The sequence below is a fragment of the Cupressus sempervirens genome, chromosome 6 (genome assembly GCF_028749045.1).
Source record: "Cupressus sempervirens isolate cs-2001-9-10 chromosome 6, ASM2874904v1, whole genome shotgun sequence".
NCBI classification, from domain to species: Eukaryota; Viridiplantae; Streptophyta; class Pinopsida; order Cupressales; family Cupressaceae; genus Cupressus; species Cupressus sempervirens.
Genome location: NC_143123.1, coordinates 281,207,827 through 281,279,915, shown reverse-complemented (window position 1 = coordinate 281,279,915; position 72,089 = coordinate 281,207,827). Strand labels below are relative to the sequence as shown.

General features: G+C 35.2%; 1 protein-coding gene across 2 annotated transcripts; it reads left to right on the top strand.

Annotated features, from left to right (window-relative positions):
- Window positions 1–11,836: 11,836 nt before the first annotated feature.
- Window positions 11,837–59,777, top strand: LOC149552315 (cyclin-like protein). 2 transcript variants are annotated; one of them, XM_089787840.1, is made up of 5 exons: window positions 11,848–12,101; window positions 19,635–19,833; window positions 32,537–32,789; window positions 58,624–58,678; window positions 58,829–59,777. In XM_089787840.1, the coding sequence occupies exons 2-5, from the start codon at window positions 19,805–19,807 to the stop codon at window positions 59,491–59,493; spliced, it is 1,002 nt and encodes a 333-aa protein (XP_089643966.1). In that variant the 5' UTR covers window positions 11,848–12,101; window positions 19,635–19,804; the 3' UTR covers window positions 59,494–59,777. The 2 variants fall into 2 exon arrangements, with proteins under 2 accessions (XP_089643965.1, XP_089643966.1); XM_089787839.1 differs by lacking the exon at window positions 19,635–19,833 and having other exon boundaries at window positions 11,837–12,101.
- The last annotated feature ends 12,312 nt before the right edge of the window (window positions 59,778–72,089 follow it).

The following is a 72,089-nucleotide window of genomic DNA, read 5'->3' as shown; positions in this document are numbered from 1 at the left end:
TCCTTCTTCCTTATTTAACTTAGTTTCTTGAATTAGAATTATTTCAGATTCAAATAGTTTTAGGTTTTGTTTTAGTATTCTTTTCTTGCTAGGGCCATTTAAGCTCCTAGCATTCCATGTAGTGGTCTTCATGATTCCTTGGGAAGGAACTTCCCCTTCCCTACATTGAAAAGTTGACTGATCTTTTGCTACTCTCTAGCCTGACCATCTACTTGTCTAAGTTCTTGAGAGATTTCCTACCTCATTTAGATTTCACCATGCCACATTTAGGGGATTTGATTCCTTCCTGATTCATCTAGATACCCAATTGTTCTATATTCTTCTATGCACTTAAAGCAATTTCAGAATGATTTTCTTCTTTGCCATCCATATCATCACTTTTTAGTTCCTGAATTATCTGCTTTGCAATGGTTAGCTGGTCATTTGTAGCTCTGTCCTTTGTAGATGTGAACCTCGTGATTGTACACTTGAAAGTGTCACACTCTAAACCCTTCTATCCAAACGATTCCATGAGTTTGAAATGCTTGGATGCCGGCTTAGAGCTCCCTATCCATGGAGTGCAAGAGAGTATATTTCAAGAATAAGAAGGCTCTCAAATGAGCCTTAGAGATACTCTTCTTGCTAGTAAACCATGCAATGGGAGGTTCCAAAGACAAGATGCAAGAATGCAAATGTCCCAAGGAGTTCATCAAGGATGCAATGCAAATAAAGATTAAGCTAGAATGAGATGCAAAGTGGAGCTATGCTAAAACATGCATGAGAGTGTTATAATACCATTATTAAGCTATGTGAGATTAAGCTACATGTAAAAATGAAAGCTGAGCTAAGCTAGAATGCCATGGATGAGAGAATGTAGACAAGAAAGAGAAGTTCTCCACAAAGCTCCAAAGAAACCTGTTAGAAAACCTGCAGCATAACAATATTCAAAATGAGGATTGATTGAGGGGGAAATCTCTCTCCCTTTTAAAGATGTATGGATGGTAGAGATCAAGATGAAGATGGTGGATGATCAACGGTGGAATTTGAAAAGAGGAGTGATCCATGTGCACACACAAGTCAACCAATAGAATATAAGTTGACTTGTCATATAAGACAAAAGTCACAAAGCCTTTTCTTTTAATTGCAAAATAGAAAAAGGACTTTATGTGTGCACTTTAAGTGGGTTAGAAGAATGGGGTCTTTTATTTAATTAAAAGGGGACATGTTCTTTTAATCAAATAATGAACTTAGGATAGCATAGTCAAACTATAGGTTATAATCAAATAAATTGATTATTAGCAATTTGGCTTAGGTAAGTGATTAAATTAATTTAGCCAAAATGTTGAAAAGGGGGCTAATAGTCTAGATGACCATTTTTAGGTGATTACATTTGCCCCTCTTTGACTAATGCGTGATCGATCTGGGAACACATTATGTCAAAGAAAATTGAAGCCAAGTAGGCGATGATAGATATATATGTCTAATTCCGAAGAGTGAAATGCAGAAATAGATAGCAAGTCCTAAATGCACAGCCTGATAGCAGTAGTACTGAACACTAGGAAGAGATGATGTCAAAATTTAAGAAGAATACTAACACTTAGAAAAGCAAATAGAGTGAGAGCAAGTGAGAAGATCAAACAAATGCTCCTAAGCAGTGATAGAGTATTTTTGCCCCCTCGGGATCGAAATTGAAATGAGGTAAGGGGATGCAAAAACTGGCTAGAAATGAGAAAATTAGAATATAGCAATGTCCAAGATGACAGATAGATGATTAGAACCCAAGAATGACTATATAAAAAAATTGATAAAATGCCCCAGTTTGACTAGAGTTGACCTTGAAGGATATAGCATAAAAATAAGGTCGAAATGAGTAGAAAGGTGATTTTAGACATGAAATAGTGAATTTAAGTAGATATGAAGTATGGAAATGATGAAGACATGAAGAAATGAATATGCCCCAGTGATGATTCAGAGATTAGACCTCAAAAGGTCAGCTAACTACTCAGAAGAAAGTAGAATTTTAAAAGACAATTTTGACCATCAAGATGAACTTGAATTTGGATTTCGATCCCGAAAATGAATCTAGGACGTCAAAATTATTTAAGAGGTCAAAACTTTATATAATGTGATGACAAGATAGAAAAGAGATGAAGCGAAAGATTAAGAAGGTGAAAAGACATGAACAAGAAGAAAGTAAAGAAATATATGAAAGGAGTTAGCTGATATGTCCACAAAAAGATGAAGAGAGAGCTCTCCCCATATGCAAGAATGCAAGACTAAGCTAGAAAATGAACCTAAAATGCAAGCTAATATGCAAAGTGGTTTACCAGCAAGAAGCACATAACATTTAGACTCTTAATTTCATCATTGAGCATTTATTAGGGACATCATGAGATCATACAACCATCACTAGCATAACTATGAGGATATGAATATGATCGATATTAGATAGGTATGTGGAAATCCAATCTAAGCATCAGAGACATGTAAGTCAAGATAACTACATGATTAGATTCCCTAAGTTTAATTTAGCAAGATTACACTTGTATCAAGGCATAAGCACCAGGATAAACCCTAAGTGCGGTCTTGCAAAACAGTCAAGGATGATACATTTGTAAGTCAACGTGTTGAATAGGACCAGCATAAATGCTTACAACACTATAGACAAACAAAGTATACCCACAAGCAGAAATCAAGAAGACATGCCCCATGCCCCCAGTCTTCTAGTCAATGACATCCTCGAAAGACTATTAGGGAGGGAACACATGGCAAAGAAATCATCATAGACAACACACAAAGTAGATAAATGTCAGCATAGCTCAGTCGTTTAAGTGTTAAAGTGCGTGTGTGTAAGTCACTTGGCCATTTCTTCCAAACTTGATTCTGATAGTGAGAAATATCACGACATCGGAGACCGTAGGTAAACTATCTGTAAAGTGTTGAAAAACACTTGATGTCAAAGTGGGGGAAGTGTTGAGAAACACTATTTTGTGAGTTGTCAAAGAAACCATAATGCACAAGAATACCTCAATAGGCTAAGTAGCTATGCCCCCAAGATGAGGACAAGAAACAATTCCAAGCTAGGAAATGTGTAGCGAAGTGGATGATTGAGATTGATAGACATAGGTGCAAGGGTTTCAAGTAGCGCCTGTTTCCAGGTTTTCACCACTTTGACATATTTTTTAATTTTTTTTATTTGACATTTTTTATTTTTTTTATTTTTTTTATTTTTTGGGTGATACATCAAAGTGCCTATTGCTAGGTTTTCACTAAGAAGATCTTTTTTTCAGGACATTTTTCTGATTTTTAGGATTTTTCAAGATCATATATGATTTTTTTTTGGAATTTTTTAGAAGGTTTTAGAGATTACTAGTTCTCGAGCAAGATCACATCATTTTCTCCTAATGTCTAGCAAGGTATAGGACATGATGGAGAAACAAGCCAGTGGATAAGCAAAGATGGATGAAAAAAGAGTATGAAGCAAGTGAAAGTGATCCTCAAGGACTGACTCCTCAAGAGTACCCAAGCTAGGGAAAGAGGTGAAATAGTCATATGAAGCATATTTTGGATAAGCAATGGAAGTAATGAGAAAGATATCATGTAGGATAAATAATGAAGCCAACAAGTGCGATAGCATGAAGCGTGTAGTCCAAAAGAGTAGCCATGTCAAGAGACCTATGAGAACCATGTTTCATTTATTATGATCAAGATCAAGGGGTCAACTAGATAGTATAGCAATGGGATAGAGCAATAAGAATAAAGCTCAAGATAGAGGCTATGAGTGAATGGGAGAGCACAATAGAAAATCTGGTGGATAAGATAGCCAATATGCAAAGATAACTCAACATTGTCAAGATCAAAGAGAGAAGAGGGGATAGATGGATGATGGAAGAATTATGCGTGATGCCTGTTTGCCAGGTTTTCATCATGGTACTTATCCAAGGTGCCACAAGAAGTGGTTTTCACCAAGACACATTTTCATTTTTTCATTTTTTTTTTAATTTTTTATTTTTTGAATTTTTAGAAAGAGCTCAAGCTTTTTGAATGTAGATAGTGCTCCTATTGAAAAGATAAGTCATGATAAGATAAGACCATAGAAAGATATGCTCAAAGATTTTGATAGGGTGATGAAAGAGAAATGGTATTAGGAAGAATATATTGAGGATAAGAGTTCATGTATAGAAAGTAAGTGTAAGCTTTAGAGGATTTCATGTGGGTAGCTAAAATATTGGACAAGATCAACATTGACACACACCTTGAAGGGTATTGGAACAATGGAGGAATCATGGATGAAATAGCTTGAGATTTAGATGTATGAGATGGTAGAAAAGATTTGGAAAAAAGTGGAGTGGAAGGCTTTGGAATATTTTTAGCCAAAATGTTGAAAAGGGGGCTAATAGTCTAGATGACCATTTTTAGATGATTACAGTGATCTCAATTTCCTTAAATGCCTTATCTTGCATATTCTCTAGAAATGCATTGGTTTTCTCTAGAGTTTCCTCATTTTTATCATCTCCTTCTATTTTTAATAAGTCTCTCTTTAGATCTTCATAGGTGTAATTATTCCCCTCCTAGTTTTAAAACTTTTCGAATCAGACTCTCCTTCTATGCTTTGCTGCTCCTATCAATGTTCTCAAAGCTGAAGACTTCAATTAGTTCCTTGGTTAAGGCTTCTAGATTGTTAGCTTCTGTCTTGTCTAGGTTCAGATAGTCCACGTCTTCCTCCTTAGCTGAATCTTTGTGTAAAAACTCTTGAAACTCTTGTGTTAATCATCTTTTTAATTTAGATTGATTACTGCTCTTATCCTTGCAACTACTGCCACAATGTTCAGTTGAATATGATTTGGCTGGTGGCATTTGCCAGAATTTAGAACACCTTCTGATTGGTTCTTTGGTTGTGGTTACTAACTCTTCCCCACCTTCTATTGTATGAACCTTGGGAGATCTTAGATCCTCATCCAGTTTCGTAGACATCCCATTTTCCAATTCTACCCCACCGAGTAGAAAGGAATTTTTTTATTTCTTCTACGCCATTGCCTTCCAAACCCAACTTCTTAAAATACTAAGTTTCTAGTTTCTCTGGTGATTTTACCTCCTCGATTGAAGCATTACTTTTCTTGATCATATTTTCTCTCTTTGAGGTACCCTTTATAGATCCATGAAGCTTTGAAGAACTTATGCAGGAGCATCTTGCACAAGAAAATTTATTTATTAAAAAAATAAATAAATAAATTGGAGGAGAGAGAAAGTGACGAAAATTAGAGGAAAAAATAAATAAATAAAAAGGGAAAAAGGAGAAAAAAAAGGAAGGAGGAATTTATATTTTCGAGGTGCATAGGTGGCGTAAATAGAAAAATAAAATAAAAAAGGTTGTCATTCCATTTATCGAGGTGTGTTGATAGAATTCTAGAAAGTTATGGATATTGTAGAAGGTTATGGAAGTTGTAGAAGGTTGTGGATATTATGTAGGAGGAATTCTAGAAGGTTGTGGATAAGTCATGCATTGGGTGGTAAGTGCCTATTTAAGCAAGGCATATGAGCATTTCTAATCAAGCTTGGGAAGGTGAAGCTCGAGAAGTAGAAGCTGTGGAAGGTAAAGCTTTGGAAGGAAAATCTTCAAGGTGGAAAGTTGGAAGGTGGAAAGCTTTGGAAGGTCAAGCTTCAAGGTGTGAAAGAGAAGGAGGAAGTGAAGAGTGAGTTTTCTTGAGTCTGTGGACAGAGCGCTGAATGTGAGGCAATTTACAGCAGGATTGTGATGGAGTTGTGAGTGTGTAGACAGAGCGCCGAATGTGAGGCAGTTTACACTTGGATCTTGGATAAAGTTGGAGAAGAGCTAGTGACTGCGATTTAGAAACAAGGAGGTCGCTTGGTGACTTGCGAGCACAAGTTGAGATCTCAGAGGTTTTCACTAGAGTGTGGATCTGGACTAGCTTAGGTTTGGATTGGATCTTGAGAGATCTTGCAGAAATGTTATTGTAATTGCTATTGGATTTTCAAGTATAATAAAATTGCTTGGGAAGTATTTTGTCATCTCTTTGTCTCCATATTGTTGCATTCTTGACTTTGAGTTGGTAAGGGTGGTGTGGCCCTTCATCAAGTGGTATTAGAGCGTAACTTCATCAAGTTGTATCAGAGTGTGGCCTTTCATCAAGTGGTATCAGAGTAGGAGTTCCTGAGTGTACAAGCAGATCGCTGAAGTGTGAGGTATTTTGTACTAGGACCTTGGTTGGGTGAAGTTTATCAAAGTGAGAGTTCTTGAGTGTACAAGCAGATTGCAAAAGTGTGAGGTAGTTTGTACCAGGACCTTGGTTGGGTGAAGTTTATCAGAGTGGAAGTTCTTGAGCATGTAGACAGATCACCGAAGTTGAGGTAGTTTGCACCAGGACCTTGGGAGGACATGCTGATTGATCGATGGAAGCAAAGATGGAAGATTGAACTTTTTGAGGCATGATCGTAGAGAGCTTGTGGATTGCAGATCCGTTGTCCTAGACTTGTGATGTGGTTCCCGATTGTTCGTGCGACGTGGCAGGTTGCGATCTGACTTGCAAACAATTTGGTTGTCACAAGGAGCGTGGGAAGGATTTGTTGCAGAGGGTTTACGAAGATCTTAGGAGATGGCTCCAAGAGGATTGGACCCTAAGATGATTGCAAAAATCCATGATATAGTGGAGAGGCATTTTTCTAAGATGTTTGCTCGGTTTGATGCTAGATTGGTTGATCAAGCTAAGACGGTCAAGGTGGAAGAGGTCGGTTTTGCTGATCGGTTTGTGGAGTGTGATGCAGAACCTGCAGAGCAACTAGAGGTTGTTGCTGAAGATATTCATAACCTTGTTGATGTTGGGACAGAGGTTGGTTCTCATGATCAATTGGTTGAGTTTGATATGGAGACTGCAGAGCATTTGGTCGTGGAAGATCTAGTTGATGTTGGTGGTGACTTATTTGTTGCAGAGCACTTGGTCGTGGATGATCCGGTTGTTGTTGGAGGTGAGTTATGTATTGCAGAGCATCTTGTTGTAAGCAATGATATTGCTAGTTTGGCATGTATTGATGGAGATCTACATGGTGCTGATATCGATTTTGTTGTTGCTAATGCAAGGTTTGTTGCTATCGGTGTGAATTCACTAGTTGTTGATGTGAATGGGAGTTTGCTAATGAAGCATTATGTTTAGTTTGTTCCTGGGAGTGAGCATGCTAATTGGATGGTTGAAATTCTGGTGTTTGATAGAGTGATGCAGATGTGAAAGATTTGCATGGTGGTTTTATTGTCCCTGTTGAGGTGGAAACCTTTGGTGAAGATGAAGATGGTTGTATATCTTTCTTTTTGGCATCAAAGTGTGGGACACACTTTTCTATCTACTGGGGGAGTTTGATGCAGGAGCATCTTGCACGAGAAAATTTATTTATTAAAAAATAAAATAAAATTGGAGGAGAGATAATGTGATGAAAATTAGAGGAAAAAATAAATAAATAAAAAGGGAAAAAGGAGAAAAAAAGGAGGAATTTATATTTTCGAGGTGCATAGGTGGCGTAAATAGAAAAATAAAATAAAAATAGTTGTCATTCCATTTATTGAGGTGTGTTGATAGAATTCTAGAAAGTTATGGATATTGTAGAAGGTTATGGAAGTTGTAGAAGGTTGTGGATATTGTGTAGGAGGAATTCTAGAAGGTTGTGGATAAGTCATGCATTGGGTGGTAAGTGCCTATTTAAGCAAGGCATATGAGCATTTCTAATCAAGCTTGGGAAGGTGAAGCTCGAGAAGTAGAAGCTGTGGAAGGTAAAGCTTTGGAAGGAAAAGCTTCAACGTGGAAATTTGGAAGGTGGAAAGATTTGGAAGGTCAAGCTTCAAGGTGTGAAAGAGAAGGAGGAAGTGAAGAGTGAGTTTTCCTGAGTCTGTGGATAGAGTGCTGAATGTGAGGCAGTTTATAGCAGGATTGTGATGGAGTTGTGAGTGTGTAGACAGAGCGCCAAATGTGAGGTAGTTTACACTTGGATCTTGGATAAAGTTGGAGAAGAGCTAGTGACTACGGTTTAGAAACAAGGAGGTTGCTTGGTGGCTTGCGAGCACAAGTTGAGATCTCAGAGGTTTCTACTAGAGTGTGGATCTAGACTAGCTTAGGTTTGGATTGGATCTTGAGAGATCTTGCAGAAATGTTATTGTAATTGCTATTGTATTTCAAGTATAATAAAATTGCTTGGGAAGTATTTTGTTATCTCTTTGTCTCCATATTGTTGCATTCTTGATTTTGAGTTGGTAAGGGTGGTGTGGCCCTTCATCAAGTGGTATCAGAGCGTAACTTCATCAAGTGGTATCAGAGCGTAACTTCATCAAGTGGTATCAGAGCGTAACTTCATCAAGTTGTATCAGAGTGTGGTCTTTCATCAAGAACCCATATCTTTTTGACTGTTTCTACCATCTGAACTGAAATCTTGGGCACAATGACTCTCAACTATCTTCTACTGGTTTGGAAGAAGACTTGAACCTTTTCTTTTACCAGAAATTGGTTCACCTTCTTTTACTTTGCTAGGACCCTGATACTGTGCATTTTCCTTTTGTATATTGACTATTAATAATCTTGTCTTCTCGATCTTTCTTAGGCACTCTCTTTTCTATCTCCTTGAGAGCTGGTGGTAGATTATGACTAGGATCTGACAGTGGGGTTTCCTTTATGGGTTTTGTGATATTTGCTACCTCCTGTTCTTGGAATTGGTCCATATTTTTTGATATGTCTTGATGAGACTGAAGTACCTTCTTCTTATGTAAAGAATCCTTTAGCTGCTCTTTTTGGTTCCTAAAATTTATCATGAGGAATGTACTTTTGAGATCCACAGTTAATGGCAATGTTTTGAAAGTAATTTTACTATCATTGTCTAATATGATAGTTTCTAATATTTTGCCTTCATATTTATGTAGTTTTAGTTTATATGTTGCTCTGTTAGTTTTTACCTTAATCTGATCAGATTCCAAACTATTAACTTCACATTTGATTAGTAGTTTGATATTGTTATAGAATTGAAAGGAGGAGTCCAAGCCTATCAATTCACCTAGGGGCAACCCTTACTCCTTAATGATATCCAGGTGAAGGAGTTGTGGAGGTAATGATTGGATGCTAAACCAGGTTGGGATAGCGAAGTCTAACATCCCCTCATTACAATTTGGAGACCAATCAAGAAATCTCATAGCATAACCCTTAAAAAATAGTTAGAGACATAGAGAAAATCCTTTTTAACAAATTCAACACTGCAGTGCAAATAAACTAATCTATAAGAGTAGTGAGAGATACTTACCTATTTCTTGCAGAAATCTTCTAACTAGTTGCTGAGGTTGAGCAATTCACATTTTGGATCACTCCAATATGCAAAAATGCCCACTTTTTGACACTCTTGCGACTGTTCTTCACTTCCATGGATACTAATAGTGATAGACTTATCTTTTGGTATGGGAGAATGCACAACTGGTGAAGAACTAAAGAAGAGGGGAATTACTATTGAGGGGCTAGCATCCAAGATCTGTGATTGGGGGGGAGGGGGGGGGGGGGGGGGGGGAACATAGGAGCTAGGAGAACCACTGGGGGTTGGCAAAAATGAGGGTTCTTGCCTATTGGGTTGGATCTTGCAAGAGTGGTTCATGTGGTTGTTGAGTTGACGTCTCGATTGCTGCAAAGGCAGATAAGACTTTTTATTGCCTAAATATTTGGTAAGATTAAAAACCCTAATTTGGTTATCCAAACTAGTAGTAGAAAAAATAATGAGGCGAGGGAAAGAAGGCTGAAAGGCATGAGGCTTCGGATGCTAGCGACGAATCTTCGACTGCTCACTACTTTCCTCATTCATGAAATGATCAATGTTGTCTTCTTTTCTAACTAGGGGAGTAAGTGAGTAGGCTGGGGCTGCCCCTGGTTGAAATTGTGATGCTTGATTCATTTTAGGGCACACCTATTCATTATGCTCGCTAAGAATCTCAAATTGATTCGAGGTTTCTATCAAAAATTTGTTGGGAGGTTTGGGATTCAGAGGCAGAATGATATTTACTAATTTCCATGGTTGCAACCTCTTCCTATTGGAGAAGCGAAGGTTTGGAGGAGGGTTAATCATTGCATATGCTTTAGTGTAAGGAACTGTCGAAGGGTTTCTTGGTTTCTTTCTAGCCCAATGCAAGTTGTTTTGTTGATTTTCTTTTCGCACTTGTTTCAAAAAGTTTGTTGAACTACCTGCTTTTTTCGACATTTTTGCTAAGATAATTATTTCTTTAAACTTAGGTATTAACAAATTAGTTATTAAAGGAGACTCACAAATTATCCTAAACGTGTTAAGAAAAAGAGAGACCCCAAACTAGATCCTTAATTCTAAATTTGAATATTCCCTAACAATTGTTGATCAATTCAAAGAAATAATCATAAAACATATTTATAGGGAAGGTAATAAAGAAGCAAATAGTCTCGCTAACAAAATAGCATATGGAGAAGAGTTTCTAATAAGACTAGCTAATATGACATGCATAAATTAGACACTTGTTCTTGAAGGGGTATTAGTTTTGAAATTTTACCTGTCAAAATAAACATGTTAAATTTAGCTGATATCATTTTCAGTTATTCAAAAATTTTCCTTATAAACTATTTTATTTTATAATTAAAGTTATTAGGAGATAAGTTCCATTTTTTATTATGAAGCATTCTTCGTTTCGTTCTAACAACTTGATCATAGCCAATTTAATGTTCTGGTTATATTAGTTATACATTCAGAAATCAAAATAGACACTAAAATTGGCTAAACTTCTCTGAGATATTCATGTAAGGGCTATACCAAGGATACTTATCCATCTTTGATCTTTGATGCTCAATCGAGATGAATTTTTTTAAACCTAAACACAATCTTGGGCCCCATAGCATATTATCTATAAAAAAAAAAAAATCTAAAAATAAGTCAAAGGGTTGTAGCTCAATTGTTTGAGCACAACTGGTAAGGATGGAATGAGGTAGATAAATCCATCCACTAATGTTCAAACCCCCCAAAATGCATTTAGATCGAGGCTTTGATATATTGAATAGTTGAGAATGAGATTGTACCTCGAGGGAATTTAAGGAAATGAATATGAAAAAAGAGGTTAACATTTCAAGATATGAAAAGTGCAAGATATAGAGGTTAGCATTTTGTTTGTCACCCTAGTGATCCTTTACGAACGTGATATTTGGGGCAGTAATATGTCAGATAAAAAATGAAGGCAAGTAGAGAGATTCCAAAAACATTTAATTATCAATAACCTCAAAATTAAAACCAATGTCCCCTATACTATCTTATTGGCAGAAATGAGCATATTTCCTTTGTAGGCTTCTACAATTGGTGAATTGTTAAGCTATCTAAAGAAAAATCAAGGTATTAAAAAAATATCGTTGACCTAAATTGCTCATGGAACGTCAAATTGATGAAAAAATGGAATATTAATATGCATGAATGTACAAATAACAATGAATAAATAAAAAAGTTTGTGGGGGGAAAATTCAAGAATATCATATGGTGAAAACAAAATGGATACAAAAGACTACTACATAAAAAAATTTAACTTCAGAGGAGATCATGACTATAACACAACTTAGGACAAGTTTTCACCATTTGAGATGTGAAACATCTAGATAGATTTTACCTAAAGAAGAATAAGAAGAGAAAATATCTCTATTTTGCAACAAAGAAGTGGTTGAAATAAAATGACATTTATTTGAAGAAATACAACTAAACAAAATAACAAACTTAATATTCCAAATTTACTTTAAAAAAAAAAAAACCTTCATTCATATCCAAAAATCTAAAATTTTGACATCCCATTATAAATAATAATAATAAAAATAATACTAGGGCAGCTATGACGATATTAAAATCTTTCATCCATTCAAAGGTACGAGTTGGCATTTGCTCTTTCGAAGGCATTTGGGGTCCGAAAAGCCCTATTTTGTTATTTTGGTAGAATCAGTTCAATCAGCTCCGAAGGTGGTCTGTTTTGTTCACACAAAGACATCCTATGCTTGATGAGGGATCTTAATTAATTTATTCGCGCGGATGTGAAAAATGGAGGGGAGACACTTTCAGCCAAAGCTCGGAGATGCCAAGGGCACGTACTCCCACTCAAGGTGAACGCATCCAAAATTTGTTATCTCCTGTTTCTAATGCATTACAGAAGAAACTCTGCACCTTTACAATCATCTTCACTTTCTCTCAGAATCTGTTCTTTGAAGTACCAAAAACTTGGGATTTTATAGTAAATATTGTTTCCCAGCAATTCATACCAATCTAGATCTAGCAACAACTAAACTGTAAATGTGGTTATCTTTGCAGTTGTGGTGTTTAAAATTAAAAAACAAAAAACAAAAAATTCCTCCGCCAAACTTATAAAAATGTCATCCCCTCGAGTCTAGATGCATCTGAATCATCATTTACCTGGCGGAAGAACAAGTCTTCTGCTCAAACTTTTTAAAAATGTCGTTCGGTCCGGTCTTGATACATATGAGAATTCATCATATCCCTGGCGGAAGAATGATCCCAAAATTACAAATGTGAATAAGAAAAAAATCAAATTTGCATTTGTCTCTTCGCATCATGAGTTGGAAATGATCATGTCAATGGCTTCTAGGTAAATTTCTATCTGTCATTATCCTTCAGTTGTCAATTGCTGGTAGAAGCAAATGACAAGTTTGACTATTTGTTGGGCCTTCCCAGCTTAAATATGAGGGTTCAATGTTCTCTATATTTAAATTTCGCAAAGTTTCTTGCTGTAAAATCTAGCGGCAGGAGATTTCGTGAAAATGGACATCTGAGTAATATTATCAGGTTTTCTCTTGGTTACTTTGATGCCACCGAATTTGCATAATGTTGCGGGGGAACTTTGTAAAGCTGGAGTTGCTTTGCAGATATCTTTATTATAATTTGAGTTCAAGAAATAATCAACAGAGGGCCCCAATTCTCGAATGGAAAAGTTGTTGATGTGGGCAGAAACCATCCAGAAACTTCCCAATAGAAATGTAATTGAACAGAAAAGTGAAGCTACTTTCCAGTAAATTGAACAGAAAATTGAAGCTACTTTTCAGTAACAAGCATGATGAGTTAGTCCATAGAGGGACTAAACATTTGCGACAGCCCTGGGAACAACTCAAAACATTTGAATTGATGTAAAACCAAATGATAAGGTTAAGCAGGAAAGAAGACGAAACATGCTTGTGAGTGAATTGCAGAACAAATAACAGTGGGAATGTCGCTTAGTAGTCTAGAATAAGCACTTCGAACTGTCAAAGCCTAGACTGGTCCAAAATTCACGTGAGCTAATGCAAGATGAGGAAAAGAGATAAACACCTGAAAGGTTATTGTTGGCATATTCGCTCTTTCAGCAATATTTTCTCCATTTCTATGCTTGAACATTTGGTCAAACTATTATTATATCAATTTCATTCTTTCAGGAGACTTCAGAATATGCCGACAAGAATTCGTAGGTGCTTGTACATTTCTGATCTTGTAATGTCCCCTACTAGGAGGTTGTAATATCCAATGTCTAACATACATTACTATGCAACTAAATCAAATTAATTTAAGGAAATGAATAATTCATAATATATTTGATAGTTAACATAGTTAAAACTTAATCCCACTTTCTTACTAACCTGAAAACTTAGCCTTGAGGAGGATAGCCAGTACTTGTCATAGGGCACATCGATTCCAGGAAGTGGATTATCTGAAGGTTTCCAGAACACATATTCATATGCATCTCGGAACTATACCCTCAGGGATTCATATATACATCGTCTGTCTTGGGTTTCACCCACTTTGTGAGAAATTACTCCAGCCGTTTCCTACAACCTATCTCTCTTCGAAAGGGGCTATAACAAGAGACTAAGGGATAGACTATGAATATACCACCTTCAAGTAAATTGTGAATGACTCATGAATATTTATATGTGCTTAAATAAAATACAACACATCTAATAATTTAAATATAATATTTTCTAAAGCAGTATTAGATCATAAATCAGTTAGAGCATACCCTTTGCTATTGCTCAATGCTTGCTGGTAAACAGATATAGACTTATTTTCTGATATCTTCCATAGAATAGCAGATATGATATATAAAATTGATTCTTCCCTCCATTCAACGAGTAGTGGTAAGTTCTTATAGGTGCAATCTGAACTGAGGGGTTGTGCTGGATAAGACATGTCCCTGTCTTACGGTGATCACTTCTTCCCTTAAAAGTCTTAATTGCTGCATACCTTCAACCTTTAGTTGGTTAATGATAATTTTGACTAGTCAAAACGTCACCAACAGGATCCTCAACCTGGTCTTAACTAATCACTTGAATTGTGATAATTAGTGAAATATCTCGCTGATGCTATGAATGCACTAATTGCTGCCTTCCTTTATTATTGATTATTGATGATTAATCTTTATTGATATGATATCTTAATCTCACTCCTTTCGTAGTGTAATCCCTTCAATTATCCTTGATCAAACATATGCTCAACATACTAATATGTACATATCGATCTGATCCTCAATCATTGCTTAGACAAAATTCATTTGATCATGATCATTCCTCACTATTTGGCTGGAAATGTATATAATCAACTATTGTCACGAACTATCTGCCGATGAGTGTTCTGTTCTTCTTAGTAGCGACAATCGTATTCTTATAATGTCTTTAGTATCCATGATGGTTTCTGAGGAGTGGCAGTGCCAATTTTGAAAGCTTTGGCATTTTTCGCTATTCACGTCAACTGGCTAACATCGAATTATATCTCCATCTAAGGTTGCATCTTCCTTGGGACTGGTTTTGTTTCTTGAGTTTGGATGTGGTCATTGACTTGTTGTTAACCCAGTCTCTTAAGATTCAATTATTGTTTGTCATTCGAGTCGCTGCTTCAGCAGTAACTGATGCCTGTCTAATGCTACCCAAGTTGCTGCTATTATTGATGATTATCAATATTTAATTGCCATCTTATCATGTGTCTCAGTTGATCTGTTTTGATGGTTTATCATATATCTTATGCATTAGAGTAGGCCTGGTTTCACATTGGCTCGATATCCTCTCACGTGATTCTATATGTGATAGTAATTGGATATGATAATTATCCATTTTATCTCTTTTTGCTTTGTGATTGATGTTATGAATCTTCTGTACTCTGATCTGTCTATTTCAGGGTCATTTAGTCCATTGACAGAGCTGTATATTGTATTTTATTATTAGTTTATCTTCTTATTTATTTGTATATATGAAACTTATTATTGTTTATTATTAAATACTATTTCTTAAAGGAGAAATTACAGTCTGCCCTTCCCCAAAATTGCTTTTCCTCAAGTAATGCCAATATAATACAAATCTTTCACTGTGAGTAGCTTCTGCTGCACAACTCTGTGTTAACCAGTGCATTGCAATCGTTAGGCAAGTTTTCTCTCATCTTCTATTGCAAAGACCATCTTATAATGGTGCCAGTTGCACGATAGCATGTCTCAAATTTATGTCTTTTGGGTTTTCCTTCGTTTTTTCCTTCATTTATAAATCGATGATAGGAAGTAGAGATATGTTATGTGAGGCCGAAATGTTTGTGGGATTATAATGGTTAAGTCAATAAGAGATCTTATGACAATTGGTTAGATAGATTTCAAAAATGCTTGCTGGCTAAATCATTTAGAAAACATAAGAAATGTTTGGCCCAATGTGACATCTTTTATGTGACTGAGTTTAACTATGAAGAGTGGTGCACATTGTATTAAGAACCTCATGATACGAGCTTTATATACTCATGACATCTTCTCTCTTGAAAGCAAGAATATAACTCTTAAAATAATTATAATTATTTATAAAACACTCATGGAATAAACTTGTTAGGAGACACATCAGACATGAAGTATATACATCAGTAAGGTACATACACCCGTGAAGTAATAATTCTGCAAACATTTTATAGAAATACAAAGATACAAGACATATTCATAAGCACATGTAAATACACAAGGTATGAAGCTTGTATGTAAGTCACACTGGGCACAAATATACACACGTTATGATGCATACATGAAGCATAGATACAGGAAGTATGTATGTAAGACGTGAGATATACACGAGAAGAGTACTTATGGAGCAAACATATGAAGCAAACCTTGAAGGGGCCTTGGATACACATAAGGCATTGATCAAACATATGAACGCCTGTAAAGTATGATCAAACACATGAATATATGCAAGGCATGAATTACACATGTAAGGCAGGGATCATGTACTGAAGGCATGAATCACATATTGGACTACTCGTAAAGCATGAAACATAAATGTGAATTCATTTAAGTCCAAGGTTAACCCAAGTTTTTGGGACAGGTACAGTAGGGGACAATTTTCTAGGACGACAATTATTTTTGCCAATTTTGGGGATGGCTTGGGGACCACTTTATAACGATAGCTGAAATTAAAATATTCATAAGAAAAAATGGATAAAGCATGCACTTATACATTATAGAACCTTAAAATATGAGAATTAGTTGAATTCATATGCCCAAATCGTGTTACAATGAGAGTCAAAGTCAAATTTCCACCAGAAGTCAATGTCAAAGTCTCCTAGGCGTCCCCTGTGCCCAGGACATTTCTGGAACAGGGACACCTAAAAAAATTACCGGCCTTGGGTAACACTGTTGAAGTCATCAAACATACATTTAGGACATAAAGCTTACACACAAATTCACTCAAGTCATAAAGCATACATGTGAATACATGTAGTGCATAGGGCATGAAGCATACAAATGAATTAAGTTAGGAAGCATATAAGTGAATGCGCATAGCACATAAACTGAGTTCCCTTTAGAAACATGTATGTGATTACACATAGCACATAAAGCATGAAGCATACATATTAATTCATCAGGAAGTCTATATGTGAATACACATAGCTCATAAAGCATGAAATAGCAACATACACAGGTACACACAATGCATATATGTAAGGCATGAGCAATCTGCACCACGTAAAGCATCCACGTAAGGCATGAAGTAATACACGCAAATATACATAAGACGTGAAGTGCACACAGAAGACATGGAGTATGAAGCGATATGAATGAACGCAAGGCATGGAGTATACATGTCAGCATTAAGAGATCTTAGTCAGTTGGAGCATACCCTTTCTGCTACCCAATGCTTACAGTGAACAGATATGAACTTATTTCTGATATCTTCTATAGAATAGCAGATATGATATATAACATTGTTTCTTTCCTCCTTTCAACGCGCGATGATAACTTCTTCTTATAGGTGCAATCTGAAGTCAGGGGTTATGTTGGATAAGGTACATCCTGTGTTTTCTGGTGATTGCACCTTGCCAAAAAAGTCTTAACCGCTGCATCACTTGAGCCTTGAGCTGGTTAATGATAATTTTGACTGGTCAAAATGCTGCAAACAGGATACTCAACACGGTCTTAACTAATCGCTTGATTTTTGATAAATAGTGAAGTATATTACTGATGCTATGAATGTTTTAATCATGCTTTCCCTAATTTTTGATCAATGACAATTGCTTTTTATGATCTGACATTTTAATCACACTTATCTTATATTGTAACCCCTTTGTATATTGAGTCGGATTGACTAGCCCTGATCAAGCTTATACCCAATTTACTAATATGTACATATCAATCTGACCCTCAATCATCACACAGAGGATATTCCTTTGATTAGGTTCATTCCTCACTGTGTGTGTGGATATGTATACAATTGACTATTGTCATGATCTATCTGCCGATGAGTGTTCTGTCCTACTTAATAGCAATAATCTTATTCTTATTAATCCTTAGCACCCATGATGGTTTCTGAGTGGTAGCGCTGATTTTGAAAGCTTCTACATTTTTTGTTATTCACATTGATTGGGTGACATCAAATGATATGTCTGTCTAAGGTTGCATCTTCCTTATTTGTGACTGGGATCGTATCTTGAGTTTGGATTGGACATTGACTTATTGATAAAATTCTTTTAACATTTGATTATTGCCTGTTGTTCAACTTGCCGCTTCAGTGGTAACCGATGGCTGTCTAATGCTATTCAAGTTGCTGCTATTATCGATGATTATCAATATATAATGTTGTCTTATCACATGTCTCAGTTGATCTGTGTTGATGGTTTATTAAATATCTTATGCATTAGAGTAGACATTGGATTGATATCCTCTGATGTCTATACATGATAGTAGTTGGATATGGTGCTTATCAATCTTTTCTCAGTTTGCTTTGTTATGGATGTCATGAATCTTCTGTAATCTGATTTTTATATTTCAGTCATTTACTCCATTGATGGAGCTTGACCCTTCATCAGCTAAATTCATCTATTGTATTTTATTATTATAATATCTATCTATTTATTCTAATATTTTCTAATATTATTACTATTTATTATTAAACACTATTTTTGAAAGGGAATATTACAGAATCTTCTGCTCTCTAATCTTTATATTTCATAGTCATTTAAATTTACTCCATCAATGGAGCTTGACCCTTCACTCATTAAACTAATATATTATATTTTATTATTATTTTCTTTTTATATTTTAATCTTATTATCATTATTTATCATTAAATTTATTTCTGAAAGGGGATGAGATCTTCATGGTTGAATTGTGTGCATGTCCTGTACTTCAGTATGGTACCAAATTTGGCCAAACCTTGCTATGGTTTGGTCAATCCTTAATCGGTGAGGTTTGTAGAAATTGGGTTGGGTCAAACCTATAATGAAATAAGAATTCTATAAATTATAGAAACATCTTAAAAATTTGAGAAAGAGCCTGATGGGACTCGATATGGTTAAGAAAAAAACCATTAAATGAAAAATATGAAATGGTCGATCCTTCTAAGATTAAAGTTTTTCTACAATTCCTCAATGGAAATGAACCTGCACACCGCAACACACCGCAATTCTTCATGTGCCCTACCCTAAATATATATTGTTGTCTTGGGCTTAAACGATAGGATCATGAGGTCTTTGCTGAAGTTTGGAAGCAGCAATGTGTGTTCAAGTTTTCAACTTCTTTTATGAGTTAACTTGCATGCCAAAAATCACTTATTTCTTTGTCATATGTATAATTTGATGTTTTTTACTAGTTTTGAACACTTCTATAACATCCGTTAGAGATCTGAGCTTTTGAAAACCTTTCTCCCTCACAAACCTATCAAATTTTCCAAGCATGGTAACATTCACCCTGTGAGGCATGTAGCTTTGTTCCAAAGATTGCATCTTTCACATGCTTGTAATAGTTTATAACTTTAAGTTTATCATATAAAACAATGTTGTTTATGGCTTTTATAGCTTGTAATAGTGCACGAGTGAACTCTCTAGTTAAAATTTAAAGTTTCTTTCTTAGTATTCTTCTGCAATGATTTCAGGTCCATATTCCATTTCAGACATATCATCTGCATTTCTACCTCAATAAGTAAGAAGGTGTTAGAATCTGTCTTTAGCTGTCTACCTGTTTGTCATACTAATTATCACATCTGCCTAGTTATATTCTTACAGGGTGGTTGCAAAATTAAGTGTGTTAAATAAATATTAAAAATTGTATTTACACAATCATAGCTTTGTAGAAATGCAACTTATGGCACTCAAAAGGACACAATAATTACAATTTTTAAATAAAATGATTACAGGGAAGGCTCTTTTCTATAAAAGCAAGGCAAGAAAACGCCTGAGCATGGGCCGTATTGGTCAAGTATCAACATCTTTATGAAATTGGGGTTGCTTGACATTGAAATCAAAGACAAGTCCTTGGAAAGCTTCAATTTTCCTAAATTGAGAGAGGAAGTGCTCTCTTTATAAGATGCATTTCCTTTTGTCTTCCACTGAATGGTAATTAGGGTGATTTGTTAATGTGCCACAGTTATGCTGTTTTTATTTGATTATCCTAGTGGCCCCTAAAAAAGAATGCCAACAAGAGAGGTGCAATAGATAAGTAATTGAGTTTGGTCTGTGTCCATGATTAAGATATGCTAGCTAAAATAGTGCTTGAAATTACTACCATTGGAAACATCTCTAAATTTGTTGTCTGGGTGTCATTAGCCTCACCATACCACCTGAAACTTCTACGATATATGGTACCACTGCTAACTATCACAAGCCTGCTCCTCTGGTTTTATGCGCATGCACTGCTTTAAAAAGGAACTGCTCTGTTTTTTGAACTTTGATTGATAAACCTATCATTGCAAGGGTTCTGCTTTTCCTTGTAAGTTACTGATGCCATAATGTCTTGTATTTGAACATGTAAAGTTTCTTGTAGAAGTCTTCTTTTCATCCTTGTGAAAGCAATTCCAAAGGTTTAGGCATTCCAGTGTGAGTGCAATTGTTGCAATTGAGTATATCTTGTGGCTTCAATTTGTGATTACTGTTAACCCAGAATACAATCTTGCTCTGTTGTCCAAATCATCCACTGAATGTCACATGCTTTTACTGAGCCTGTTAAATATTATTTTATAAAAACATTTAACAGATATTCAGGCTTGCAGAAGTTAGGGTTAGTGTTAATGGTGTTGGGTGATAAGCTTCAATAGCAAATTAGTTTCCACTTTTGTACAGTGCTTCTCCTGGAGATGGATGGTGGACAGCAAATCATGATGACATTGTTCTCATAGATGAACTTTTTCATTGGCTTTGCTGGACAGATTTGATTTTATCTGCATTGTAAAATAATTCATCATGACTAGTACTATGCTTGTACCGTGAATTGGTTCCAAAGCATTGATAATTGGTTATCTAAAGTGTTGTATAGAAGCATATGATCTTGTAGTTACTCTTTGCATACTGTGGGATATGTTATAAGCCTTCATGCGATTGTGAAGATTTTCATGAGGTGCCTGTTACCAGAGACCTGGATGTAGCACCTTTGCATATTTTCCATTCCTGTGATTTTTGTCAACACCTCTATGGTTTCTAATGAAATTTTATGTTTGTTATGACTCATTGCAAATCTTTATAATAACTCAATATGCACAAGTTTGTTCTTATTTTCACCTATTAGTATTATTTGAAATGCTCTTTTCTTAGTTGCTAATGTCTGACATGTTCTTTTGATTGGCTTTGTTTCCTAATGATGAATCCAGTATGATACATGAAATGATGGTAATATAATGAGTTTTTTGCTGTATTTCTGTAACACCCTCACAAGTACAGTGATGTAATGCTGATCCTAAACAATTCATCACCAACAGATTCAGCATCAATATACACATTGCTCTCAACAATCATTATTTGAAAAGGATAACGTGATCTCACATGAACCAATTTAGTAGGAAGGACTGCTATAAAATCGAATTCTGTTGAAATTCATATCTCTTAACTTTTTTTTAACAACAGCTAAGGGGCATCTTCAGTAAATACTGCACGTTGTGGTGTTTGATTAAGAGTATAATCAGGTTAGTTTGTATTTTGCAAGCTGTTTTTGATTGTAAATGAACATGTGCATGTTATATGGTGCAAGTTTTATTGAAAACTATTCTGCAGCAATCAAGTTGTCTTTTATATGCATCATGTCCATTTCAGTCTTTATTCTAAAAAGATTAGCCAGTCTCACATGGTTTATCTTGAGTGGAATGGCTGCTGTAAAATCAAACTCTTGGAATTAGGCATGTTTGAACCTCTCCCTTTGAATATCTTCATGTTATGGTGGTGCGACTTGAATCCAAAATAACCAAGCTTCAAGAAAAATATCATCCAAGTTCATGTCCTTAACATCTTTTGTATTATCCCAGATGGATATTCTCCCAAATTTTATCTCAGGAACCAATTTCAGAATACAACCAGATTGTTTATGCATTAAACTTTCAGATTTAACCAGCAAATAAACAATAATTGCTCATATAGGAAACCTCACAAATTTCTATTGTTTCATCATATTCAGCAGTTACAAGAGCAAGACAAGCAAAGCTCGTAAAGACTCTCAGAATAAGTTCTTGCATTATAAATTAGCAATACAGTAACAATCCAATCATATAAATAGTGATGAAAGTCAGATTGGATTAATCAGGAAGGAACCTGAAATGCAATTGTGAACTCCACCGCGGATTAACCACAGGTGATGAATCAGCGCTACATCCAATCCACCAAGAAGAACCAGAGGGTTTGCGTTTTGAGGTCCTGAAATGAAGCTGAAGCTTCCTTAATTTCTTCAAGAGAAATCCTCAAATTAACTCAATATCCAAGCATGCCCAAAATGAATTAGACCTTCTCCTTTTAATCCTAAAAGCCGTGACTCTTTGACTCCCTTCCTATCTTTTCATCTTGTCTCTTCTTGTCACTTTTAGCCCACTTTATATTATTAAATTGACCTTTTATAAACTCAAATTATGCTCCCCATAGTCAATTTTAATATTATATGAATGTTCTTAAATTTCCTAATGTCCCAAAAAAGGGACATTACATCTTTATTATAAAAAGATGGCCTGGTCTGTCATGGTTTATTCTCATAGAAGTAACAACTTTTAATTTAGATTTTGGGGAAATTCATAATCATCGACAATATTAACAATAGTTGGTATGCTTGTCAATCAAGTAGCGTAAGTCCTAGCGATTGGTGAAGTGTACAGCAGGTGTATCTTGCAAGATATGTTTAAACTTCTGCAAGGTGAACACCATTGCAGAGCTGTACATGTTATGTCATGCGGTACTTATATTTTTGTTCTTAAATTTTTTCGGAGCTGCTTTCCGAAAGGTAAATATGAGGCTTGTTTAGTGTTTTACTCAGACTAGTATTTCTCATATAACAAATATATCAGATATTTCAGATCTGTTTGCTAAGTAATAATACAGAACTGGAACAAATTTTTAACTGTTTTGAAACAAAGAAAAGAGTTGAGGTGTCCCCAATCCAAACTTTGGCGAAGATAAATGACTGGGAAAGGCTGTAGGAGGCTGGAAAGGTGACCGGCAGACACATTGAAGAACTGATTTTAGAGTCTGAAAATAGCATGAGCAAGTCACTTGGAAGTTGGATCTTTGACCTGGAAAGTCATTCTCATGATGCCTGCCTGAAATTTTTTCATTACTGGTGTTTTCCTGCAGGTCATACCTCTGACCATAAAAAATCATCATCCCAGCCTTTGGTTGCACTCTTGAGCTCCAGCAGGTGGTAGTGACCCTGTGAAGTATGAATCTGTAGTTGCTGAGGTTTCTTACCTAAATTTGTGGATCCTCATGGTGTGTGCAAGATTTCAGAATCATACAATTAGTGAGATATTGCTTACAAAACTGCTGTACACAAAAAGTGGCGATGCTTGTTTCAGTGACTACCCCAGTCATCTCCCTAGTAGGGCATGTGTAGCCTTAAAATATACTGGAAAATAATATGGGAATCTCCCAGGCGCTGGTTTTGACTCTGAGTGATGGTTGGTGCTCAAGAATTGCAGGAAAAGGTCTAGAGAGGATAACTTGTGTGTATATCTGATTTGTGTTATTGGAAAAAAGCAGGATATAGATTCAACAAAGTGCCAAGGCTAAAAGGAGGAGATTTAACTGAATTTTGGGAAGGAAATGGCTCTGCAGGGTTGGATTAGCAGGTATTTTGGTGTAGAAATGCCAATAGCTTGCGGGAAAATCCAAGAGAGCATGCAGTTAAACTCAATAGGAGTGAGAAAGTAAGAATCGCTGGACAGTGATTTATAGAAGCAAGAGAGGGTTCAAATAGAGGCCTTTATGCCTTTTAATGTATAATCAACCAACTGGCCATTTAAAGATGTAGTAGAGGGGAATTTGTGCAGAGGCAATGAGAAAGTTTTACACAAAATATTCAAATTTAATGTTATTCTATTATTGTTGTTTTATGTTATGTTTAATACATCTTCCTCACTTATACAGGGGTTTCTTCTCCTGCATCATAGGAACCACTCCCTATTTGTTTGATTTGTTCTAACAACTCATATTACTACAATCACTTGTATAACTGACAAATTTATGTTATCCTACGCACTTGATATCTAATACTAACGAACATATCACAAATAAAATAATTATCCTAACAATCCCTTGTGATGACTAATTCTTAACAGTAGAGCCTTGCATGACTTTTGGTGGACACATTTTCGTAGAATGCGAGAACTGGGCAGGGAGAGAAAAAATCTGGGGGATGTATGTTTGTCTTGTATGAAACCTTGATAGAGGCCTTTAATCATAGAAATTGTCTTTGTGAGTCCTAAAACACACTTGAGGGGATGGAGTCTGGACATCAAGATGGGTGTGTGATATAGTGAAAAGTGCAAAGTATGTAATTTTTGGCTCTATACTTCAGTGTATGATAAAAAATATTTAATATCTCCTACTAGTGATTGTGCTAAATCACCTTTAATTCCAATAAAGTGCTGCAGTGTAATAACCCTTGTTGTAAGATCAACAAGCGTTGAAATTGTCAGCTGATGACCATTATTTAGTAATACTTAATTTGTGATTAGAAGCAGGACTTTAATTGTCTACTACAACAGGAATGAAGCTGTGGGTATTGTAATTTATTTTGATTTTATCTTCCCTTTGTTGCTTTCTTATATTCATGTGATATCAAGTTCAATTGAAGGGATCTAAAGTTTGGAAGCCCATATTTCAGAATAGGAGAGATGAAGTGCTTTTGTTGATTTTTCAGATCAGGAATGAAGATAAGCATCAAAACACATACAACAATGGATGCAGCAAATTATCCTGGGGAAACCCTCCAAACCCAGCCACAAATATATCACTTATATTAATGAAAAATCAGAAAATCTGATTTGCAATATTGCCAAATGCTAGACTGTACCGAACAAAAAAAATTATCCCACCAAATGAATACCATCAAGACCTATATGCGCTTGTCTTACCCTTCATCGTCATGATAATGAAGGGTCAGGCCGTTACACCAAAGAATGACCTTTCAGGTTTACAATTGAAATGAAGAGACACCAACAAAAAGGTAACTCTAGATGCTATAATATCAACACTCCCTCTTAAGCTAGGAAAGGTATCTTTTCAGTTTTCTACGTCATGAAGTCTCTCAACATGACATATATAATTGCTACACCTAATTGTGAGGAATTTTTTTTTTTTATCACGGACTCTCTCAATGTGATAACATCTTGGAGTCACTCAACATGATGTTCTCCATGACTACTCTCATGTTTCAAATAAATATAAACACAAGCTCTCATCAAAGAGTCACTCAATGTGATGTTGTCATGGAGTCTCTCAACATGACATCCCTTATGGGTACTCCCATGAGTAGAAAGGGTAATACCTCTGTCTCAGAGGCAAATTAGGGCTTTCACCTCATATTTCTCTATCTGAGAGAAATATGTATTGTAAGGGCTTTCACCTCATATATCTCCGTCTTAGAGAAATATGCATTGCAAGGGGTTTCATCTCACATTTCTCCATCTTAGAGAAATATGCATTACAAGGGCTTTCACCTCACTTTCTCCATCTTAGAGAAATATGCATTACAAGGGCGTTCACCTCATATTTCTCTATCACAGAGAAATATACATGACAATAAATCTTTACAATGATGTGATTCTCTCTGAAGCTCCAAGCACTTGCATTAACCTTATGACCTCCTTGTCCAAGATTGCTTGCAATGCTTGCCTTAGAGGAACGGTTTCCAACATAAACCTCTTGAAATTATGACATGCTATGGTTGAGGACTATCCTCCTCAACCTCATCCTAGATCTCCCTTTACATAATAGGTCTCTAGAGTTACCAAGGTGAAATCCATATTGACTGTGCGATTTTGTTCTTTGTAGCTAAAGAGGTTTTTCAAGGACTTTAGCACTTGGCCTTGCAACACTAGAATCAACTTAGTTGACACCTCCACTTCTTTACAAAATCCCTCTTGATCCCTTTTGCGATACATAAATTTTGGAACCCTCCAATGCTCAAATTGAGATAAGGTTTCTTTTGATTCCCCCATTCAATTAGCAATCCAGTTTCCTCACTAGTAAGCAATCTTCTAGTTACACTTTCCAGCATGAGAAAGCCATAAGATTATACATCTCTTGCATGACTAAAGATACCCTTGAGCGTGGTCTCTAGATCTACATAGATACTTGATCTTCCCACAAGTGCTAGCTCTATCTTGCTATAACTAGTACCTTCCAAATGCTCCTTATCTTTGAAGTACAATCTTCAATTCTCATCAAACACCGCCGACTTGATAGTTGATTATGATTGATGTTTGCCAGTGACAACCACATCTCCTTGATCTATAAATTGAAGAGATTGTTACAATAATGAGGGAATCGACACACATCCTTCTTCTTGGAAAGATTGTTCGATTCGGTTAACGCTTCCAAAGTTTGAGCTTGTATTCTCTACAATAGCTCCACAACATTGTTAGTGATAAAGCTAGTAGCCAACTGAGATAATAATAATGACTACATATAACTATCTTCCAAATTTTCCTTGTTTCTGTTTAATGCCCTTTCCCCTTTGTAGAGGGTACTTTATAGTCTCAATCCCATCTTGTAGATAGAGAAATGTAGCTTCTGGATATTGAATAATCTCCATCGTTAAGCTGTCTAACTCTGCAACCTTCTCTATGCTCCACGATTATGTTTTCGACTTTAGGAGTTGATTCATAAGATCCCTGTCTCCAATCCCATTAGAAGATGAAAAATCCATGAAAATATCCCTGTGGCATATCATAGACTTACTTTCAAGATAAAATGGATATCTCAGTCATGAACGTTATATACACAGTTATCTCCAAAAATCACCAATTCTCTGAAACACCTCCCTTCCGCTATGACAAATCATAATAGAAGTTGTTTAACAAATAAAAAACTACCATATAATATAGAACGCCACTAGAATAGTTACTCTTCTTGTCTTCAAGCTTCACTCAACAATATGTGTAACACCCCACTCAGGAACCCAAGAGAAATTAACCTAATATGCTACAAAGTTTACTGAAGGTTTTTTTCTTAAAAGTTTATACAACATCAAGGTAACAACGCAGAAGCAACATAAAACATACACATCAAATACACATAAATAATGCAAATACAATTTACATTTTTCAAGGGTTCCTTCACATTGAGTCACGTTTAAGAAAGCTTTATTAATTAAAATTAAATCTAAGTACAATGTTCATAGCCATGATGAAATTAATCTCATAAGCAAATACATAAATACATCTGACATAATAATGTACATCTAATACACAACATCCACTATACATGTTGCAGGGTATGTAATAACAATACAAGTATAAAAGAACAATACATCATCCTGTAGGATCTTGAGATACAAGTACAAGATACATGAATACATAGATACAACATTTGAATAGAAAGTCTCCAAGATAAGAATGTGAATGTGCAATTGCATCAAAAGAACATCCAACATCGGTGCCAATATATGGGGGAACACAAATGGTTAGAAGTCACTACCTCTTGATCTTGTGTTTGGCACCACTCCCACCGTGTAGGGGAGATAATGTATGATCTACACACAGATAAAAAAACACAAAATCAAACCCTGATAGGTCATTCTACCTCAAGGGTTGCACAAATTACTGATAAAGAAAGAATAACCAAAATCAAATGATTGTCAACCAATACCAAAACCATCAGATACCAAAGTCAACAATCAAATACCAAGTCCAAACTAAGTATCAAAATAAAAGAGATAAAACCACTGAACGAATATCAACTTCCAAATCAAATGCCAAATGTCAAAAGAATAATAACCAATAAATTATAGACAATCATCAATAAATGCCAACCGCTAGCAATAAATAACTCCAACAATAAATAACAACTCACCAATAAGAAAAACCCACTAGAGGCAAATACAAAAACTACGGAGGAGACTCAAGCTACATACTAGGGGGTGTCATCACATGGTCAAGCTATTTTAGTTACCTTGGATTAGTCTCTCGCTAGTCCTTAGACCCTCAAGCATTGAGTTACCTTGGACTGGTCACTCTAGACCCCAGACCCTCAACATGACCCATGCGGAATTCGAATACCCTCTCATCCTTAGACCCTCAAGCATTGAGTTACCTTGGACTGGTCACTCTGGACCCCAGACCCTCAACATGACCCATGCGGAACTAGAATACCCTCTCATGAAGACGAGGAAAACTATTCATACATCTCACTAGGTATCGTCCTATTTCCATCCTTAGCCTATACAAGCACTCAAGAAATAGGCAAGACAACACAATTATCTTAAATGTTTAAACCCATTTCCAAAAATTTATTAAGTTATCACTTATTAAGTCAACTTACAATGAGTTACCTTGCAAGCCACTCCCATAGGATGCAGCTAAGCTACCTTCCCAAAGTTACACAAACCACAATTGTGTCCCAAACCACCAAAACAATGATAATCGATTCAGTTCCATGACAAGCAACTGGAATTGATACTGGTTTTCAAAACTCAAGTCATCATAAATGCTCATCAAAGATAAATTTTCATAAATAAATATATATTTGTGATTTAGTTGTTTTTTAAGAGAAGTTAATATCAATTTCATTTCTAGATTTTTAAGTTGATGTCTATTTAAGTCCAATATTAATATTTACTTTTATTTTAATCCATAATGCAACTACAAATAACTCAAACTTAAAATTATAATTTAGTTTAATTATTTAATATCAATTAATTACAACTAGATGAATATATAATGAACTCCTCTATAACTTCTCTTAAAATATAAATAAATCACAAATATCAGAAAAGCTTGCAACTGAAAGCCTGCAATTCCCAGCTTCTATAGAAAATATCAAAACCAAACATAACCAAGCATGTGAGTAGATTCTCCTTTGGATCCCTTGTCTTTGTGCAATTATAATATTCCAGCAATTGGTCTGTAGAAGTAACACATAAATAAAGAGCCTGAAGAACTCTGCTTGAATGAATCTGGTTGTTGATTCTTCTTAAACCTGCTCTGATACCATGTTGATTTTTCATACCAGAAATGAAGATAAGCAACAAAACACATACAACAATGGACACAACAAATTATCTTGGGGAAACTCATCTTGAGGGAGTAAAACTCAGCCACAAATATATCACTTATATTTATGAAAGATCAAAAAATCTGATTTACAATATTGCCAAACACTAGACTGAACTGAAAAACTAAAATCAGCCCACCAAGCGAACAACATTAAGACATATTTATGCTTGTCTTGACCCTTCATCATCTTGATAATGAAGGGTCAGGCAGTTTAGAACAAAGAATAATCTTTCAGATTTACAGTGGAAATGAAGAGACACCCATGAAAAGATAACTCCAGACGCTATAATACCAGCGACATTCAGAGAGCGGAGTTACCACTATGAAATTAGAGCAGATCATCGTTGTGGGTTAGATGACGTAATATGGGTATGAGATGATGGCCACCCTTTTTGGCATACATTAGAGTAGACTATTAGATTATTAGTGAGTTAGATGATTTATAACCCATTTAGCATTGATGATATTCAGTAAAGCTTATGTCATGTTTTTGGATGTTATTCAAACACTTGCATGGGATGCCACTTTCTTTTTCCAGTGTTGGGAAAGAGGTTTGAAGAATTAATGTCCTTCAATACCTTTATTCATGTCCGTTGACTTCGCTTGTTCTACACTTACCTTCATAAGACACGTGATTTTCAATAGTTTTGCGAGATATGGCTATTGCTGTATTATTCTTTTTTTACTGGAGCATACACCTTTAGGGTCCATTTGGTTCCTGTAGTCCAAAATTTCAAAATGGAATTAGAATTGCAGAATGCTAATTTTACCTCAAAATCAGGTTATCAGACTTCCCACTAGCTACCTGGAATAGAAAATTAAAACCTATTTAAACTTTTTTGAGGAGTGTAAAAATCACATTTTGATATTTTATTAATTTTTCATGTGCGATGACAACAAACGATAGATTCAATGGCTTTTTACCAGTTTCTTCCATGCATGTGCATTAGTGGGAAAAAAACAGTCATATAGTTTCTTTAGAGCTTGAATGCCACTCTTGTTAACTTCATTTTCTCAAACAAAGAGAGGAATTGGGTTTGCTCGGCACATGAACAAGAATAACCAGTAAAATAACATGTGGATTTGGAGAGCATTGATGGCAGTACAGTTGAACAGCCCAGGCAGAAGAAAGGCACCAAGTCGAAAACTACAGCTAAAGAAAGTGTTCTCAAACAAAGTAATAGAATACTTCAAATTATTTCCTCTGGGAAAGCTGAATGATCTTTCTCAAGATATTTTCTGATATTTGAAATCTTTGTTGTGGAGTTCTTTGCAGAGAACAAAAATATTGCAGGGTTTAATAATGTAAGGACTTATCCTTTTTTTTCAAAATTTTGTCTACAATCCTTTTTCTAGATTTATTATGTGCACAGTGGCGTACACACGCATTTGCTTGGACCAGGTATAAACATATGCAAATATTTGCTCTGATAGAACGAAATAAGCAGTCAGCTGGTTATAAACAGTGATATGCTTAGCTTGTCAATGATGATATTTGGCCTTTTTGTCTGGTGTTACAGCTGGATAAGAGTCTTTACATGACTGTTTGTGAACTTGTGGAAAATGTGCTTGATTCTGTGGAATCTATCGCAGCCTCTGTGTTCTATTTTTTATTTAGCTGGAAAACAATGCCTGAAGCAGTGATCTTCAAAAAAGATCTTCCCATTTATCTTTTATGTAAATTAAACGGTCCTACTAGAATTTCAAAAATCATTTTGAAGAGTCGCAAATCCTTGATTTGGCTAATTTGAGATTTGTAGAAATCTCGATTTCTACAATTCCACGAACCAAATGGACCCTTAGAGTTTGATGAAAATGGGGTTTGTGATTGAAACAAGGAGCCTCATTTTGAACTATTATTAAGACGTTCCCTACAGATGGGTGGGTCTTGCTTGTAGTGAAGTATAATAATCTCTTATCCTCACTCTACTTGGAGCCAATGGAAAAGCCTTGAATTGCTCAAGGTTAATAAAGCACTGTGCTGCTGCACCGAGGTGTCACCTTTGGTTTACTTAGGGGCAAAAATGAGTTTAGATCTTGACTGTTATTTATGACCTACAAGGTGGAATGTTGTATCAATTTGTTCTCCTTCAGAATTATTTAGATGATTTCTTTTCCCCATTGGTTTATATTTTTGACTATTTTTAAGGTTTCCTAGGACATACAGTTACCAGGTTCTTCACTGGAGTATTTTTTTAGTAGGTAATAGTATAAATACTTCATTCTAGTAAGATAGCCTTCTTCAATTAATGGCCAGCAGAGATAATTTGTTTCAATCTTGAAATTTGAATTTGAATTCACCAAGTTTTGTACAAACCAATACAGAATGGGATTGATGGTGCTATTTAAGTTGGAATTCATCCTCGTTATAACATCATCTCAATTTTTTCTATATGGACTCTGGTGACACCACAATAATCGAGCAGGAAAATCATGTTAGGCTCAATCGTTTATTTAAATAACGTATTGAAGTGTCTAGAAGCATAAATATACGCACAATAAAAATGGTTGCGATTCTAGATTTTTTGAAAATGTTAAATAAGATAAATTCATATTTCTATGTTGGGTAGATTGAAAATACAATCAAGCCTTTATCTCGTGTACAATTATACAGGTGAGAACCAACAGGCTGCAATGTTTTACTTTTTGTGTATAAAGTTTTCAAGTTGTATTTTGTATCTACCATATCGACCTGGTACATGTTTTGCTAACCCACCCTGAACTGTTGTAATGTTCACTCATCATCTTTTCCATTATACATGCATTCATTTCTTATATACCAATTAGTGATTCCCTCCTAAGGGATATCCGGTCTCATTCCTTTTCAAAGCATATCCATCTATCCTTATATTGATTGTTTGACTTGGTGGTTTTCTTTCCAGTGTTTCTCCTTAGGAGCCATAAAATGCTTATAATAAACTCCAAGCATGATACATTTGTCATTTGTCATTTTTAGTTTGGCTGTATGGAATGCTTATGTTTCCTTTTTAGTCATACATGTCAAGAATCCACAAGCTGCAATGCGTTTGTTTAGAGAGCTTTTTGTTTGCATCTCTTATATCTTGTGGTATATGTTTTGCTAACCTATCCCGAAAGTTTCTAGCTTTCATTCACAATTCTTTTGTGTTTTGCATTAATTCTTTTGTTATATTTTATTTTAGAATTCTCTTCTGAGGGATATCTACTCTCATCTCTTAAGTGTATCCATATATGCTGGAATTGATTGCTTGACTTGGTGTTTTTTTCCACTGTTTTCCCTTCGGAACAGCTGAATGCTTTCTGATAAATTCCTAGCATAAATGTTTGTAATTTAGCTGTATGGATTGCTTAATATAAAAGTTACTTTGAACTGTATTGGGACTCTTTAGAAATTTGTATAATATCCTGGCAGGTAGTGTTTCTGGCTAGGAGAAGAGGGTTGATGAAATGCTAGTATTTTTTTCTATTTTCTTAGATGACGAGAGCTCTTGCATGTGTTTACTGGTTTTTAATTGGTAAAAATAAAAAATTTAAATTGATCTTAGAACTGCCAAAAAGAAGATTGAAAATTACCTCTCTTATCATTTTTGGTACAGTTTGGGGAGGTCTAATAGAGATGTGAAGCAAACAGTAGAGGGACCACCAATTGGAAACACAGATGGAATTCACAATGTCATGATTCAGGATTCAAAGCGTCGCAGGCGGACTCAAGATGCAGTGCCAATTAAGGATTTATTGCAAGAAAGAGATACTAGGTTTGAACAGGAGAGTAGCAAAAAAGGCTCTGATCCAAAATTTCATGAGGCATCCAAATCAAAACATGTGGCAAATGCAGGATCCTTTTTTCAGGTCACTTCCTAGTGAATGTCTTTGAATGCGTATGCAAAATCTGTTGTGTAAATATCTATTTGCCACCTTTTTTTATCTTTCATTAAGTATCTTGATATACATAGGTCTTATTTTGTTTTCTTTGAACTCTCTAATTTGTTGAAGTTCACAATTGGTTTTTTAGCTAAGAAGTAATAGATGATTTTTTAATATTTGTGAGCTTTGTCACAAGGTTTGAGCTCGTGTTTAAGTTTAGTAAAGGTGTTTTTTGGAACAAGATCATCTACAGATAAAATTTGAAGAAGTTTCGCAATTAAATTTGAATATTATTAATCTGTTTAATTTATTTTTTACACAAAATTTAAATAAATTTTTAAAATATTAAAGTTTCACCAAATTTAGAACTATTAAAAAACAAAATTAAACAATTCTAGTGTAATTTAATATATAAATATTAATACTGTCACATAAAAGTCCTATCTCAACTTTTTCATTGTCTCTCTCCAAATAAAACGAGGCAATCAAATAAAAAGTCAAGATATGATTGAATCATTTTGTTGATTTATATAGAATTTCTATGCTCGCTCATCCTGAAATACATTTAAAACATTAATATTGTATCAAATAAAGATAGATGAAAAACAGGCTTTGTAAATGCAAAAGCATTTCTCTGGAAAAAACAGAGGCAAGACATGACTCCTGACAGTTCAAATATTGATGAAGAAAGAGAACAATGGCTTAATGTGGCTCTACTCCAGTTCAACTATTGGAGTTATTACATGCTTAATCATTGGCTGTAGTTCGTGATTAATGGCAAGATTCACACAAACATTAGAAAGTTATAAAATAATGGCTTTGATGGTCCAACATGGGCTTTGACACCACTGTTTTGATGTTTTGGGTTAGTGAGGGCAAAACAAAATATCCGCTTCACTTCCATTCTCACTGCTATCTTTCTGTGGGTTGTTAGGCCACCTCTCATTTTGCTGTGCATTATAGGATTTACTAATAAACAATAATAATAAATTTAAAATGTAAAAATAAATAAATAAATTACAAATATAATATAATAAAATAAAACATAATCATAACTAAATTTCAGTGAAGTTTAATGAATGGTCAAAATGCATGAGATGAAAAGTTGTGACTCCCTCAAAACATGAGATATAAAAGGGAGAAGAGAACTTCATTTGAATGGGGGATGAGGATGGAAGAAGGAAGAAAGAGTGAAAGATGTGAATCGTTAATAGAAGAGAAGAGGATTAAGAAGAAAAGAAAAAATTGGTTCCTTCAATAAGCAGAAGTGATAAAGGGATGTGACTCTTTCAAAAGAGGGGTGATTTTGGAAGGTTGTAACTCTTTCAAAGGGTAGCAATGATGAAGGGTTGCAACCCTTTCAAAGAGTGGTAATTGTGAAAGGTTGTGACACTCTTGTAAAGGGCACAAATGATGGAAGGTTTGATTCTTTCAGATGGTGGTAATTGTGACAGGTTGTGACCCTTGCAAAGTTGTACGCATGGTGAAAGGGTGAGACTCTCTGTCATATTGGAAGATATAGAGGGGAGAGGTTTCATTACGGGAGGCTATCCAAGATGGATTAATTTGGGGGATATTATATTATTCTCAAAGCCAGCCATGAATATTGGTCATTCAATTCTAATGAAAGTAGGTGACCCTTTTAGAAGGCAAGGATAAGAATTCAATCCAATGAAAATTGTAGAATCAGAAGATTTAAGGCAGTGAATATATTAAGGAAGAACAGTGAATATGTAAAGTAGAAGCAGTGATTATGGAAGAGGAGCTGTGAATTACATATAGAAACGGTGTTACATGCAGTGTTCACAATCAAATTGTATATAGTGATTACATGTTGTGGAGTGACTAATAAAGAATGAGAAGATTAGGAAGGCAATAACAAAGGGCTGTGATCCTTAATGAAAAGGTGCTTATCTCAGGAAGAAGCATAGTTACACCGCCTTGTAGGATGGGGGGACAACAGGACAAGTTTTTGAGATGGGGGGACAGAGGGGCTTTAATTTGGGATAGAGTGGGGACCCGGGGGGAGTAGGGGTGTATAAACCATATAGTTATGAAAAGATGCACTACAATCTTACAATATAAGATGTACAGATGTAAAAAACTTAAACATTGAACATTACATTGAAGTTTTGAACTGGAACATCATGATTTATGATCAAATGACAAACAATGAACATTGAACATCAACAAATGAAAGAGTGTCAAATTATATAATTTTAAATTTATAATATATATCAGTCTCAGATATAGAAATGCAAATGTGAATAAAAATGAAGAATAGAAGGCTTTTGAACAAAGGAGGAGGAAGGAATGGGCCCGAAATCCCATTATAACATAAATAGAACCAAAAAAATATTAAAGTAATGCTTTATGTTAATTTTTTTTAATGTCCCTCATCTTGTTGTCACGGGAGATGTCTCGGTGTCCCCCTGCACGTACCCCCACACCCACAGGGGTCACGGAGACATCTCGCCGTCTCCGGCAAAGGTGGCACTCTGAGTGGCGCCGCTTGAGACGCCATCCTCCCATCTCGGGTGAGGCCCAGTTTTGGTGGGGGGACGTGTCCCCATGTTACATTGGGAAGAAGCATCATCAAGAAAAGGTATCTCTTTTAAGTTATAGAGACGAGGATATTTATGGAGAATGGGAAGGATTGTGTGAGTGGTGAGAGAAATAGAAGAAAAATATCAATTCTGTTAAGAATTTACAGATTTGAGCAATTCAATACATTCAGCAGTCTATTGCATCCGATTGGACAGCACAAGAGGAGGAGCACAAATATTTAAACAGCAGAGCATTCAGTATATAGCAAAAGACTTATTTTTGATTCCTTAAATGTTTAGGCATATAAGGAGAGCATTTAGCTGAGTGGTCCATTTAAGCTCAAAAGGAGGTTGATATGGCGGATGTACTTCTATGCCCATTGGAAGGCCGATATGGCGGATGTATTTTTTTGTCCTTAAGAGATTGATATGGTGGATGTACATCTGTGCCAATTAAGGCCGATATGGTGGATGTATTTATGTGTCCGATTAAGGTGGATATACTTACATGCCCAAGTGAGGCTGATATGGCGGATGCATTTCCATATCCCTTAGGATGCCAAATGGCAGATGTATATCCATATCCCTTAGGAGGCCTAATGCCAAATGGTGGATGTACTTCCGTGCCCTTGATGGATAGGCTCAACGCATCTTGTATGATCTCCGTGGGCTTCATCCCGAGGATCAGTCATTGGGCATAGACCAAAGGGAATCCACATGTAAATTGTGTAAACTACAATGGTGATTAAGATAATGTTCCTAATTGTAGCAGGAAAGATTGGTTTTATATTGAACATGATTGAGGAGTTTCAGTTAGGATCTAATTTGTAAAGTTATACCTCAAACCATCTTGCATCTCTTATTTGAAAAGAATTTGTAATTTTAGGGGAAAAAGCTAGGGCATTTACACTAACTGCTTAACCCCTGGTTTCTGCATTGTTCATGATACCCCTCAAAAGACCAAAGGCAATTATGTAAATTGAGAAGACAAATTGAATAGTGGCCATTACCGAGTTTAATATTTGAAGTGGGCGAGATTGTTGGAAATAGCAGAAGGAAACTGCTATGCCATATGTTTGGCCACCCTTTTATTAGCATATGTTTTGATGTTTAATAATTATACTTAATCCTTATGGAGCATACCACCCTTTTTAGATTACTTTTTGCCCCTAAAAAGCTTAGATATTTATGAGATTTAGAAAGATCTATTCCTCTACCTGTTAGAGTCTATTCTGTGGTTATTAACTTATTGGTGTTTTGCCCTTGAATTTAACCTGTTAATTGTCTGTGCCAGCACTTTGTTTTTTCTGTGGTTGTACTAAATTGTCTTTGTTTCTTTTTGTCTGTCTGTCTCAAGGCAGTGTTTTGACATGGCTTGTTCATTTTGGAAACTACCCAAGGTTTTAGTCAACATTGCTATCTATTTAGGCATTTGACATGCAAAGCTTCTAAGGATGTGCACAGCTTAAAGAAATCACTCCTGAAACCTCTATTTGCATTTTCTTGTATAGAAGAGCCAATTGAATCTCCTCTAATGGATTCTGCCTTTTCGTCATCTTGTGTCTCTGTAATCAGGTTGATTTGTGATTCCATCGTGATTTTTCCCTAGACGATGTTCACTTATGGCTGTTGTATGATGCCTTTCTGGTGGCTTCCTATATGCTTCTGCACTTCCCTCCCCCTATATGTCAAAAGGGACTGCCACAAGGTGAGCTCCCCCAACTGCATATGATACAACTTACAGTTAAACATGCTTGTTATGATCTCAATATGCTTTTTGAGTTTTGCGTTATTGTCCATCTTATGGTCAATCTTAAGTTTAACAAAACCAAGGTTATGATTCGTAACACCACCAAGAATGCTTTTTCAAGGTTTTCGTTTCTTTTATAAAAAGAGCGCAGTGGCCGTAGTCACTGATTCTACTTATTGTGGAAATGAGTTTGTAGGTCCAGTTCTCTAATTACAGCTTGCTTGATGCTTCCCAATCCTAACTTTGCAAGGGAAATGCCTTACTTTCTGTTTTAAGTGCAAATGTAAGGTATATTTCCAGGATATCATTTCATAAGTGTGCCTCTTTGATACAATGATTAAGCCTACATCACTTTATGCTTGAGGTTTGGGGCCAAGCTTGGGATCTTGTGACTAGGCTCATGTTGAGAGGGTTCAGATGATTATATTTCAGCATATGATTTGATGCAGACAGATAGCTCCTCAGAGTACAGTGGAGGTTGAAGTTATTGGTCAACCTATTTGCAGATCACTTATTTTATTCACATGTTGAGACATTGGGTGGTTCTCCTTTGTCTCCTTGGAGATGTCTTTGAATTATGTTCTGTGGAAGAGATTGCCTCTTATGGTTCCCTCAATGTTGATGTTGCTGGTTCTTTGGGGGGCTGTCTACTCATGCATTTAATTGACTTTTATAGTACCAACTTTTTCCTTACAAATACTTATCAGCTTCTCATTTCCTTCTAGAAAAAGAGTTGCTGAATAGATCCATTAAGAGAATACATTTACTCCTGGTACATCTACATATATGGACCTCCCTTTGACTTTGTTTCATCCCCAAACCAGCTTTTGATGGCAAGCAATCCTTACAGGACTGTTATTGGGAACATTGTTTGACTCACCTATCTTCAGTAGTTTTGGTTTCATGTTTTAGGGGTCGCCCTTGGTTGGTTGCTAGAGTGTGTTGATAAAATTTGTGTTGGGATAGTCCCACCAGATTTTACATGATGAAGTTGTGTGCTATATTTGTTCTCTTTAGAAGCTGATCTTTGAGGTGCTTTATAGACTCATCAAAGAAGACATTTACTATTGATATATTTAGGTTTCGTGGACCACCCCTTAAATTTCTCATAGCTCCAAACTAGCTTTTTGTGCTAAGCAGTTCTTACAAGTTTTTGATGGGAATATTGTTTGTTAAATGTTTCACTTATCTTCAGTGTTTTTGGTTTCATGTCTTGAAGATTCCCAGTTGCTGGAGCCTAAGTTTTGGGGACAACATGATGGGTGAATTGGGAAACGAGACTTTTTTTCTGCAGTATGTGTGTGTGTCTATATATATATATATGGGGAAATCTAAATTTACAAATATATTCATGAATTATATAACTTTATAATATTCATCATTGCAACATAATGCATTTATAAATCTAAACTCAATGATCATCTTAGTTACCAGATTTGTCTGAAATAGGCCAGATTCAGATCTTGATTCAGGCGTGGATTAGTGAGGATTCGAGCAGGATCCATAATCTTGCCTGTGGATTCGTTGGGATCCATGGTCCGCGAATCCAGGCAGGATCACGGATTTTGCCCAGATCCCACATGAATCCTGGTAACAACATGAGTATCCTACATGAATCAGTATATGGATCTTGCTCGGATCCTGCACGAATGAGTAACAACATGAGTATACTCAGCTCATCAGTACCCCTTTGATGCAGATTTTCTTGAAAATCCATTTGATGATTGAAATCAAAAACTTTAGTCTTGACACTTTTATGAGTGAATCATGTTATAAACTTTAAGTCTAATGATCTATATTTTGAATTTTCATACTTTCATTTTGTAATTCAGTAATTCAATGTGAATCTATTGATTTTCTTTATAATCGTGAAAATAGATCAATGATCAACTATACTAGATTCATAGATCCATACTAGAACCATATATATATATATATTCACAAATCTTAATTGGGGAAAAAATTCGCGAATCCACTGATCTGATTCACGTGCCCGAAGCAGCAACTAAGATGATCATTCATTGAATTATTTGTAAAAACCCCAACTTGGCTTCCAATTTGCACTACTTAATGTTTTTTGCAATTCTTTTAAATTTTTTATAATTTTCTGTATTTTTCCCTTTGTAGATATTAAATCAACAACTTCAAGAAATTTAAATTGGAAATATAGGAAATCAGACTGTGATGGAAAAGATATACATCACATTTTATTTGAACAAACATCAATCAAAGAACAAATTATTTTTAATGGCACTTGGAAATGCAAGTGTTTTGGCTAGCCATCTCATCAACTTGCCCTCTTTATTATCACGCTGGCCCCTCATTACCAAATGGCAACCACAGATTATGGTTGCTCTCCAACAATGAATTTCACACCTTCCTTCAGACCAAATTCAGCACATGTAATGGATTTGCAGGCCCGCCATGAATACTGTTTGCTCTATGTGATTGCGTTGCCTCTTGAAGCGCAGCCACAGGTAACAGTTCTACTTCCAGCAGCTAGGGGAATGGACACAGGTCCGCAATTAAAACGTTTGTAGTTCCCAATATGCAACGTTACTCCCTAAACACAATACTGATTACCCAAATCACTGCCACACCAATATGCTCTCCTTAGAACAAATCGCTCACCACAAACATAATTCGTAAATGCCAGTCAGCTCTAATTACCACAGCTGGAGACGTCCTCATCTATCTCTCCTTAGCCACAAGGATACAGTAGGAGACTCAGCAAATTGTATACAACAACCAATTTGCAAATGAAATTACCAGAACAAATTCCAAGACTCAGAATTCTCAGAATTATAAATCCAATCTCCCAGTCACAGAAATCACAGTTAGGAGATTTAACCAATGAAACCGCTATACATTAGCAGTGACTTCAAACAATCTTTAGAACCTTGGAGACCCTTATACTTCAGTAAGGGCACAATTCAAAACTCAGGAAAAAGCCACAAAGGCACAAAAAGGAAATCTATATTCAAGCGTGCTTTTTCCAATAAAATGAGCTCTCATTTATAATCTTTCGTTGGCCAAAGTTTTCTAAATAACTCCACTTGAGAAATTGCAGAAGTTTCCCAAAAGAACTCAACACTAGAAACTTTCCAGCATACTTTTTAGAAATATCTCTTAATGTCATTATTATAATAATATAAGTATCATTATATTAATGCAACTTAATAATTATTGAATAAATAAGAGCTCATGCAATTATTAACCTAATTTACTGTAGGTGACGACCAACTGCCAAGCCACCCATTACACTACCAAAAATAGCAACTGCCAATAATAGACTTACTAAAAATAGTAAGTTCACAACTGAGACCCCCCAAAACACCCTGTCAGCTCACGAGGGTCGCTATGATGAGCTAACTCCATCAACTGCATAGACTTGCCAAAAACTGAGACATTACATTATCATAGAACATAGCATCAAATGAATCAAATGAAATCATCATAGAATAAGAACATAGGATTTAATCAAATGAATCAAGGCTGGAAGTTTCAACAAAATGAGAAGTTAAAGACAGTATTATATCATATATCAAGATTCAGTTATCATTGCATCAATGCATCATATAATGTCAGAAGACACAAAGTCTCAAAAATTCAATGTAAAAATGAAAACAACAATAGTATGTTACTGCTCCTAAGATTTGGTTTGAAAATAATAAATACTGCTCAGATTTACACTCTCAATCTGCAGATTTACACTCTCAATCTGCAGATTTTAAACTAAAGGCTTATAGTATGCACAAATAACTATATTCATATTTTTTAACAGAAGCAAGAGCAAATGGTTATTCACTCGAGCATAGCTTTTTCCAGTTGGGCAAATCTATAAAAAACTTTCAAGGAGTTCACGTTTATATTTTCAAACATATGCTTAAGATTTGATATTGGTAATAACATAATTTAATATTTAGGGTTGCCTTGAGGTGTGGGGCTCACACAAGATTAAAAAATTTGCAAATATTTAATAAAATTATCGTGCTTTTGGTCTCTTGCTGCTCTAGATGATAAAGGGATAGCTTGCCATCCCCAACTACCTAGGTGACAGTCAAAGGCTAAGTTGCTGAATCAAGAATAGAAACGAGTATGGGTATGTGGGTACGAAATGCTGCTACGGCATAAATTTCTGGAGGAGGTTGGGTACCTTTCTGGTATGTTCATACAAATATATACATACATAATATATGTATGTATGTATGTATGTTAGAATTAAGTTTAGAATATCACATTCCTACTTTACATATGCTAAACAACACTGTTACAAATTTCAATTTTGAAGCATATCATTCTAATTTAAACTCAGGTTTCTGTATCAGAAGGATCAAGCTAGTATCACATGATAGATAAGCTCAAAGTTTTTCTAGTCAGCAGTCTAATTCTTAAAACTATCTTAAAGATCAAACTAGAATTACTAAACACTACGGGATTTAAAAACACAAATCCCAGATGTGTACCCACAAGAAATTTGTTTTAGAATCGAATTCTGATAATTTTGTATTGGAAATGCCTGGAAAAGTCCTCATGACTCAGCAACTTAGGTCAAAGGTTTCCGAAACTTCCATTGAACATCCTCGAGTTTCCAGGTTGGTTTCCAATTTTTTTGCTTCATCGAGGATGGCTTGGAAACAATTCCGACCATCACCATGTCGCCCTCTTCGTTTCCGAAATGGGTGCATTTAGGGTGGAAACTCATTTACTGGTTACACTGATTAGCATTGTGTTGGGTAAACCTACCATATTTTATGTGGTGAAATATTGTGCCAAATTTGTTCTCATTAGATGGTGGAGTTTGAGGAGCATTTTAATTTTTTGTTGTCCTTTCTCGCATGAAATTTGAGGGGAGTACCTGTTGCTCCTAGAGAGATTTGGGTGGCTCTCTATCCGGTTCCTTCCATTCTCATGATTGGATATGCTTGTCCCATTTTGTTTGCAAGGTCACTAGGTTCAAGCACATATATACTAGATTGATCACTTCCTTTTTCTAGCTTGCCACATAGGTCAGAGATATTTAACAACCTCTTGCTTTGATGTGCAAATGGAGATAGATTGATGAGGCATCGCTCATCTTTGTGGTCTATAATGGCAAAGGCTCCTTGATGCCCTAACTTTTAATCTAATGGTTGTAGTTCTATCCTTTCTACCTCAAGGATCCTCCCATACCCCTCTTAAGCATAACAGATCTAAAGGTCAATCTCATAACAACCACTTTTTCACACACATGGGAGCTTTGTAGTTTTGAATGTTGGGAGAGGTCCTATGGGAAATTGGTTACCCTAGAATTTCCCAGTCCAGCTACCTTGGCACAAACTTTTCCTCCCGATAACTCTTAAAATTTTGACAGTGAGTATAACATTGTTGCTTCCTCCAATGCGGTGTTGAACACAAATATTTGATTGTTTTGTTTCCCAACCAGGCTCGTTTTTGTGTGTTTCTACTGCTCTTTGGTGTTCACCTCCTACTTTTTAATAAATAATTGTGGAAATGAAATGAAAAGTTTTAATAACATCCACGAGACCACTGTTCTAGGGACCAAAAGGACAACTAAGCAACCTGCTGAACTTTCTCCAAGTTGTTGCTTTTGTTGTGGATCTGAATTAGAAAATCAGCCGTGTTGTGTAACCTTGCCTCCTCGAAAAGTTCCTTCATGCCGCTCACCTGTAAGCTGTCCTTGTAATTGTTGCGAATATCCTCATAAGTGACACACTTCTTGACAAAGTGCCATTCTGTTTCCACCACTCCCTTGTTGCAGAAGGTACATATTCTTTCATCCCATCCCTCTTTTAGGCACCTTCCATCTACCCATTTCACATCATAAATGATGAGAGCTGGTCTTTGTTTGCTGCTACTGCTTCCTGGGGTCCACCAACTCTTTTCAGCAGTACTGTATTATTGTCGAGATCGTAGTTGAAAAACTCGGTTTCGGCAATATCTCGGCCAGCTCAAATTTTTAAAAAATCTTTGAATCGGTAGGAAAATCAGCAATAAATTGGTACTTTTATTGAACATTTGAAAATATACAATTTATTAAAATATTCTTGAAAACACGCATACACACCAAATTTGTAGAACATTTGAGATATCCATCATATATTAATCAAAGTTTAAAGTTAAACAGTAATTAATAGTAACTAAAACTTAATAGATTACACAAATTTTAAATAAAAAATTATTATATAACAAGCTGCAATATAATTTTATAAATTATTATATAAACTGAATATAAATTTTATAATTAAATATAGAATCTAGATAACAGATTATTGAAAATATGCTTATTATATATATTTTATTGAAAAGTATACCAGTTATCTAATTATATTATTATAGTCTATCTATATTTAACTGGAACCTGGAAGTGGATATACATAATAAGATATGTAAAAATATTTTGTTTGTATATAAGTATAAACAAAAATTAGAAAAATGATAATATGTAAAGAAAATATTTTTTCAACTGGATAGTTTTACATTTTTAACTAAGTTAGCGATTCGGATGCGGATTCCGGAAGTGGATAATAGATGCAGGGATTTTTTTTTTGGATGCGGATGCGGGAGGAAATGTGTATATATATTTATATTATAATATATGCAAAGAAACGCAAGAAATATACAAAAACAAATCATTTGAGAGTATGACTATGATACTTAACCCTTTATCAAAATTAAAGATATTTCAAAATTCATATGATATATCAATATGTGCATGTCCAATATTAGAGTTTGGTCTTAGACAATAAGTTCAAATAGGTCATGTTCAAGATTCCAACAAAATAAAAACTTAGTTAATGATTGAAGATTCAATCAACTTGCATCGTAGTTTGACTCTGAATCATAGGGTTTCGCAAGAGAATCCACATTCTCATCATCATTTCCAACTGCTGAAAGATCGAACCAAACATGGTTCCACTTATGCTAGATACACCATGTGCCACACTATCATCATCATTGTCTCTGACTGTAACAAGATCATGAAGTGTTGCATCCAAATCTGCACGCTCAGGGGCTGCAATTCAAAGCTTTGTTGCTACTTCCTTGTAATGATCATTCTTACATGACAAAAGATGCACGTTGGTGTGGACAAAGACCAACCGGTTGCGCTTCGCTGAATGGATAAAGGAGTATATACTCCAATTCCTTTCAGCAACAGAAGAACTAGCAACCTAGATAGTTGTCACAAAACATACAAATGAAAAGCAAATTAATCTTAAAGAATGTGTCAAACACTAAATTCTAGAATGCAAGTGTAAAAATAAAAGATTAAAACAAAACAAAATAAAAAACTTACTTGTGACAGGACCTTGATTGCAAGAGGTTGAAGATGCTTGAAAGTTTGACCATACATGTACCACCATGTGATAGCTCCCTTTTTATTTTGGTCCTTTAGTGCAAATGGAGAATGCTTTAACCCCGAAGCAAACAACCCAAATTCTTCCCTCACTTTTTCATGGATTTCTTCCAGTGGGAAGAGTCTTGTAAGAGATTTGTGACACCCCTCAACAACTTCCTCATCCGCAAATGGTGCAACTGTACCCAAACATACCAACTACCTCCTCACTATAGTACCTAGGAGATCAGGCATATGCAAGGAGGTACAATGGGGTAGTCATTTTGTTCTAGCGATGGTGGATAATTTCTTACACATGTTTGCATAAGGCTTTGCTATGTGTGGGGTCACTCTCGTGTGCTTGTATAGAATGTCTGACCTTCTCAACCATGGTGTCCATGCCATCATACACATCCCCCAAGCAAGGTGTATCTATATCAGCAAAATGGAGCATAGTTATGATGGGCTTGGTGAAATCCAATACATATGCCACACGAGCCCACCAACTTTCATTCAAGATCAAATCCCCAATCCTTTGTGCTCTTTCTAAATTTGAGACCTTCCATGACCATTTGGCCCAATGCATCTTTTACCTTGAGGAGTCGTCTCATAACAATTGTATGAGATGCAAAACGAGTCTCAACAACCTAAGCAAGTTAACAAAATGTCAATTGACAATATAATTATAAATTTTAATTTTGACTAAATTACAAATCCATGAAACTTAGTCATTTAAAAAAATCAATTTACCTTCAGCAACTCCAGTTTGGAGTATGTTCTAAAAATGGATTGTGACATGTAGCGGTTTGTCATAAACATCTATATGTCCTCCCCCTCTTGGTATATTTTCTTCACCCAATCTATTTGAGTGCCAATCCTTTGCATGATCAAGTTAAGGGAGTGAACAGTGCATGGGGTCCAAAAAATATCCTCATACTGACTCTCAACTAAAGCACCCGAACCCTTGCAATTTTTGGCCTTGTCTGTGACCACCTGTACCACATTCTCACTACCCGCCATCTTGATGGCCTCGATGAGAATTCTAGAAATGAATTCAGAATCCTTCACTTGCCCCTCAACATCAACAACCTTCAAAAACATTGCCCCTTTGGGAGACACTGCAATCACATTAATCCGTGGCCAGTTTCTTGTATCCTAGTTGACACAATAGTTAGACCCGAAGTTTTCTAGGATTTTTTGTTTTGTTGATGGTCTTTCTCCATATGTGTTTTCTCTTGTTGCAATAGAGTTGTACGCACCTTTTCATACCCTGAGCTTGTGTAGTCAGTTGGTGATTCTTTGATTGCTGCCACCATTTCCTTCCAATATGGTGATCACACCAAGCTGAAAGGAAGCCCATTGGCATAGAGGCAATGTGCAATAGCTTCATCAACGCAATCTCTTGCCTCCATTTTAAATGCGGTGTGCAATGGGCCTCTTTTGCAGGTTGAAATTCTCACTTCTTCCTCATCATCTCCTGACATAGGTACTTGCAAGAATGGGTGTTGGGAGGATGCAAGTGGTTTAGTGGGTGCATGCATCTTGCTCTTTGAGGATGGACCTTGATAGTAGCTTTTTTTGATCTATTGATCAATGCATCAACAACTTCTTGTTCTCTTACAAATGAAAGTATTTTTGCACTAGTCATCCCAGTATCATTTTTGCTTCAGCACATTACAAATCCTTTGCCAGTAGGGCCCATAAATGAAGCTTCACTCGGGAATATGAGAGCTATTGAAAGGTTTGCCTTTGTTACTTTGACAGTAATTGCACTTCCAATAGTATGAGCCACCAATTGCAACCTGTGATATCCGTATTGTATGTCTCCATAAAGGAGAACTTATAGCAGTTTTGAAATTATCAGATTCTTCCCCTCCTTGGACCCCCATTGAACTTTGACTAGCACTACCACTGGTATCCATTCTTGCCTAGTTTTTTGCAACCTATTCTATAAGAAAATAAATAAATTTTAATTAGGTCCTAACAACTATGAGCATCATGCATACAAGTGGAAAGAAGTGAGAAAAAACTACTAAGATAGATTCCCAAACTTGCTTCTACATATTTTGCAAAGAAAAAAAATTGAAAAAAAACCTGTAAAAATTCTTAAGTACTTGAAAAAATTCATCAAAATACTCAAGAATGGGATTGATCACTTACCTCGAATGATTTAAACTCCTTTGAGAAAGCTATCTCTCGCTCTTCAATCAATCCTCTTCGAAAATGATAAACTTGGCTTCACAATAACAATGCAAACTAGAGACCAAATGAGAAGTGGCCGTAGGTGCAAACAAAGTTCCAAAACGAGTTTTGAATGCTTCAACATTTACCTTTAGGATCGTTTTAGGGTTTCATAGCAAAAAAACCCTAAAAGAAACAATTAAAACATGTGCTGAATGGGCAAGTTAAGTTTTTTTTGGGCCTCTTGGCCATTGGGCCGCAGATGCTCCTAGATGCGTCTGGAAGCCAGCCGTAGGCTCCCGGCCAGCTTCCGTAGGGCTTCTGGACGCATCTGGGATCCATCGGCATTGGCTTCCGCACTCAGGGGTAGGAAGCCGGAATTGGTAACTCAGATTTTTAATGTAATATATAACAGTTTTAGATTAAGGTAAAAACAGGTTTTGAAGGGGACCCGAAACCCTTAACAGAAAAGCAAAAGATAAACCATGAAGCACTACTAGGTTTTACAAGGACCTGAAACCTGCAGTTTAACAGTTACAAAATCAGGTTTTACAGGGACCTGAAACCACAAAAAAAGACCATAAAACGAAACCAGGTTTTACAAGGACTGAACCTAGTTTTTACAACGAAACCAGATAAAAAACCAAGACCAGCGACCAATTACCAAGACCACTACAAAAACAGAGACCAAAAACCAGTTAATAATGATATATATATATATATATATATATATCTGTTGGTTGGTGGAACTCCCAGTAACCAGCAATATTTGAATGCTGCAATGTATTCACAAATGTAGAAGATACACGTAGTAACCAGCAATGTTATATATATATATATATATATCTGTTGGTTGGTGGAGCTCCCAGTAACCAGCAATATTTGAACGCTGCAATGTATTCACAAATGTAGAAGATACACGTAGTAACTAGCAATGTTTGTAGAAGAAAACCACATAGAATATACAAGTATGAGCTGTCACAGTGAGTAGGAATGTTGCCGAGTTGGCCATGACAAGTCTTCATGCTTGACAACCTCCGTTGACCAAGTCTTTTCTCGTTACACAATAATGTGCGTTGACTAGGAAGATCGAAATAATCACACAAAACTCGCATGTACTGGCGAGATATTCATGTTTTCTGGCAGGGAAATAACAGAAAAACTTGGTGCTGAATTAAATGGCAATTAAATCGTGGCTAATAAAGTTGTGCGATATACTGCGGTATTTGCAGTATATCACCGTTTTTTATAAACTATGGCTGAGATTAGTCTTTTTAGTCTACCTTTATGTTTTGGCTATTCTCACATTTTGATTTTTTGTTCTTTTTGCTTCGTGGTTAGGCCTTTTTTGCCTCAGTTCTTGCCAGTGTAACTGCTGTACTTGTAGTCCTGTTGATTTATTTTTGATCTTCATGTGCATGACTATAATTTATTTCTTTCCTTCTTGTAGCAACAAGGCCCATGACATGTTTTAGTTGCTGCCACGTTCAATTACTTACACTCTTCTTAGGATGACTCATTGCTATAGGAGAAAAATATGTTGCATTGCCATTGGCAGTTTTTTCACATATACATGTCATATTGCTATAATACAAAATCAGGCACTGACATGCTGCAACCATAATCTCTATCGTAAGAACTAAAATATTCATGTTTCATCTCACCATTCTAGTTTCAGCCTCATATCTGCATGCTATACACGCTACATATATGTTAATATCTATCTAAAATAATTGTGAAACCTTTTTATATACTGCAACAACTGTATGATGTTAAATTTGTCATATACATCAATGTTACAATCACTCGAGTGACCATACGCATCATGCATGTTATTGGAACTGCATGACAGTGAAACAAACTCTCTTGTACTATAATTATTTGCCTGTTTGCATGTCTTACCAACTATGATGAGATAATAATATCTTATTGTTATTTATTATAAAGAGAATGATTGCTATAACTATGAAACAAAGAAACCGAGTTGTTGCTCACTGTTGTGATACATTTTATTCCTAGAAGTCACTTCCCAATCTCATACTTTGGGTGCCTGCTCTCTCGGGGCATCTCTCATCTCCTCCCTCAATAAGTGGGACTAAATATAAATGATGTTAGCTGAAGACATGCAACTTTTTGATGCTAATGGCTGCTCTTCAATGTTCTTCCTAAGCAGTTTTGCTGCACGACATTCATCTATGTTTATTGGAATACCCTCGTGAGTCGTGAATGCCTAAGCAAGTGGTGTTAGTGCCCTACTTGCTTCACCAACCGGATGAATTATAAAACAAGTTGACTACAAATTTGCAGTATTACCCAGTTTATGTGGTGGGGCTCATATATGTGAATTTGATTTAATCCCCTCTTATTTGCATACCAGCAAGTGCCTAATCCAAGTATCAAATAACTAGACCTTTTCATGATTTGTTTGTGATGCCTTCTCCTAATTTTTTGTGCTCTTGTAGGCTCATTTTTAAAGTTGCTGAATCAAAATCAGGCACAGGTATGTGGGTATGGTATGTTGGTATGGCATAGAATTTCTGGGCTGCTGGGAACATTTGGGTACATCCATCAAAAAATTATAATATATATACATATTTGTAATTTCGTAGCCTAAAAATTAGAATTAGAGTTGGCATACCACATATCATTTATATGTGAACCAAAACAACTATAGATATAAAATTTTTGAAATACATTAGACATGTTGTAAATCAATATCTATTCATCAAATCTTGAATGTCATGCAAGATATTTTGAATTTAGTGTTCATTTTGGTTCAATTTTAAAAATCTAAGTTGGTGGATTGGATTTGTATGTGGGTGTGGTATGCTGGTGAGGCAAATTCTTGGAAGGGGGTTGGATACTTCCATGCAAAAACCACTTGATATCATAAATACATATAAATATATATCCTGAGAAAAGATTAAGCTCTGAATGCAATTTATACACTGAGAAAAATGATAATAAATGTTACAGATTTGAAATATAAAATAAAAATTTGATATCTGCTTGTCAAACCTAAATGTCATAATAAATATTTAATACTATTTGTTGATTTAATAAAATGGGCAACATAATTTATTTATTTAAATTAATCAACATTTGTGTTTTCAAATAAATGTAAATTTGACATCCAAAAAGTAGAACATAAAAATTAATAAATTAAACAAAAGTGAAAAAACTATAAGAGAGTGATGCGAGAGTAGGAATTTCAAATACGAAGGAGCAATAGCCAACAATACCATGATTGAAACCTGTTAAAGAAATGAAATCAGACATGCACCCAGCCTTCATATCACATCCTTGTTCGCTGTATTCTTTCCTCCTTGCTGCAGAATAAAGTTGCAAAATAAGCAAAATATTAAGTCATAGGGGCTTTTATGAGGCCAAAAGAATGAACAAGAACCTCTAGGAAATTACTTGCAGTTTGAAATGCTCTACATTCTTTGATATCTCAATATTCAGAAATCAATTGCAATTCTAAATAAGTTTGGCAAGGAGTGGTAAACCTTGATGTCTTTACATAATCTGCATTTCTTTTGCACAGCAATAATGTTTGTGATGATTGGTGAGCTTGGGAATTACCATGTCATCAATCCTCCATGTAGCCAGCACAAGTATATGTCATTTATGAGTGACCTATATGATCACTTATAGATTGCACCATGGCATATTGACTATATGAGGGACTGGTGACTTGATGATCGGCTAAGTCCACCCATCATCTTGTAGCCACCTTCATATTATATATTTCATTCATATATTTAGTCAATATTCCTCATAGCTGCATCCATGACAGACAACACTATATCTGCATTTGGTCATGCAGTTATCCATAACAGTCATATACTGTCATGCACATATCCATAATAGTTTAACATCATACTATGATATGCATATATTCATGACAAATCGACATCATCCTGTTGTTCAACTACACATTCATAGATCGACATCACATTTTCCTGCAAATAACAATTCATTATCATGCTGCAATACACACGTTCTTTATTATGTCTGCATACAGATCACATCATAGCGCATTGCCAATGTAAATCTGCATATCATCACATTGATCGCATTACATTTGTATTGGCATTATAGACACTTCGCATATGAAGGAATAACATACATTTGATTATGACAGGATTATTATTTTAATTGGCTAACAACCAATAACCATAATATCATACAATGATTATTTTGGTTATAAATCGATTAAGGGAGACATATTTCCAAATTCACCTCTTCCCTGTAAATCAAGAATATATATATATGTTGATTACTTCATTTGATCTAGATATATATTTTGGAATAGAAACTTGTTATCATGTAAGGATTGCTCTGTACAAGAGCACTCTACCTTTTGGCATCCCCTGTGGTCAGAAACAACATCCCAATGCATAGTTTTAGTGCTATATGAGACACAACCTTATCAGCAGTTACCACACCATATATTGATTGCCATATTAGACACGACTTGCATATAATGTGCAGATCAGACACAACAATCAATACGTAATTATTCAGACTAATCTCAATCTTGAATATATTCCCCATTATATCAGAAACAACAAATACATAATTTATACATCGATTATTTACACAATGGCTGAACAACATTTGCCTTGTATATAATCCAAGTATCAAATAATGAGACCTTGGATAAGGCAACATGTGCATTTCTTAACTTCAATTATTCATATTTATGTTCCATTACTTGCTTCATGAGCAAAAAAGTTACTTTGTCTTCTATTACTTTCTTCATAAAGAATTGTGGGAAGCTTTGTAGTGTTCCTTAATGCATAAAAGGGGGACACTACAATTGGTATCAAAGCCATCTTTCTTGCATTAGAAGTGTATCAACAACAAAGGAATTATAACATATAGCAGAAGAAAAACTAGACAAAAAAGAATCTCGCAAATGGGAGGGGAAGCAGACCTTATCAATGAGGTAGACCAAGTTTTTAATGAACAAAGGGATCTACACAACAAACTCACTCAATTAATAGACGTGTTAACCCATACAACACTTTCTCGATCAACGAAGAGCAATAGGGTACCAACTGAGAGAGAGGAACAATAAAAAATGGAAGTCCAAGGATACAAAGTACCTGTCTAGGAATTCCCATATTTACACCCCGAGAAGGTCAAGCAAGAAGGGAAGAACTCTCTTTTTCCCTGATGAAAGATCAAATAAAGTAATATTGGGAAGAAGGCGATTAGCAAGTAGAAATGTTTTTTCAAAGAATATATGGATTTAAGGGTGAAATTGTTACCTTGTAGAGCAAACAATGAAGGATCATCCAAACTAAAATAGAAGGTTGGGAAATTAAGTACCCCTCATTTTGATGGAACAACAAAACAACTTGGGCATGGGTTAAAAAATGCGAAACTTTCTTCCAATCAAACCCAATGACAAAAGAAGAGGCAACCAAATATGCAACCTTACACCTTGATAGGACAACGCATGAATGGTGGTATCATGGAATTTTAACCATGGTGAATATCAAAATCACCTCTTATATAGAAATCACAAAAATGCTGATAGGAAAATTCGACAATGAAGACCCTGAATCACTTCTCAAGGAGTTAAGTTAGACATAAGGGATCAATCGAAGAAAATAGAGTTCTAATGGGTCTCAGTGCCAGTCACAGATGTATCAGAGTGATGCTTGGTTGTACTTTTAGTGGATGACCTACAACACCCTCTAAAAGGTTGGATAAAAGCATTAAATCCCCATTCATTACAAGGAGCTATCAAAGAAGGCTAGAGACATATACTTAGGTCCTGCCAAAAACAAGCCTTACAATAAAGAAATATATGCCCCAAAGGAATCCAATACAACTCCTAACAAGGAAACCCCCTCAAACCCTTTTTGAAATAAGACAAAATCTTAGGAGGCAAACACTGTGCTTTGCCTTCAAAGGAAATGGACAAATCCACTATATTGAAGTAAGGCCAAACAATGAAGATCACAAAGACTTGGATAGTGCCAAAAGTGACTATAACTTAGAAGGAAGCCACCAATCGAATATAAGGAGGATTTTTAGCCACCTTAGAAGGGTGCCCCCAACACACCTTCCAAGTTAAGTGCCAACTACATGGCAAAGACACAAGGGTGCTAATAGGCAGTGGATTCACTCAATCTTTATTAGCCAAAAATGGGTCGATGCCACTATCTACCTAGCTATAAGTGTAAGGGTGTTGACATCATAATGGAAAATGGGGCATCTTTGAAAAGTGACACAATCTCCCACTCTTACCATAAGGGTCTGTTTGGTTCGTGGAAGATGCCAGGAATTGGCTTTTTCAAAATCCGGATTTGAAATTTTTTGCGTTTGTGTCAAAATTGGAAAAATGGAATTAGCATAACACGACTTCTAATTTTATCTCAAAACCAGGTTTTCTGACTTCCTACTAGCAAGTAGGAATTGAAAATCAAAACCTGGTTATATTTTTTGAGTGTAAAAACAATAGATTGGACTGCTTTTTGGAGTCTGCCTTCAACTCCAAGCTTATGCATATAAATGTGTCTTCACATGCATCTTCCAAGTGAAACAAACGGTTCAAGTAAAATCACAAAAATGGGAATGAAGGTTTACGAAACCTTGATTTGGCTAAACCAAGGTTTGTAGAAATCCTGGTTTTACAATTCCACGAACCAAATGGACCCAAGAGACTACTCCTATTCAAGCCAATTCACATTCTAAAATTTGAAGGTAGATATAATTCTTGGTAGACAATGGATGAAGTACATAGGCCGCTTCGAACAAGACTTTGGACAACAAACCTTCCCAGCTTTAAAATACAAGTTCAAAACTATATATTATATGGATTACATGCAAACAAAACTCTAGAGAAATGCAATTAGCTTAGGGTAGAACCACACACTAAGAGTATTACAATTGGTACCAAGTGAGCTTCACATATGGGACATCCTCTAAAAAATAGTTATCAGGGAAAGCAAGCTAATTGATAAGGAAACATCCCATCAATCAGCAATTGAAATGTTCAAGAAAGAAGATGGTACCTTCAGACGTTGCCCAACTACAAGAAATTACGTGCTAGATCAGAGAAGACAAATGCTTGTGGGAAAGCATTTTGAAGAAGGGGAGACTGTCATATCCCCAATATTTTGAAATCATTTGCAATTATAAATAAGTTTGGCAATCCTTGTTCTCTGTACGTAATCTGCATTTCTTTGGTACAACAATAAAGTTGGTAATGATTCATGAGCTTGACAATCACCATACCATCAATCCTTTATTTAGCCAACATGATCATGATGCCATTTTTGAGTGACCTACTTGATCACTTAGATTGCACAATGTCATATTGACTATATGAGGGATTGATGACTAGTGATCGGCTAAGTCCATCCATCATCTTGTAGCCACATTCATATCTGCATTTAATTCATATATTTAATCAATGTTTCGCATAGCTGCATACTTACTTTGCTTGCATGCATCCATGACCATATTTGCGCTGTGTCATGCACATATCCATAATATTCATTCACTGTCACACATATCCATAATAGTTTAGCATCATGCATATATTATAACAGATTGACATCATCTTGTCTTGCATATACTCATAACAATATTCATAACAAATCGATATTGTCTTGCATATACTCATAGCAATTTAATATCATGCTGTAATACATGCATTCTTAACTAGATCTGCACATCATAACATCATCACATAGATCACATCACATTTGCATTGCCACTATTGACGCCCATCATATGAAGGAATAATATTGATTTGATTATAACAAGATTATTATGTTAATTGGTTAACGACCGATAACCGTGATAATCATTATATGATTATTTTGGTTATAAATCGATTTAGGAAGGTGTCTTTCTAGACACACCTCTTCCCCTTAATCACAGTTATATAATGTTGATTGTTTCATTCAATCAAGACATATATATTGGAATAGAAACTTTTAATCCTGTAAGGATTGCTTTGTACAAGAGCACTTTGTCTTTTGACATCCCTTTGGTGCAAGCCTATGATGTCATAGTCAAAGATGACATCCCAGTGCATAGTTATGTCACCATATTAGCATATACTGCAACATATATCGATTGCCATATTAGACACCACCTACATACAATTGCATATAGTCTGCGTTACCAAATTCTTTCCTACCAACCCCAAAGTCTGGTCCGCTTCTTTAAAAAGTCTGGTCGTTGTCTTATTCTTCCAAAAGTGTGCCTCAGACCTTCAAAATCTGCCCAAAGTCTGTCAGATGAACCTGGTACAAATTTTGCCATTTTTAGCACTAATTTGCAAATCTGCAGCAACACCAAGGCCTAATTTGGCCAAAAAATGGAATTTTTTGAATTTAAAAAGTTTTGTTTGGTTTATTTTAGTCAATCCGACCCTCCAACCCTAAAATAGACAACTAAATAGGCCAAAAAGGTAAAACATATGTCATTTGGACTAATTCATTGATATATATGGTGGTGTATTTTGCTATGTTGCTTTATTTTTAGCATAGTGGTGTATGAACTTATTTGTTGTTGCTTATATATATATACACATATATTTCAAGAGAAAAAATATTTTTGTATGGACAAACCCAAAACAATTCGAACCCATCCCCTAAAAAAATTTGAATGAATTTTTGATCCTGAATCTTGAACCCACATTCGAACCTGAATCTGAACTGGAAACTTTGCATATAATTAATTGTAGATCAGACACAATAATTGGTACATAATTACTGCAACTCATCTTGGTATTGCATAAATTCCCTGTTTTATCAGAATCAACAAATACATTATTTGTACGCATATTCTTTACACAATCACTGAACAACATTTGCCTTGTATATATGAGATAATGATTACACTTTTTATGCTGCATATGTATCTGGAATAAACTTCAATTATTCATATTTATCTTCCATTATGTGCTTCATTAGCAAAGAAGTTATTTTATCTTGCAATACTTGCTTCATAAAGAATTGTGGGAAGTTCTATAGTGTTCCTTAATACAGAAAAAGGGGACATTGCAGATTCACTTTGGAATTGCCACACCATTGTTGGAGCTGGCGGAATTTAATAGGTGAAAGTTGTGAACCTCTTAAATGGGAGAAATTCAAAATTTGGTCAAGTTCATTGGTGATTTGAACCAGGATCTGATTTCAGGATTTTTGTACCTGTCATTGGCTTGTATATAGGCCGATTTGGATACTTAGCTTTTGACTCTTCTTTATTGTGGCTGCACTTTCTTGCTTTTGCCATTCTTTGGGTGAAGATATGGATATTGTTTTAAAAACTTACCATCCTCAGTTGCTCCTGTCCATTGGTGGTGATGCTGCTTTAGTGAGCAAAGAATCCCACTTGCCTAGAATGGGAAGAGACATTGAATCTTGGCTTCTACAGAATTCTCTATTTGCAAAAGAGGAAATTGCAATAGACAGCAGAGCAAAACTGCCATTCGGCATGCTAACTCCCTGACTCATGAAATTGCCATCCCACAAGTGAAACCACCAAGCCACCACAACAGTTTCAAATTACCATACCAACATAAACCTGATATTCTACTGTATATGGTGGTTTTGCCACTCTCAAAAACATTTGCTAACTCTGTTGATGCTGTCTGTCCTTGTAGTTTGATAAGAGTATGAAGTATTCCCGGATCTTCACAGATTACTTAACCATGTTAAGTAGTTTTATCATTATGTATGAAATGTGGGATGCTGAAATATCTTTGAATGTCATTGGTAGATCTTTATTTATTTATTCATGAGTTGAGGGATTTGGGACTTGCTCCCTCTATGTATTTAGATATAAAGGAGGTCATTAATTCTTTACTTCTAGACATTTACAGGGCTTAAATGCCAGCTGATGAGCTTGAAAATATGAAGAAAACATCTGTAGAGAACCTATATATAGTTAAGTATACAAAAATCAAAGTAATCAATTGCTAATCAAGATTTACCACTAAAATTTTGCAGACTTTCAACAACCAGTTTCATCTCGATTCTTCTGGTCCCCAGTCACGTTGATGATGTTTTTGATTGCCGTTTTGGCCCATTTAACTCTGGCTTTCCTGATGTAGATATGCCTTGAATGGCACCAAAGGCTTTTCAATGTCCACATTTTCCCAACATCATGGACCAAAGTTTGCAATCAAGTCTCCATTTCCCTCATGGAACTCGTGGAAACTGACCCATTGAATTCTGTGCCCACTAGAAGAATACCCCGACTAGCAAAACATTTAGCATCTTCAATAACAGGATTTGGTCCACCTCCGTCTTTCTGTTTGATATATGATGTTCCAGCGTCTTAGTCATCTCTTTGTCCATTGAATTCTTTCGCAATAAAAAAACTGCTCAAGAGTAATGTTGTTTCTTGGCGAGGATAATTTCTCACGATTAGTTAACTTACCACAGATATATCTGTGAGATGTCAATCTATGATATGCAGGATGGAGAAAAATGAACCCATTTTGAATTGAAGCATTCTGTTCTAAAAAGAGGCACCTTACGTTAATAATTGCTTGATGTCTGTTGAGGCATGGGTGACTGAAGCAAATTGATTGATGGTGAAGCTATTGCTACTTCTTTTTAATTGCGTTCTTTCATCCATTCTTTGTTAATATATTTAGCTGTTTTTAGTTAGTGTGAATCTTATTTGGTCTGTATCATACACCCTTTGGTTTACTTGTTGGATATGGTCATCAGAAAGTTTTTGATGTGTGCTTTTTTGATTAACATGACCTGTTGCTTTGTACTTAAGTTGGAAGCTTGGAATGGTCAATACTGCTTGATTGTGGGTTTCTCATTTTCAGTATTATCATAAAAGCATTTGTATATTTATTTGTTGCATAGTTTGCAGACTCGGACTCGGAGAGTACTCAGCAAGCCCAAAATTTTAAACTTGGAAAAAACTCGGCATATACTTGACAAAAACTTGGGGAAAACTCGGCAACTCAGGAAGTACAAAAATTTAAAATCTCTTAAAGAAACATTTTTTTTTTGTAGAATATAATTACAAAATGTATTAAATTAGTAATTGACATTTCAATAGAGAAAATGTGTAGTTTTATAGCACTAAAATGATGTTGAAAGATGCATCTAATCCAATGCCCTGCATCAACATTTTTACCTACATTTTTTTACATCTAAAAAATACGCGAGTTAAACTTGAGAGTATTTGCCCAGCAAAAAAACTTGGGAGTACTTGGCAACTCTGAGAGTACTCGGAGAGTTTGCAAACTATGATTTGTTGTATCAAGGACAGTAGGTTGGGGGGCAATATTTACCCATGATCCAATATTTCTTTGTGATTAAGCGCTTGTCTGAATTGTTCAAGCATGTCTATGCTTTAAACTTTGATGGATGAAAGAATAAATCTACGTTGAGAAAACATTTTACTCTTACTCTTTCGATAAAATGTAATGCCTTTCCCGAGGAGTACGCTAGCCTAACATTTTTTTAAAATGTTGAAGTATGCTATTCTTATACATGCTTGCTTAATCTGGCTTGATACAGGTTTACTATTCTGGCTTGATATAAGTAACAGATTTGTTTAGTTTAATCTGAGAAATCATACTGTAGAGTAGTTGCAAATAGCCCTGAATTGTTAGGTTTGAGACAACCATGTATTTTCTTATTTTGGGTTTGTCTTCACAATGTGGATACAGAAGTTATGTTTTCTTTATTTAAATAAGTTACTTTCCGTTTGTGAAGGCAAGTTGTGTTTTTTTCTCACATAATAATTGAAGTATTTGGATCCTTGGTGTTTGTTTAATGTCATTTTTTTTGCATCACTTACTTCTGTAATGTCTTTGTTTAAATTATTAAGGTGTGCCTGTGCTGTGCTGGTAATAATTTATTATTACCAGTGAAGCTATTTATGTTACTGTTTTTCTTTTAGTCACATTGTCTATATGCAATATTGGTTATTTGTTCAATAAACTTTTTGAAGCTATTTGATGGGTGCCCCTGAATATCTGTAACCCTTGTGCAACAGCACGATGACAGGAGTGCAGCACAAAATAGTCGAAATGTGAGGCGAAGATTCAGTGGTATGTATAGACACCCACTTAAAATTGATACGACAGTGTATGTGGTTTTAAGCACTTGTCATTGTAGGTGGGGGCAAAGCTCTGCTTCCAGGTTGTGAAGGCATGTTTTGATTTGTATTCTAAAGCTATTTAATTTGATTATTTGCATAGAGCATGGGGGTTGGAATGACTCCACTAAGGGTCATTCTAGTGAACGTTTCAGAGACAGAGCCAACCATGTAGATTCACAAGGAAGAGATAACAAGGGATTTTTGTTGGCAAAAGAGGAAAATAGAGATAGAGTTTGGCGTCATGATGGATTCTTTGAATTAGAAGCGAGTGGGCCTCAAGAAACACGCAAACCAGCATTTACAGAAACAAAGATGTTGCCACGTTTTGTGGGTAGTGGAAGCAAATCTGCTGTGGGCATTGTCAATGATGATCGGTATGGTAAGATTGCAGACAGCAAAAGAAGAGAGGGAAGAGGTGATGTTAGTGAGTGGCAATATGAGGGCAAAACGGGATCTAAGAAATTTTTTGAGATAGAAGAAAAGAATAAAGATAGAGATCATGTGCAGCAAAATGAGGACCTTGAGAGGGGCCGTTGGCTTGAAAGAGATCACCGTGGTGACGATTTTCAGAACAGGGGAAGGTTTAACAACATTTCCAGAGGAATGGGAAGAGGTTCAAGTGGGATTGTACAGAATCAGCTGCGCCCACGTGCTTTTAGTGGTGATAAGTGGAAGCATGATCTATTTGATGAAGCTAATCGGAGTCCACCAGTAAAGAATGAAGAGGAACAGATTGCAAAAATAGAATTATTGCTGTCAGGATAAGAGCTAAGTTTTGATCATTGCTTGCCTTGGAGAAAGGGACTGTGCAGAAATTAATTAGGGTTTTAGCAAAAGGAGTTATAACTGCCCAAATTACTGAATAGAAGCCTTTTTAATTGTATGTTATACATTGTTAGGTTGCCGAGGAACTACTTTGTCTGTGTTACACATTCTATAGGCAATCTAAGTGGGATGCTTTTTATTGTTATATCTTTGTTTATCTGCCTTGGTAAAATTATGTAACATTTGGAAGAAATTATATGCAGTTCTAGCATAATTTCTCTTAATTTTTTCAGAAAAGCCACTTATTATGTAGCAGTCCTGATATTTGCTTTTCTGTGATTCTTGCACATTGTTTGTCCTTTCTTGCAAGGATATTTGGATTATTTTATAATATGGATATAATTATTTTTGGAACTTTGTTTTGAACTTTCATCTATCATTACTCATTCACAGATTAATATTTTGCAAAAATGAAAGGTGCATTTTGTCTGTGATAGACATTAGAATAGGTTGTATTAAAGGTGCAGACTTGTTTTTATTGTTATTCATTCTTTTCTCCATTCCACTGTTTTTAAAAGTTAACATCTCTCTGTTCTTGGTTGTTTTTGGCGTAAGGACAGGGACACAAGGGAATATTCTTTTGAAATAATGGGACTGGATGATTTAAAAAAGATACAGGAATCTATTATTTTTGAATGCATCCATTGATTTCATTACAGCATTATGCTGCAGGACATTAGAGTTGATTCTGGAATTCAAATGAGAATTGACAAGGAAATTCACTTCAAAAAAAAAAATCATCATTGTGCTTTGTAACAAGTACAACAAAACACTCAAGGCTATGACTACAAAAAGACAAGTGTGGAAGAATTCCACATCAACTTGATCTCCTATTGCTGTGGTTGCACTCTTAAAATACTCTGAAGCTTGTTGATTCTTTAGTTGCAAGACACCATTTGTGGCCACCAAATTATATGCTTGTTTGAGAAGTAATTCTTTTTTGGACAAATAGAATGAAGTTTTATGTGAACCAATTCTTCCATGTAAAGGAATTCACACGTGTAAAGATGTAAGCATCCCTCTATTATTATAAGATTAAAGGAAGAGACTTGATTTGCTGAAAGCGACAGGTTGTCCCATAGGCTATGGTTAGTCTAATGGACGTCAATTTCTTCTTCTTCTTCTTCTTCTTTATCTTGACATCTCCACCAAATGGCATTTTGATCTAATATAGCCTTCTAAGTTGTGGCATTTGGTTTGTTAAATGTTCGACTATGGAAATCGACAAAGGTGATTTGTTGTTATACAAATGTAGATGCCTTGGTGTTCATGTTTTGAAGGGCCTTGATAAAACTAATTTTTGCCTTGTTTTACAATACGAGACACTTTCCCAACCCCTAGTGGATACCAATTGAAATTTGCTGCATAAGTTGTCATATGAAGTTTGGTGTTCATAGTATTTTGCTGCTTCATTACAATGCACTTGATAGGCTCTTTATTAGATATTAATCAAATGTGTTAGTATGAATGCGTGTTCCACTCAGTCAAAAACATATTGTTAGGTGTTGCATTATTTCTTTAAGATTAGGAGAGTTTATATGAATACACCAAGCCACTCAACAAGCTTGGTAAAAAGACAATTGCAATTTGCAAACAAAATAATTAAAAACAATAAAAGCTCAAATAATTATAGTGAACTTTAAAACATTCAAACTTATTATTTTTTCTTATTTTCTTTTAAGTTGCATTATTTATGCTTATTTTATAGCAAGACAACAATCATTTAAGTATTTTCACTCAATTCCAACCTATACCTATTACCATCATGATTAGTCGTCATTAATCATAGGATTTATGCATCCCTTTAGCAAGATGAAATAACAAACATGTTCAATGTCCACATAATTGAGGCATCCTTTCCTTGAAAGTTATAAGAGTGCAAACAAGATACATGGTTTCAAAATTTTAATTTGTTCGTTATTGGGGCGTGGGGCTTCACTGAGTGACCAGTCATGCCATGTGCGTTTGTGGCATAAGGAAGAATAACTCTATTTTCCAAAAACAACGATCCAAACTTTTTTTGTCACTCCCCTTGAATGGTCATTGAACACCCTACACAACCATTTTCCTTTATGAACCCCCTATTACCATCAAGATTAGCTATTATTAATCATATGATCTATGCAACTTTTTAGCAATGTGGTCATTTTGGGAACAATGCACGTGATGTTGACTATTTGGCTATTGCTAGCTTTGTTCCTCAGTTGTTTTTGAGTAGGGTGCCCCCCTCCCTCAACACCCTCTCGATAGGTGGGGTCTATTTTGTAAAGGGTTTTGGGTCCCTTCAAAACCTATTTTATCATTAATTAAAAAAATATCCATGTTTAGTCTCAACATGTTTGAGGAATCCTTTCCTTGAAATTCTTAATAGAGTAAGCAAAATGCACAGTTTTAAATTAAATTGTGTTTCTTACAGGGGCTTCACTTAGTGAAATTGGGTCATATCACATGGATTCATGATATAGTAAAGAATGCTTCTATTTTCTAAAGATATGCTCAAATTCTTTTTTTTAACCTTCCTCTAATATCCACCCAATACCCCATACACCCATTTTCCTCTATAAATTCTCCTTATCTCCCATCCTCCCAATAAAGGTAATTTATTGACCCATCTTTTTCAAAACCTCCCAATATGATTACACGTAACAAAACATTGTCCCATCAACGAAGCCCCATGTTGTTTCTAACTTTTCTCATCACCATCTTCATTCAATCTATCTTTCAAATTTTTCAACATGTTCAAAACATTAACACACAAGGCTCTAAAATGGGTGCTTATAAGCATTCTTTCAATTTTTTCAACAAGTTTGAAACATTCATGTAAAATTTGTGCTTATAAGCACCTTCATTTGTGCTTATAAGGACATTGTGCTTAAAAGCTAATTTACTAACACATTGAATTGAACTCAATTAACAAGATTTAAGGCCCTAATGGCCCACTTCAAAATATTAAATCAGAAATTGAAATCATTGCACTTCCCTTAAAATCACCATCCCAAAAGAAATGGGAGCCAATAACATATATAAGTATGATTTGATGGGTGACCAACAAATATCTATACACTGTTTGTGATACCCAAGCAAAATTAGTCTTTGGCAATCCAAGTTTGTTCTTTAGGGAGGGTGTCTGAGAAATCAAGTTTTTGTTTTGCATCTTATCATATCTTTGAAATTGATATAATGTGACATGAATTAAGATGCAATTCTTGTGATTGTTAGTCCAACATCTCCACTATAGTGCTTAACATGGACAAGTGAACAATAATACATATCTTGCATTTATGATAGCTAAGGAATTTGTCTTTAACAAGAACTACTTTATTGTTGTTCACTTAGTGAAATTGGGTCATATCACGTGGATTTGTGACATAGTAAAGAATACTCCTATTTTCAAAAGATATTGCCTCAAATTCTTTTTTTGTTACCTCCTATTATCCACCCAATACCCCATACACCCCTTTTCCTCTATAAATTCTCTTAATCTCCCATCCTCCCAATATAGGTAATATATTGCCTTATGTTTTTCCCATTTTAAACCTCCCAATATGATCAAACGAAACAACATTGTTCCATCAATAAAGCCCCACGTTATTTCTAATTTTTCTCATCGCCATCTTCATTCAATCTATCTATCAACTTTTTCAACATGTTTACAACATTTACACACAAGGTTCTAAAATTTGTGATTATAAGCAATCTTTCAACTTTTCAACGAGTTTAAAACACTAACACGTAAGGTCCTAAAATTTGTGCTTATAAGCACCTTGATTTGTGCTGATAAGGTCCTTTTGCTTATAAGATAATTTACTAACATGTTGACTTGATCTCACTCTACAAGATTCAAGGCCCGGATGGCCCACTTCAAAATATTAAATTAGAAATTGAAATCATTGCACTTCCCTTAATAATCACCATCCCAAAAGAAATAGGAGTTAACATATATAAGTATGATTTGATGGGGCAGCCAACTAATATCTATACACCATTTGTGATACCCAAGCAAAACTAATCTTTGGCATTCAACGTCTATTCTTTAGGGAGGGTATCCGATAAATCATTTTTTTTCCATCTTATCGTATCTTTGAAATTGATATAACGTGTCACATTAATTAAGATGACACAAGCATATAAAAATAATTGCCAACCATATTATTTGGCAATTCTTGTGATTGTTAGTCCAACATCTATACTATAGTGCTTAATATGGATGAGTGACCAAATATACCAAGAATTACTTTATTGTTGATTTTTTTTTGTAATATTTTATTATATCAAAGAGACTTCTAGTCTATGTCTTCTAAGGTCGATATATGAGAGCCAATGTTTTTCTCTTTCAACATTTTTTTGAAACTGATAAAATGACATTAAATGCGATGACACGAGGATAAAGTTTTTTTGACAATGATATTTTTTTGTTGATTCTTGTATTTGTCTATTTAACATTTATACAATATTGTCTAACCCATCATTAGTATTATTTCTCTTTCTTTAACATGAAGGATGGTTAGTGCTGGTGCTGGTGTTGGTCCTAGTGCTACCATGGATGCTAACACAGGGTGTGCTGGTTCTACTGTTGGCTTTTGTGCGACTGGATTAGGGTATGGAATGAAACCTGGTGTTGGTTTTGGTGCTAGGGCTTTTGCTATTGCCATCGTTGGCATTGGAGCATTTGGTTAGGGTGCTGGTATGAGTGCTATAGATAGGGTTCTTCCTTTGACTAGTGTTGTAGATGTCAGTGGTGTGGCTGGGGTGGTTACTAGTGTTGGTGGTGGTACTGGCATTGGTGTTGGTGCTAGCATTGGTGCAAGTGCTGGTGCTAATGTAATGGTTGGATCTCTGTCATATGTTGCCAAGGTTGCAACATGGCCTTTAGATCCTCTTCTTTGTGGTGGGTTGGGCCTAAGGCGAAGGTTCACACACCTATCTATAACCCTGTTTGGATTACTTTGGAGGAGGATGTGATGAAGGACATCGAGGGCACTTCTTCTGTGTTGTTTGATCATGCCATGATTTTCTGACTTCAGAGCTTATGGCCGAGCCTTCCTGATTTGCACGCCTAGATTTCTTTTGAGTGGGAATCCATTTTATCAAGTTTTGTTCACATATTTCTCAGGGCCAAGTAGTTTTTAATTGCTAAATTTGAGAATGTTGGGGATAGAATGAAGATCCTTTGTGGTTCTTCCTTCACTTGCTTGTCCTAGCATCGCCCATTGATGGTGAAACTATAGCACCTTGATTTTTTGCCTGCCTTAGAATCTTTTTTTTAGTTATCAATTTGGGTGAGGCTTCCTTATCTCCTCCATTTTTGGGTTGATTCCCTTTTGGAGATTGTTGGAGATGCTATTGATGACTTCATGATGGTTGACGACGAGTCATCAAATGTTATGCATTGTACTTATGTGAGAATCCTTGTATTTCTAAGGGAGGTACTTGAGAAGATCGAGTTGGAGCTTCCTAATGGTAGTTTGATTTAAACATTGGATTATGAATGGAGTCCCTTCAATTGTAGACGATGTTATAAAATTGGGCACTTGGTGGCTCTATGTGGTATTTAGAGTGTTAAGGGTAAAAAAACCTCTTCTTGGTGGAAGGGAGCTTCTTTTGAACATTACACTATTGCTAAGAAGAGTGCCATCTAGACTTTTGAGTAGGTATCCGTTGAGCCTTTTGGTTCTTTGACTCTTGCTAATTCGACTGAGGCTACTAGAGTTATAGTGGGTAACAACGTGGTTGCCAGATTTGTCCAGATTGTTGGATCTATGGCTTGTATTGGTCCTATTCTTATAGATGGTGTTGGGATTTCTCCCAATGATGGGTCTATTGTTGCTGATTCTATTGTTACTAGATCTTCTATTGTTGGTTTTGTCCAATTGGTTGGATCTTTTGTTCCTAGTTCTTTCTAGGTTGCTGAATCTGCTGCGAAAAAATTGGTTATTCTAGAATCACAGGAGACGATATCATTGGCTGAGGAGGGGTGGAACTTAGTTACTGGGAAACACCATAAGATATCCTCTTCTCCTTTTGACACAAACTAATGCTCTTTTAAGAAGGGAGGTAAAGGGAAATCTTAGTATTTTCCTCGTCTCTAGTTGTTTGAGAGGTTTCTTTCCCTTGGGATAGATTGGCTCTTTCTCTCTTTTCTTCTTTCTATTTGCTTGTCCCTTTTGGTCACTTCTTATGGCACTCCTTCGTGGTTCATGGTTTAGGTTGCTACAACTCTCTTTGTAGTTGTTCTGTTAGTTTATGCCTAATTGAAAATCTTCTTGTTGTGAAGTTGTAAAGGATTTCAGGGTCCCTTCAAAACTTGTTTTGTTTTAATCCAAAACATTGCTCTTTCCTTTGATAGGACACTCTTCCATTTAGGTCTCAATATCTATAATAGACATGAGAAATTGTATAACTTATATTGACAAATTTTAAGCTATTAGCTCACTTTCCATATGTAATCTAGAATGTTGAAACTTTGTCTCACATTTTTTATGCGACACAGAAACCTAACCTAGCTAAGTTATAATTTTCAACTTCTATGCTCTTGTCTAGCTCACACAAAAGATGATTCAACTAAATGCCTGCATCCTCTTGACTATTTTGGGTTTGTCTATGCTTTTAAAAAATGAAAAAAGAGTTTGGTGGCATTGAGTGCTCTATTACATAATTTTAGGAGAGCAAAATCATATTCAAAAGAGATTCTTCTCAATCCACTTACAAAACCCCCAAATCAAGAAGAATCCTTAACACCTTTGGTTTGTTTATTCAATCTCAAGCTTTTCACCAAAATAACCCTCAAGCTACTTATTTTGTGTAAAAAGGTACACAAATATGAACAAAAAAGAGTTTGAAAGTTTATAGTAACATCTCTCTCTACTTTTATTTTATTTGCAAAAGTGAATATCAGATGTCAAAATGACCTCAAATGACAAGTTTGGATAATAATCCTTCTCTCATTTCTTTTCCTTATCACAAAATGAATGAAGTTTTATTTTTATTTTGATGTTATAAGTTGGTTTGTATTAGGCTTAGGGATTTGAAGATGGGTGTGGAGGAATTATTGCCTTACTTATCTTTTTTTTTTTCTTATACCATTATCTAAATATTCCTACTTTGACCAAGATACTAGAGATAACTCCATGTTCATATGCACCACAAAACAATGTTGGGGACAAGGATTCTTAAAAGAAGGCCTTGGGACACATATATTATCAGTATCTTCATTCTCTCTCAAGTAACAATTTGCTTCATTAAATTAACATTAGTGATAGTTTAAATACTTGTAGTAAATATTCCCACACAATTTAATCTATAAATCCATCTCATAATATAAAAATGATAATTGCTCAAATAATCCCTCTAACGTGACATCCCATGTATTGATCAATCCTTTTATTCAAAAAATTGACTTTGAAATTAGTTAGTGAAAAAAAACCCGAACTTTCTCTTATACTAATATCATTATAGACATGAACGGATCTACATTACACGTATATCTATATATATCTATCTACACACACACACGCACACACACACACACACACACAAACTTAATAACCTAGTTAATGATAACTAGAGGAATATAATGATCTACACAAGGATGTAGATGTGTTGTAAGCATGACAAATAAATATAATACAAAGGGTTCAGATAAAGAAGAGTATGAGAACTAAAAATTAGGTTTTATTTATCTCCATATTCTATTAATGACAAATCCTTGAAAAGATGTATGTTGTGTATTTATTCAATACCTATCTTTTATGCTATAGATGTACACTTAAAATCACATGATTGTGAAGAGAAACACCATCATGAGAGTTGAACCAATTAACCTTCCACTTATGATTATCCCTCTTTCAAAAATTACAATTTTGAGTGTACATTATATTGGAATGGCTTAAGAAGTTTGAGATTATTGCATAGTGCTCTAATAAGTTGTGTGATGTTTTGTACATTGAGTATTGAATTGTGTATTGCATGTCCTAAAGTGGTAGAGTTAAGTGGTGTGTATTATGGAACATAGATATTATAGTTGACAAAGTTGTATGACACGATTCTCAATATTTTGTAAGCGATACATTATGTAAATGATACACATGAATAAGGAAGTGGTTTCTAAATTGCATGGCATGGTCCTTAGTGCTATGCACATACCACATTGTTATTGACCTCACTCTCTATACTTCAATATTAGTTCTTAGGCAGTAAAAGACTTGATCACTTGCTTTCTAATAAAGACAACCTCAAATGATAGCCTCACATGAGGTGCATGTGGATTTGGAACTCTTCATAAATGTTAAACATGCAAATTTATAAATAAAAACCACAAGAAAAGTGATGCTCAACACACATGCACAAACAACAAAAGCTTATTGTCATTACAAAAATGGTAGCAAACTAATGACCTTCCTTTTCCAATGACTCAAACACTCTTTCCTTTCTCTTTTGCTGGTGTGATATGAATTCAATCCTTTGTTTTAATCAATCACTCCCAATCTCCTTCAAAAACATATGAGGTGCATACACAACATTTATAATTCACATATGCCCGATTACAATGAATTTACTTAATTGACATGCATAATTACTTCCACCTAATCCTCCTTTAAATCATTAAATACTTATTGCTGCTCTCAATTTTTAATAAAAAATATTTCTCCTAAATAACATATATACTTATTATTATTCTCACTCTTAATAATATAAATCTCTCCTTAATAACTTAAACTTTCACTCAATTCTTAATAAAATAATTTTTACTCAAATAACTTTCACTATTGGTAATTTTTGATATTTTATTAATACTAAAATAATATTTACAATGCGAAGTTTAGAATAAAAAGTTTAAATCCTAGCCCCTATTACAACCATACATTTACCACTTTAAAAATAGTTTTCAACAAACATACCTTAAAACCATTAGTCCTAGATGGCTACCCTAAACCATCCTCGTATAGATCTTCAATTGGATAAACATATTGTGGGAAAGAGGGATTTTCGATCCCTGCATACACATACCATGAAAAAAAAAAACATATTATCCACCTTTGCATTCTCTTTTCGTACTAAAACACATGACCACCGATTAAGCAACCACCCTTAAATGTTACACATTAAGGAGAAAATTAAGCTTGCCAAAAATAAGTCAACTTTGACTAATTACACTTTTAGCTTAGAAACCAAGCCTTAATATATAATGTTTAAGTTGTCTATTATAGAACACCATTATGCCATCATTCTATTCCACCCTTATCAACTCCAGTGACAACAACTAAGTATACCAATTTCCCTTGGTAGTAAGTTATCTAAATAATTGACTACATAGCTGCTAGAAACTCTAGTCACCAAACATACACACCCAATTGCCATGCAAGTCCTTTATTTGGCATGACGCCAACTATCCTCATGACAAAATGCACCAAAAGTCAATTTTTCTTCTTCTTCATAACTTCAAAAATACTAATTTTTTCTCAAAAATTTTGTTGTTTTTTATTATAAAACATACTGATCATGAAGAACAAATGCTAAAAATTTCAGCAAAATCTGTTGTATTTTTATTTTTTTTCAATTTTGATCAAAGGTGCATTTTGTCTAGAAGATAGCTGTGTCCATTTGACACTACCAGTTGCACAATACCATACTGATAATGCAAAGATTCATGCGATACCTTGGCTTTGCCGTGACCAATTCATCCCCAATTAGCTTCATCAAATCTTTCAAAACCACCTTGTCTTTGTAGCAATACATTCACTTGAGCCTCCACATCTTCACATCACCAAAGAAGGTTTGCTATTGCCTAGTTGTGAGACACACAAAGGTAAATTTAGCCTTCATCATTAACGTTACACCCATACCAAAGACACATAAAGGAAAATTGTGTTTTCAAAAAAGAGGAAAAAAATGCATTTAAAATGCCAACACAACAATCACATACTCCTCTAGAATAATGGCTCTTCTTTGATCTCCACTAGAAATGCATACTCCCCTTTGTTGTTGGCTTATGATAGGGATGGCCAGGTCAAGTTTTTTGCCCGCCCTTCTATGAGCTTGATTTTTAGTAGGGATTGGAGTGGCTCATTGATGGGTCCTCCTCTAGGCTCTTTGGGAGGTGTACTCTATTGGTGGATTCTATTTCATGGTAGGTTGAGGTTGTGAATGTTGAAGAGGGTTGAATACAATGAAAAAGAAAGAGTCTCAATTTCTATCCTTTTTTTGGTATGACTCTTTGAGGTAGCTCTTAGTGGTCTTTTAAAGGCTTTGACTAGATGTTCTAGGCTTACCCTCTCTTCTTTGGTTGCATTTAGCCTTTCATATACTTATCTCTTGTCTTGTAGCTTGTATTTTTGTCTATGGGACCTTTTGGGTCTTTCACTTAGTTTCATCTTTGTGCTGGTTTGGTCTTGTCTTGTTTTGTATTGTGGGATGATTTGAATATCTTTATTTCTGGTTTTTTCTCCCTTCAAAATCTGTGTTGTAGAGGGTTTTGGGTTCCCTTCAAAAGTTATTTTTCTTTATTAAAAAAAACCACCAACTCCCTTATGCTTTGAAAGTTGCACTTCATTAACTACATTCCTTTCACCACATTAATTCATCACTAGTTTGGTTGTTGTCATCACTATTCAATGCAAGATTGAGATTATGGAAATCTTGCTAATGCCACTCATGTACTTCAAAATTCAAAGACCATTTGGACAATCCATCCACCAGCTCATTGCCTTGTCTGATAATTCACTTTGGATGGTTGAACAAGCTGAATAACTAAGCGGAGGGGGATGAATCAATCATTCTCACACAACTTTACAAAAACTTTTCTCTATTAGTTAACACTTAATAATTACAATGATAACTTAAGATTTCTCGGTCTAGCACATCAAACATCTACAGTAAATATCATGGGAACACAAAAACATGGAACTCTTAATTTTACGTGGAAAATCCAAATTGGGAAAAATCACGGAGAAGCTAATTAATCATGAGATGTAATAAATAATTGTTAAGGTGACACTAAAAAGGTGATATGTACAAAGTGGCTCACTTCCATCAATGCTTATTGCAAGAAGTCTCACTATTCGACAACTCATCGCCAATACAATAAAGCTCATTACTGGCCGAACTAACTACCCTTATCAAAATGTATATGACAAAAACATGAACTGATAGAATTGCATTTGAATATGCAAGTACAATTCAATAGTTATGCTTTGCTAGATCAAATCATAACTCACAGATTCCACTATTACAACTTCACATCCAAAATACAATAGTATATCATGCCAAACACTCATCCACTTTGACCACTTCACATCTACTACACCACATACTTAGATACCAAAGGTTCTTCTTTAATTATATTAGTATTTGTGAGGCGACACCCTAGCCCATCATAGAATATCATAGTAGTTTATTTGCATTTTGGATACTTTATATTTTGCATTGCAAATACTTTATATTTTGAGACCTTGTTATATGTTGGACTATTTTGGATTGTTACTCAGACTATTGGATACTTTATTTTATGTTAATCATTTATGATGTTAGAACTTATTTATTATGAGTCTCACATTATAGATTGGGGTGCTTTATAGGTGGAGTCAGACAGACACATAGCTTTGGAGCCCATTTGTATTTTGAGCCAATGGACCCTAACACTTCAAGGTAGGGAGCAAGACTACGTTAGAGTCCAGTGGGATTGTTATGATGAGGTCACGACTTCATGGGAGGACACAACACAGATGAGAGCTCAGTACCCATACCTCATTGATGAACTCTAGGAGGAGGTTCATGCCTAAGAGGGGAGGATGTGAGGCCTCACCTTGGCCCATCATAGCATATCATAGTTGTTTATTTGCATTTTAGATACTTTATATTTTGCATTGTAGATGCTTTATATTTTGAGACCTTGTTATATGTTGGACTATTTTGGACTGTTAGTCAGACTATTGGATACTATGGGACACTTTATTTTATGCTAATCATTTATGATGTTAGAACTTATTTATGATGCTTGATGATTAGTTATGTTCATGTACTTGGTTGGTTGTTTTATTAATGAGTAGGGAGTTATATTTGAATATAAATGTTAGATGGATTATATATATATATATATATATATATATATATATATATACATATATATATATATATATATATACATATATATATATATATATATATACATATATATATATATATATATGTATATATATATATATGTATATATATATATATGTATATATATATATATGTATATATATATATATATATATGTATGAAAATTATGAAATGTACAAAAGAGTCATGTCATGATTAGTTTGACAATCGTAGTATTATATATGCATAATGGTTAGAAATGGAAAACTGTTATTCAATTGAGAAATAACTTGTGTTTTGATTCAATTATGAATATAGAATTGATTGAGGATTTATATATGCATAAGTTTTATTTATCTTCAACTACTAATGTGTGGTTTGAGTGTGTAGATAAAATCCATGGTAAAATGGAGAACCAAGACTATACCTTTGTATTAATTGAGATTGCCAAGGTTAGA

Bases quoted from the DNA above. Each gene is read 5' to 3' on its own strand.
- LOC149552315 (XM_089787839.1), top strand. From the start codon at position 12,040: ATGGAGGGGAGACACTTTCAGCCAAAGCTCGGAGATGCCAAGGGCACG. The intron at 32,790-58,623 runs GTCACTTCCTAG...CTTGTGCAACAG, and splicing joins ATGCAGGATCCTTTTTTCAG to CACGATGACAGGAGTGCAGC. The intron at 58,679-58,828 runs GTATGTATAGAC...TTATTTGCATAG, and splicing joins TGTGAGGCGAAGATTCAGTG to AGCATGGGGGTTGGAATGAC.